The sequence below is a fragment of the Astatotilapia calliptera genome, chromosome 22 (genome assembly GCF_964374335.1).
Source record: "Astatotilapia calliptera chromosome 22, fAstCal68.1, whole genome shotgun sequence".
Taxonomy (NCBI): domain Eukaryota; kingdom Metazoa; phylum Chordata; class Actinopteri; order Cichliformes; family Cichlidae; genus Astatotilapia; species Astatotilapia calliptera.
In genome coordinates, this window is record NC_137442.1 from 1,059,428 (window position 1) to 1,131,516 (window position 72,089).

General features: G+C 42.7%; 2 protein-coding genes across 2 annotated transcripts; both read right to left on the reverse strand.

Annotated features, from left to right (window-relative positions):
* Positions 1 to 18,100: 18,100 nt before the first annotated feature.
* LOC113014779 (uncharacterized) lies at positions 18,101 to 22,398 on the reverse strand. Its single transcript, XM_080296036.1, has 3 exons — positions 22,317 to 22,398; positions 19,363 to 19,429; positions 18,101 to 19,269 (listed from the first exon to the last, which is right to left on the reverse strand). Exons 1-3 carry the CDS (start codon positions 22,396 to 22,398, stop codon positions 18,102 to 18,104), a joined length of 1,317 nt encoding a protein of 438 aa, XP_080152162.1. The 3' UTR covers position 18,101.
* A 4,931-nt stretch (positions 22,399 to 27,329) lies between these two features.
* Positions 27,330 to 28,659, reverse strand: LOC145423701 (uncharacterized). The gene is made up of 3 exons (XM_080296456.1): positions 28,614 to 28,659; positions 28,369 to 28,435; positions 27,330 to 28,275 (listed from the first exon to the last, which is right to left on the reverse strand). Exons 1-3 carry the CDS (start codon positions 28,657 to 28,659, stop codon positions 27,336 to 27,338), a joined length of 1,053 nt encoding a protein of 350 aa, XP_080152582.1. The 3' UTR covers positions 27,330 to 27,335.
* Between the last annotated feature and the right edge of the window lie 43,430 nt (positions 28,660 to 72,089).

Below are 72,089 nucleotides of genomic sequence, written 5' to 3' on the forward strand. Positions count from 1 at the left end.
ACAGCCTGCACCTGGGGTCTTGCCTGGTGTGATAGACCCCAGCCTCTATGGATCTTGTGCTCAGAGCTTGTTCTTGTGCTGCCATGATTAGTGCCTCTGTGCTGTCTTTCAGTCCAGCTTTGTCCAGCCACTGGTAGGATTTCTGGATATCAGCCACCTCCTCTATCTGCCGGTGGTACATACCGTGCAGGGGCCTGTCCTTCCATGATGGTTCCTCGTCTCCCTCCTCTTTCTTGGGTTTCTGCTGCCTGAGGTATTCACTGAGCACTCGGTCAGTTGGGGCCATCTTCCCAATGTATTCTTGGATGTTCGTTGTCTCATCCTGGACTGTGGTGCTGACACTCACCAGTCCCCGGCCCCCTTCCTTCCGCTTAGCGTACAGCCTCAGGGTGCTGGACTTGGGGTGAAACCCTCCATGCATGGTAAGGAGCTTTCTTGTCTTTATGTCAGTGGCTTCTATCTCCTCCTTTGGCCAGCCTATTACCCCAGCAGGGTACCTGATCACGGGCAGGGCGTACGTGTTGATGGCCCGGATCTTGTTCTTACCATTCAGCTGACTCCTCAGGACTTGCCTGACCCTCTGCAGGTACTTGGTGGCTGCAGCTTTTCTAGCGGCCTCTTCATGGTTCCCATTCGCCTGCGGGATCCCCAGGTACTTGTAACTGTCCTCTATGTCTGCAATGTTGCCTTCTGGTAGTTCAATCCCCTCAGTTCTGAGGGGAACATAGGCCTGAACCCCCTCAGTCCCGATGTACGCTCAGTCATATGAGGTGTGGTTATTGAAGCTGCCTCTCGTTGCATAAACTTTCAGCTGCAACTCATAGTTTAGCCTGTTGTGCATTAACAGGCGCTCAGAACGAGAATTTATTGTTTTGTGCATTGAAGTCAACAAACAACTTCAATCATTTTTCTGGAGCCTTAGGAGGTGGTTGAGTCCTCATTGAGGAAAGCCACATATCTGTCAAACAGAAGGGACACATCACTGGCAGCTACGACACCATGAAACCTGTCCTGTCTGACCTTTAATCAGCTATTTCTGTCATTAGGTGTTTCTAAAGTATGATTGAGACATAATAGAATAATCCTTTATCCTTTGTTAATAGCTTAATACTGACGATCTGTCAACAACATGTTCAAAAAAAAAGTCCTCAGGTCTTAAACTGGTGGAGTCCTGTACTGCAGGCGTGTCCGGAAGATTTATCAGCAAAATGTTCTCTAATCAGGCAGCACGGCAGCACGGTGGTTAGCACTGTTGCCGCACAGCAAGAAGGTCCTGAGTTCAGTTCCACCATCAGGCCGGGGTCTTTCTGTGTGGAGTTTGCATGTTCTCCCCGTGTTTGCGTGGGTTCCCTCCGGGTACTCCGGCTTCCTCCCACCGTCCAAAGACATGCAGCTTGTGGGGATAGGTTAATTGGATAATCCAAATTGCCACTAGGTGTGAATGTGAGTGTGAATGGTTGTCTGTCCCTGTGTGTTGGCCCTGCGACAGACTGGCGACCTGTCCAGGGTGTACCCCGCCTCTCGCCCTATGACAGTCTTCCTCTACTCACCCAAACCTGTCGTGGCAGATGGCCCTGCCCCTCCCTGAGCTCTCTGCATTTAATCATGAGTTATTTCTTCCCACTGTTGCCAAAGCACCAGGTCATAATGGGATGTGATTGTTGAGATTTTTTGCTATATACATAAAATTGAACTGAATTGAAATCTATCCACCATGGATTATATGATTGCATTAGCACAGTGGTTCCCAGACTTGTTTTGCTAGGTCCCCCTTTGTTTTGCAAGAAAGTCTTGGCGCCCCCCCTCCCCCCCAACTCCATTGCAGTTTATTTCACACCTCAAATCTTTTAAACATATAAAAGTAAACTGCAATAAATTACAATAAAATAAATGACCACTTTTACATAACAGAAGAACAAACCATTTTTATTGTGTAATTATTTTGTGTATTTTCTTTTTTAATTGTGTGACAATATTCAACATTGCTATCGATACATTTTTCAACATGTTCAAAATAAAGATTCAATCAATCAATCAAAATCTCTTTACTCATGGTTAACATATGTATCATAGTCTCTCTTACTCAGTGGGTGAGATGTTAGCCCGTCCAGTTTCAGAACAAAGGCAGAGCCGCCTGCTGGGAAACAGTCAACGATGTTGAGGAATGGTGGTGGCGAGAGCTTTGCTTCCTCAGACATACAGGGACTGACAAGGCCCGAGCAGCTGATGCCTCTAATCTGAGGCTGCAAGCCTGGGATTCAGGAAGTCACTTATACATTGCAAATGACTGCAGCAGTGTGAGGCCGCAGGTTATATAAATACAGGCCATTTATCATTTATTTATTTAAAAAATTGGTGAAAGCGGAATCAGAGTTGTCATCACTTGTTTCATATTACTGTGTGCAATCCTGTATGTTTTTTGTTTATTTGTTGTTTTGCATTTCATTGTATTACTTTGTGTTATAATCTTATGTATTTGTTGACTAGACTACGTTGTTGTACATTGTCTGATGGTGTGCTAAATTCCTTATGTATCATCTTTGTCTGACCTGCCAGGGACTACAGATGAAAAGTGGCCTTCTGGCTAAATCTGGCATATTTACATTGATATATGCGCTGTCCATTTGAAATAAATAAATTCAAATATGTGAGATGTGTGGGGTGAACGGCTGGAGGATTAGGGCAAAGGAACAATAAACATAAAGAAGACTTTGGTGACATCTAGTGGCAGCAGTGAGAGACTACACCCTGAGCAAACTGATCTCTTCAGAACAGTCTTGATTTCCTGTATAGATACAGTCCACACTTTGAATTTGTGGTGCTCAAAGCTCAGTGGTGTTTCTACAATACAGGATTTTATAAAGGGAGACGGTGAGCTGGGAGCCATAACTGTGTACCTCAGTCAAATCCTCACACATGCAACTAAAGCTAAAACATCGTATACATGACACCAATGTCTCATCATCCTGAACAATGATGTCCTCTGCTGATGTCACAGTGAGCAAGTTTGTTTGTTTATTTGTTTTTTAAATTGAGTGTTAATGGTACACAGATGTCTGGAATCAAGAAAAAGCAGAAACTTTATACAACATTTTGGTCACGGTTGGCTGTTTTAAACTATGTGTTTATTTGTGTCCTAATAAGAACAGAAGTATTGAACATGTCACCAGTTTTCTAAGGAAATGTATTTCTAAAGGTGTGTGAGGGAATTATGCCATCACGGACTGCAGACAGCAGACATGGAAGCATGCACGGGATTCCAGAGCAGTACTGGGGCGGCCAGCGTACACTGCCACTTACCTTTAACGAAAAGCTTTGGGCACAGTCTCCCATTCATCGCCGATTACAAGAGCAGTTGGGCAAGACAAAGGTACAGTGTTTCGGGGATTAAATCGTGGATTTGCGCGTGCTTGAGGGGTTATGTGGATTGCATTATTTTTCTTTGGGTTTTTCCCTTATTACTAGACACTGTAAGTTGCCTGAAAACAGTCATGAATACAGATATGATTATTATGAAAAATATGTCTGGAAATGAGTAGAGAAAATAATTTTTTGTGAGGAAAGTTGCCTTAATGGATAAAAATTATGTGTAGTGGGAGGGGCAATGGAGTATAAAGGGAGGCTATCGGGGTCTACCTGGGTGACTGTCAGATGGTGATGGTGAAGATGACATGTAGACTTGACTTGAGCCACTTGAGCTTTTCAAATAGGCTTTTTTTGTTTTTGATTAAGCTACTTGTTTATTCTTTTTGTAAATGGTCCTTTGTGCACTTCAGTTCAGCATTCAACACAATCATTCATGAGCACCTGATTGGAAAACTGAGCTTACTGGGCCCAGAAATTCTTTTTGTGGTAATATGTTAAATATGCATTTCTTTTGTCCTGTCAACTTATTGAGTTATTAACTGATATGCAAATTAGTTGAGTGTTGTTGGATTAGGAACAGATGATTTGATCTCTCAAGTGAACCAGATGTAGCCGAGTCGGTTAGAGTGGAAACATAAACAAAAAACAAAAAACAAAAGTTTCCTGTTGGAATGTATGAGTGAAGCTTGCACTGAGAGAAACATATCTGTGTGAGAAGAATTGCTTGGTAAAATACATGACAGCATGGTACGGGATGATTAAATAAAGTGGGTGGGTCTGTGGCTAAAATGCAGTAATGCAGACATGGAGAAGAAAGTTATAATTTAGTGATGATACATTGTCATCAAGTGTTTAGGAAGTGCTTAATGGGCAATATTAGTGTTGTGCGAACACTGCGGCTGATAACAAAACCTGCAGGTGAAACAGTGGAACTTTTTGTTTTAGTGATTAATTGTTGGTTAATTCTGCCAGTTAGGTTTGGGTTGTTTTCCTGTTTTCAACAGAGGGAGTTTTTCTATACATGGACATGTCCACAACTGGGCCCATTATTTTTGTAATAGTGCACTTATAGAAAACCTGTCAGGTGTCGCCCTTATGGTGATGATGTTTTGTGTTTTGATGAGTTAATAATCAGCTCTCTTTGTATGCTGTCCTCACTAAAGTTTGTTGCAGGCAACGTAATTTCAGCTATACAGCTAGCTTAACAATCTTTATTCCCAGCACTTCATCCTCCAAGAAACAGGCCGCTTGTTGCGTTTGGCAGGATTTAATGGTGAAAATAAATTCTCTCTCTCTCTTTTTTGTAAAACTGTACAAAGAAAAGGAATACAAAATACACAATGAAGACATGTTCCATTACACTGGGAGAATAACATTGCTCTAGTGAAAAACACACGACCACAGATGAAGCATCTGCTGAAAAAATATAAGCATCTACCTGCCTCCATATGATTTAACTAGTGATGGCCAAATGAAGCTTTCTGAAGCTTGAATTGAAAAACGGTTCATTACTCGAAGCTTTCCAACACAGTCCTCTCTGGTGACATCTGGTGGCCAGAAATATGAAGAGCAGCTTGAACCCACAAAATAAAACCAACTGCTTCATTATGATTGCTCACTCTACAGAGTGGAATTTTGTCTGATATTGGACGACCGCTGTGTTGCTTTAAACGTGTATTTTTGGGGGTGAAAAAAATGTTGTTTATTTCTTTAATACATAATTTTGACCAGTAAACTCTCCTTGTTTAAACATGCACCATGGTGTGGTCTTTCTTTGCTTGTGACTTCTTGATGTTGGTAAATACAATAATTGAAAAGTACCACGTTACATATAATAATGTACAACACATTATGGAGTATGTTTCTGCTGTGAGGTCCTGCCTCCTTGTACTTATGCAATTAATTGCCGGACAGGCATATTTATAAATAATATTATATTAGGGACATTTTCCTATACATATTTTTGACCTGGGGGTAGAATTGATTGTGAACTGGAAAGGGAAAATGCTCACGAACTTGCAAATTAAAAACACGATGCATTTAAGGTAACCCTTTTTCATTTTTATTTAAGAAGAGAATTTGTTCCACTGTGCGATGGCTGAACCTGTTCCTTTTCGTGGAGATCATTTCTCCTGCATTAAGGAAAATCCCTTCACATGGCACAGAGGAGGCTGCAGTGCAGAGAAACTGGTAGAGATGCAGTTATACAGTCTATGGGCCCCACAAACTATCAGCTAAAGAGAATAAATAAATTAAATTGCTGCACATTTTGCAGACTAACGTTTTAAGATTAATTACAAAATAAGATATATATTTTTATAACATTAAATGTAAAGAGTCAAATGGAAGTTTTTCTAAAGTTATTTAATGATATTTATACTATGAAAATCAGATTTTTGACATTTTAAGTTTTTCCCGTTTTCAGATAAAATAAACAGCCAGAACACAAAGCTGGAAAACCCACCCGATCGACCAAAATCAACTCAAAATACTCCCACACAACAGAACCTCCTCTATTCCTCACTGGCTCCAAATCTCTCTGTAGAATTATCAGTGGTTCGTTATCTGTCACCATCAAAACACTCCACAAATCACTTCCTTATAAACCAGGGAATCAGACACCGAAGCGGTTAGGTTCTAAATGAAGCTTCGGACGTCACTGATCACGTGACTCTGGCCAAACGAATCAAGCTTCGACACAGCGCTTCTGAAGCAGTGTGTCGATTTTTGTGACACACGCACCGGAGCATCAGCTTCAAGCGGGCCATCACTAGATTTAACTCAAAACAGTGTCAAAACTTACTAATACACATTAAATGTATAGGAACTTACGGATGAAGTCGATATTGTGGACTTTAACACCAGGATTGCAGAGATTGCCATCAGATTACAAATGCTACCACTGTAGCAGCTAAAGAGCACACCACTTCCTGTAGACCACTTCCTCTACAAAAAAGACATTCTGCTTAGTTACCACTAGGTGGTAGTAACACTTCTTAAAAAACTATAATATGTCCGTTCCATGACACCTGGCATATTAAAGATATGACACTTTATCCCACTTGCAAAGAAAAGCGTCTGGACTTCTTTAAGTTACTTGAAGACGTTTCACCTCTCATCCGAGAAGCTTCTTCAGTTCTAAGGTCAAATGGTGGAGAGTCCCAGATATAAACCTAGTGGGAGTATTCCACTAAGTCCATCTCTGCTGGGAACAACCTTGACAATAATTCCCATAGGCCACTGATTCCTCTTGGTTTGATCGTCCTTGAGCAGAACAATATCTCCTTCTTTGAGATTAGGTTTCTGAGATTGCCATTTGTGCCGACTCTGTAATGTGCTCAAATATTCACGGTGCCACCTAGCCCAGAAGGTATCTGCCAAGGCCTGAACTCTTTTCCACTGATTCTTGAGAAGATCCCCTCTTGAAAACTCACTTACAGTAGGAGAGGCAACACCCCCTTTCTGGGTCAGCAATATGGAAGGTGTTAGAATGAAAGGCGCCTCAGGATCAGTAGAAACTGGTATTAACGGCCTTGCATTGACAATGGCACTCACTTCAGCTATGAAAGTGGTTAAGACCTCATGAGTGAGTTTTACATGTCCAACCTGACGAAGCATAGAATCTAAAATCCGTCTTGCCACTCCAATCATGTGCTCCCAAGCGCCGCCCATATAAGAGGAGTGAGGTGGGTTGAAAACCCAAGTGCATTTTTGTTGAAGAAGGTAATCCTCTACGCTCTTATTGCCAGGATCCATCTTCAGCTCTTTGAACGCTCCAGTGAAATTGGTCCCACAGTCCGAGCGAAGCTGTTTGGCATGACCCCTGATGGAGAAAAACCTTCGGAGCGCATTTATAAAGCTTGAGGACGTCCTTGTTTCGATAACCTCAATATGTATGGCTCGTTTGGACATACACGTGAAAAGGACAGCCCACCTTTTGTCTTGAGCTTGACCACCTCTGGTACGGCGTATCACCACTTCCCATGGTCCAAAAACATCAAGGCCAACATAGGAAAATGGAGGGTCAGCTTGAAGGCGCTCTGTGGGTAGGTCTGACATTTGTTGCTGCTCGGTTCTTCCTCTTAGTTTCCTGCATGTAACACACTTGTGAATAATACTGCTGATGAGACGTTTCCCTCCAACAATCCACAGACCACTGTTGCGAATTGCACCTTCAGTGAAATGCCTGCCCTGGTGCTTTACAGCCTGATGATGATGACAAACAAGCAAGCTTGCTACATGGCTGCGGCTTGGTATTATTAGCGGATGGACTTCACCACTTTCAAGTTGTCCTCGACCAATGCGTCCACCTATTCTTAACATACCTTCGCTGTCGAGAATGGGTTGGAGTTTGTACAGAGTGCTGGTTTTCAGAAGGTCATGTTTCATTTTGATGCATTTCAGTTCTTCTGAATACATTTCTTCTTGCACACATTTTATGATGATCTGTTCTGCTCTGACAATGTCAACGACTGACAGGCCACTTTTGCACATATGCCATCCAACACACCTTTGGTTCTTTGAGGAGTGAGAGAAACGCTGAGCGATATGACACAGACGTGCCACAGTCTTACTGAGTGTGGTCCAGGTAGAAAAACGCTGGAAGCGTTTTGAGCCAAGCTTGTCTCTACTAACTTGTGTGGCGAGCGAGATTACCTCAGGACGTACCTCAGCATCAGCATCTGGGTTCACAAGGTCAAATGTTGATCCTTTATCGCCACTGGCAGCTACCTTTGATTGTTTCGTTAGGAATGCTGGTCCTGTTAGCCACATGGTGTCGGCAAGCTCGGCGGCTGGAACAGAACGTTACCCATGATCAGCCGGATTTAGTTCTGAAGGAATGTAGTTCCACTGATCAGGTCGTGTTGACTGCCGGATGCGCTGCACTCTATTGTTCACATACACATAGAACCTCCTTGTCTCGTTGTGTATGTATCCCAATACAACTCTGCTGTCAGTGTAGAATTTCACTGTCTTGAGATCTAGATCAAGCTCCCTTATTACTAGATCGGCTCTCTCAACGGCCATGACAGCAGCACACAATTCCAGTCTTGGGATTGTGAGGCCTGGGTTGGGAGCGAGCTTGGATTTCCCGAAAACAAAGCCCACCTCTTGGAGACCTTGTTCATTCGTTGTCTTAAGATAAGCAACTGCAGATATTGCTTTGACAGAGGCATCACAGAAGATCAATAATTCGGCATGCTGTGCTTTGGAAACAGAAAGAGGTATATGTTCGTGGAACATCCAGGTTTTTTAGTGCTGACAATGATTCATTCCATCTTCTCCAACTTTCTTTTTTAGCCTCGGGGAGTTCTGCGTCCCAGTCCGCATTCTCGGTTGTTAGCTCTCTTAGAATCAGCCTCCCTGTCACTGCAACAGGAGCTATGAACCCCAAAGGATCAAACAGACTGTTTACTGTTGACAGGACACCACGGTGTGTAAATGGCTTTTGATTCTCAGGAATATTGAATCCAAAGGTGTCAGTCATTGTGTTACAGCTGACTCCTAGACTGCGTTGGACTGGTAAGTCATCCACAAAGAGGTTAAGGTCTTTTACATTGTCTGCTCTTTGATCTGCAGGAAATGCGTTCAATACTTCTGCTCGATTTGGAGCTATTTTGTGCAGAGTGATGTTAGATGCTGCCAACATCTGCTGTGTTCAACGCAGAACATCAATGGCCTCTGCTGTTGTAGCAAAAGACCGGAGGCCGTCATCTACATAGAAGTCTCTTTCTACGAAGTGCCTCGCATCACTGCCATATTCAACTTCTTGGTGCTCTGCTGCTTTCCTCAGATCAAAGATTGCCACTGCAGGTGATGGACTGTTTCCGAAAACATGAACACGCTTGCGATCCACCACATCCTTACTCAGATCGTTATCCTGGTACCACAGGAACCTAAGGTAATCCCTGCAGTCCTCACGAACAACGAAACAGTAAAACATCTGCTGAATATCTGCAGTTATGGCTACAGGCTCTTTTCTGAATCTGAGGAGGACACCGATGAGACTGTTGTTAAGATCTGGTCCAGACAGCAGCACCTCGTTTAGTGAGATTCCGTCATACTGAGCACTGGAATCAAATACCACTCTAATCTTGTTTGGTTTTTTGGGATGGTAAACACCAAACGTGGGCAAATATCAGCATTCTGCCCCCTCCTGCAGTGGTGGTGCAAGTTCAGCATGTCCCTTGTCTAACATATTTTGCATGAAGTCTGTGAAATGCATTTTCATTTAAGGCGTCTTATCTAAAGTCTTCCGCAGTGACATCAGACGGTGATGAGCGTAGCATCTGTTATTTGGCAGATGTTTACGTGGGTGCCGAAAAGGAAGAGGGGCAACCCATGATTTTTGTCCATGATCTGTAGGAAGACTGAATCCTCAATGGAGTGTGCTAGCTGGTTGTCATCTTTTGTGGCATTGAAGACTGTTTCTCCAAGATTTGTCACTGTCGATGCATTTTGGATGTCTCTATTGGGTCGGGTTCTCTTTTTCTCATCTTTGCCATTAGGATTTTCTTTCACCTTTATCTTATTCTCACACGTGGCAAAGTGACTTGGTCTGCCATTTTCCAGGATGCAGGTTTTCATAGCACTCACTGTAGTCGTGTTGTGTGCACCTCCTATGCACACCTCTCCAACTATGACCCACCCTAGGTCTAAGCGTTGTGCATGTGGGGCGTTTAGTGGACCATTATACTGGTCTCGAACCTTATGCGCTCTGATAATGTCTCTTCCCAATAGAAGAAGAATGTCTGCATCTGGGTCAAGCAGTGGAATCTTATCTGTCACTCTTTTAAGATGATGGTGGTGACATGCAGCTTCGGGTGTGGGTATCTCTGACCTGTTGTTTGGGATATTATTGCGGGATATAAGTGCAGGCAAGGGCATGGTAACTTTCCCATCCAACGATTCTATCATAAAACTGTGGGCTCTTCTCCCAGATGCTTCTATGACGCCTGCACAGGTTTTCAGTGTGTATGGCACGGTTGCTCCCTTGAGACCAAACATGTCAAAAAACTCAGATCTGGCCAGTGAAACATTACTTTGGTCATCTAAAATGACATACATCTTCTGCCATAGCTCTTGGTGGCCATTTGGGTACACATTCACCAGCCAGATCTTTGAGCAGGATTTCCCTTGAAACCCATCCCCACATACCTGGGTACATCTGGATGTGACACTCTGTACCTCTGTGTCTGACCTCTCCCCGCCATTCTCTGTCGAGGAAGTAGGAACTGCATCTGAGCGCGAAGCTGGTCCAGGGTGCAGAGCGGGAATGTGTTTATCGCTATCACATTCCTCGCATTTTACGATGGCCTCACAAGATTTGGCTTGATGAGTCGTAGAGGCGCAGCAGCGAAAACATATGTTGTTTTCTTTTAAGAACCTTTTCCTCTCTTCCAAGAGCAGTTTTTGAAAACCTCTGCATTTTTGAAGAGAATGAGGCTTGTGGTGCATGGGGCATAGCTTCTCTGGATTTCCTATTTTGGGCTCTGAAGCCATAGATCGTTCGTCTTGTGCACGGAGACAGGTCTCACTTGATTTGACCTTTCTTCTCTGTAAGAATTTGTGAAAAGATCTGGATAGTTAAAACTGGGACCATTTCTCTCTTCAGCCTCTCTGCAGATGAATTCTTTGAAGTAGGAAAAAGGAGGAAAGGCAGCATGATGATCTCTTTTGTATTTGCACCCCTGTGACAGCCACTTGTCTTGGAGATATAAAGGGAGCTTTTCCACAATTGGCTGCACACCTCTTGATGTATCAAGATACTACAGCAAATACTACAGCGGTGGTTAAAAAGGCCCAGCAGCGTCTCCACTTTCTGAGAGTGCTCAGGAGGAACAACCTGGAGGAGAGGCTGCTGGTGACATTTTACAGAGCCACCATAGAGAGCATCCTAACGTACGGCATAACAACATGGTATGCAGGGTGCTCAGCTGCAGACAGGAAAGTACTGCAGAGGGTCATCAACACAGCCCAGAAGATCACTGGCTGCTCTCTGCCCAGCCTGGAGGTCACTGCAAACTCTCGGTACCTCAGCAGAGCTGGCAATATCATCAAGGACCACTCTCACCCCAGCAACCAACTGTTTGAACTATTACCGTCAGGCCGACGGTACAGGTCACATAAAACCAGGACAAACAGATTCAGGGATAGCTTCTTTCCCAGAGCTATCACCGTAGTAAATAAGCACAAAAACAATTGAACCTATTCCATACCGTCACTGTCATTATATTAATGCTGCTATTCATACTGTCATTATATTATGCTGCTATTCATACTGTCATCATATTAATGCTGCTATCCTGTATATATTGTACATACTATTGTTTGAGTACTTACGATTGTTTTTTTGTACTTTTTATATTTTACATTTATATTTATTATTGAAACTTGCACCAAGGGAGTGGCACTCCAATTTCGTTGTACTCTGTACAATGACAATAAAGGCTATTCTATTCTATTCTAAGATAGGCTAGACCTGGCAGGTAACCCACTTACTTCTACTAAAGTAAGTGGTTATAATTATTTTCACATTGCAATAATGAAGGACTTAGAGTGCTGAGGGGTAAATGCAAACACTCTTACACACATAAATAATAATTCGACTTATCATTCATAACCTGATACATTTTATGATTTTCCTTTACAAAACTTTGGTTGTTTTGATCAGCAGTTTCATTTAAATATACCATATAGCCGACAATCACAATGATATTTGACACATGAAATGAAGTTTATAGGATTTACAGAGAGTCTGCAATAGTTACTTAAACAAAATTAAGCGGGCGCATATATTTGGGCACCCTTGTCATTTTATTGATTTGAATACCTTTAGCACTAATTATTGGAACACAAAATTTGTTTGGTAAGCTTATTGACCCTTGACCTACATACACAGGTGAATCCAATCATGATAAAGGATATTTAAGGTGGCCAATTGCAAGTTTTTCTCCTCTTTGCATCTTCTCTGAAGTGTGGCAAAATGGGAGCCTCAAAGCAACAAAACAACCCTCAAATGACCTGAAAACAAAGATTGTTCAACATCATATAGGGGAAGGATACAAAAAGCTAGTGATGGGCAGATGAAGCTTTCTGAAGCTTGTATTGAAAAACGGTTCATTACTCGAAGCTTTCCAACACAGTCCTCTCTGGTGACATCTGGTGGCCAAAAATATGAAGAGCAGCTTGAATCCACAAAATAAAACCAACTGCTTCGTAATGATTGCCCACTCTACAGAGTGGAGTTCTGTCTGATATTGGGCCACCGCTGTGTTGCTTTAAACGTGTATTTTTTGGGGTGACAAAATTGTGTATTATTTCTTTTATAAATAATTTTGACCAGGAAACTTTCCTTGTTTAAACATGCACCATGGTTTGGTCTTTCTTTGCTTGTGACTTCTTGATGTTGGTATATTCAATAATTGAAAAACACCACGTTACATATAATATACATATAATAATGCACATTATGGAGTATGCTTCTGCTGTGAGGTCCTGCCTCCATGCACTTATGCAATGGCTTCCCCCACACCCTCTAGCAGACCATTACATGAAGGAACCTTTTAAAAACAAGCGCGTCCATGCTCACAGGTGTACACACGGGTGCTCACACACACAAACTACACCCTTTTTGAGTCCTACCTCAAAGCACACTGTGCGCTGTCGATCCTACGTGCTGCACAATAATGTTTAATATTTAGTATTTACTGTTATATTCCCATAGATCATCGTGATGATGTTTATTATGTTGCTCTTTTTCTTCTGCTTGTTTTCTTTTTTCTTTGTCAACAGGTGATCCAGGTGATTGATATTTGTATTTGTTGTCTGCTTATTTTGTTGGTTTTTGTTTTTTGCCCTTTATCCCCGTCCCTCTTCCCCACTGTTTTTTTCCCTCTTTCTTTTCCCCAGTCAAGTCTGTCCCGTATCAAGTACAGCTGACTCTGACATTATGGTCATGAACTGTTTATCTTCTACAGACATTTCTGCACGCTCATTACACCGGTTCTCCACAAAATCTTGATTATACTGTTTAATCAGCATTTCTTCTAAACTACTTATAGAAGTTGGTTATGGCAGATGCAAAAATGCAAATTTTCACCTCTGCTCAGGATCAGCAGAGCCTTGATTCCAGGGCTGAGGTTGAATCAGAAGCTCCTTCTGGAACATCTACTAAGTTCATACCTGCTGCTACAGCTCAAAAGGCTCCAAGAATAAAGAAAGCCCCTTTAGTTCATTCACCTTTGCCAATGCCCCTAGAGACACATGCACCTGCTAAGGTTAAACCAGAAGGGGAAAGCCCAAGGCCAATCTCTTCTCAGGTTGATGTCCACAGTGCCCTAACAGATATCATGAGAAAGCAAAATGAGATTACTGAGATGCTTGTAAAATAACAGAGGTTGTCACTGCTTCCAGCAATAGAAATTCCTGTTTTTGGTTGTGATCCTTTGCTTTTTAGATCCTTTCTTAAGGCGTTTGAGCAAGGAATAGAAACTAAGACTGATAACATGCAGGATAGACTTTATTATTTAGAACAGTTTACTACAGGACAGCCCAGAATTTTAGTGAGAAGCTGCATTCACATGTTATGTGCATGCAGCTTATACTGAGGCAAAAAAGCAGCTTGAGTGGAACTTTGGTAACAGAGCAAAGATAACATCTGCATTTATAGACAAGGCTCTTAACTGGTCAGTTTTAAAGTCACTCCATTATGCAACATACACCTTTTTTCAATACACACAAAGTAAACACATGAACAACAAAGACTTGAAATCATAGAACATTGACCTTTCCTTTTGTTTGTTTTTTAAGAAGATGTATATGGACTACTGAAGAAAATTAATGGTATTGCTTTTTGTGATGGCCACACAGACAGATATAATTCATGTTACACAGAAATGTTGTGGCCATTTTTGTTGAATGTTTATAAAACGCAATTTGTATCCATTTTTGTTTTTTCTTTAAAGTTGTAAGAATATGCTGACCTAGTTTTGTTATGTAAATTTGTAATTCATTTTCTTGGAAACGTTTTTGGAAAGTGATTGGTTTATTAGCTTATGGACCCTCCCATTAATCAGGGGACTAAGAGCACCCTGGAGGGGTGTGGTAAAGATGTTTTTTTGTTTGCCAAATGTCTGATAGGAAGACGGGAGGGTTAGAAAATGATTTTTTGAACATTTTTGAAGTTGTTAAAGCAAATTAAATTAACTTTCGTTTAATTGTAAGTTTTAAGAAGTTATTTGGTTGATTTTTGTTTGTAATTTTCCACGAAATACACGGCATATGATTTTTAAACAATGGAGTCAGAAGTGCGTTCTAAAACACCACCCACGGCCTTTTCTTGGACTTTTTGGGTGTTTGGAACATAAAAGGCCGTGACACCAGGCGATCATAGACTAAGGCAGCCAACACATCAGTGACAAGAAGCGATAACAAAAGGGCACAGAAAAACAGCACAGAAAAATTATGTAGCTATTTTTGAATATTTCTAACATTTTGAGTTATTTTCCAGTGTAAGAAAATCAGCACTGCTAAGTGTTAGTCATTGTTAAACTTCAAAACTGACTAGGTTACTTTTAAAAATACAATACTGTCAAACGTGTTCATTTAACACTCAACAGTGTTATATTTAACACTCAGAGGAGTGGACTCATATAGACACTCTCTAGTGTCAGTTTAACACTGGAGATTTTGCTGTGTACCAAGGTCCAATTCACAATGGGTTCAACATGTGAACATGAAATGTGTTGTGGAGTTTTGAGTCCGTCTGACAGAGTTCTGGCTCCACCACTCACAGACTACGTGGTGCTGAAGTTTTAAATCAGAGTAATGCTTTCTTGTTCTTTCCAGTCTGCCTACATTAGGCTACCTGAATGCAGATTTCACTTCAAGGTTGTGTGGTAAAAGTGTCATGGCTGACTGGTAGTTTCAGCTGCAGAGAGAAACTGTGATGTTTTATGAGCCAGCGACATGTGATAACATCAGCATCCAGATAAATATGTGCAGGTGGAGTAATGGTAGATATCGTCCTGGTTAAAGGTGTGTGCAGACACAGCTTGAATGCAAGTGTCTCTCTGCTTTTGTCCTCCTGAAACAGCCAACAACACTGACTGTTGCAGTGCTGTTTCACACATGCTCTGTGACATTTTTCAGAAGTGACCTGCTACATTTTACCGCTGTGACTGTGAACAGGTTCAGTCCTCTAATTAGAATTCTCGTACCTGCAGTAAGATTCGTATTGGTCTTCTTTGAGGTCTCGTTTATTTAAGGGGAAAAATTGTGTCAGTTACCTGTTGCATTAAAGTGTGATGACAACAGGTCCTGACCAAATGTCCATATGTGGCGCAGTGGGAGTGAGACACAAAGTTTCTGCTTACATCACATTCTTCTGCACCTCTGTGGTTGTAAAAGCAGCTGTATGTGAGTGTCAACTGTTAGTTGTGTTAAATTACCACTGTCAAGTTTAATAATCAAATTGGATATTTGAGTTGATTGTTTACATTACAAGGAGATATCAGACCCCATAAAACCACAGTCATATACTCTGGATTATCAGAATCACTCATTTTTATCCTTATCTACTCTTTTTTGTCTCTGTGTGTTTATATACCACTGCAGCATGTCACTCAATTTTCTCCCACAGTTTGTGTTTACCTGTTTTGTCTTTTTCTGGGTGGTGTTATTTTTTTTCTCCTTAGCTTTCCTCATGTTGTGCATTTTCCATTGTTATACCTCTCTGACCTGTCTTCCCCATGTGATGTTTTCGTGCAATGTATGTATGGTCAGAGGGTATGATGGCGCCGCCATTGCGTGCAAATGGTCGGCAGCCTTAACATGAAATTTCCCACTCGTGGGACTAATAAAGGCATCTCATCTCGTCTCATCTCATCTTCCAAATACTGCAGGGTCTTTAATTTACAACAGGAAACATGATGAAATAACTATTGTGATTTGCAGAAATATAAACAAAGCTGAATATAACTCAGTATTAACACTGACTATTGTAGAGAAATGATTATTATGAGAAATTATTCTCATCTTTAAAAAGTCAGGAGACACTTATTAATCAGTGCAAAAAGACTTTATTTATGATAAGCTCAGTGTTGAGATTGTAGACATCACTAAATTTTTAATATCAGTCCTCTGATCACACAAGTTTGGAACACACAAACATCAGGAAAACATTTAACAACTTCTCTCTGATAGATATAAATAAATAAATAAAACCATAATAAATAAGAATAAATATATGATTAAACATTTGGTTACTTAAACATTTCAAATGGTCACAGGTACTTCAGTTTGTTGCTTCATTTGGAGGATGTGAACTTAAGAAATGTTAAAAACATGATCTGAGTACATGTGACGACAGAGCCAGAACTACTGTAAGGAAGCTGATGTTGTTGAGAATAGCAGAGGAGGTGGTTGTTGCTGTCGCTGCAGTTATGGTTGTTGAAGCAGCTGTAGTTGTTGTCGCGGCAGTTTTGGTTGTTGTTGGAACAGTTGTGGTTGTTGTTGCTGGTGTTGTTGTTGTTGTCGCTGCGGTTGTGGTTGTTGTTGAAGCAGCTGTAGTTGTTGTCGCGGCAGTTTTGGTTGTTGTTGGAACAGTTGTGGTTGTTGTTGCTGGTGTTGTTGTTGTTGTCGCTGCAGTTGTGATTGTTGTTGGAACAGCTGTGGTTGTTGTCGCTGCAGTTGTGATTGTTGTTGGAACAGCTGTAGTTGTTGCCGCTGCAGTTGTGATTGTTGTTGGAGCAGCTGTGGTTGTTGTCGCTGCAGTTGTGGTTGTTGTTGGAACAGCTGTGGTTGTTGTCACTGCAGTTGTGATTGTTGTTGGAACAGCTGTGGTTGTTGTTGGGGCAGATGTGGTTGTTGTTGGAGCAGCTGTGGTTGTTGTTGGAACAGCTGTAGTTGTTGTCGCTGCAGATGTGGTTGTTGTCGCTGCAACTGTGGTTGTTGTTGGAGCAGCTGTAGTTGTTGTTCGAGCAGATGTGGTTGTTGTCCCTACAACTGTGGTTGTTGTTGGAGCAGCTGTGGTTGTTGTTGGAGCAGCTGTGGTTGTTGTCGCTGCAGCTGTGGTTGTTGTTGGAGCAGCTGTGGTTGTTGTTGGAACAGCTGTGGTTGTTGTTGTTGCAGCTGTAGTTGTTGTCGGTGCAGCTGTAGTTGTTGTTGCTGCAACTGTAGTTGTTGTTGCTGCAACTGTAGTTGTTGTTGGAGCAGCTGTGGTTGTTGTTGTCGCAGCTGTAGTTGTTGTCGGTGCAGCTGTAGTTGTCGGTGCAGCTGTAGTTGTTGTTGCTGCAACTGTAGTTGTTGTTGGAGCAGCTGTGGTTGTTGTTGTCGCAGCTGTAGTTGTTGTCGGTGCAGCTGTGGTTGTTGTTGCTGCAACTGTAGTTGTTGTTGCTGCAACTGTAGTTGTTGTTGGAGCAGCTGTGGTTGTTGTCGGTGCAGCTGTGGTTGTTGTTGGTGCAGCTGTGGTTGTTGTTGGTGCAGCTGTGGTTGTTGTTGGAGCAACTGTAGTTGTTGTTGCTGCAACTGTGGTTGTTGTTGGAGCAGCTGTGGTTGTTGTCCCTGCAGCTGTGGTTGTTGTTGGTGCAGCTGTGGTTGTTGTTGGTGCAGCTGTGGTTGTTGTTGGAGCAGCTGTGGTTGTTGTTGTCGCAACTGTAGTTGTTGTCGGTGCAGCTGTGGTTGTCGTTGGAGCAGATGTGGTTGTTGTTGGAGCAGCTGTGGTTGTTGTTGGATCAGCTGTGGTTGTTGTTGTTGCAGCTGTAGTTGTTGTTGCTGCAACTGTAGTTGTTGTTGCTGCAACTGTAGTTGTTGTTGCTGCAACTGTAGTTGTTGTTGGAGCAGCTGTGGTTGTTGTTGTCGCAGCTGTAGTTGTTGTCGGTGCAGCTGTAGTTGTTGTCGGTGCAGCTGTAGTTGTTTTTGCTGCAACTGTAGTTGTTGTCGCTGCAACTGTAGTTTTTGTTGGAGTAGCTGTGGTTGTTGTTGTCGCAGCTGTAGTTGTTGTCGGTGCAGCTGTAGTTGTTGTTGCTGCAACTGTAGTTGTTGTTGCTGCAACTGTAGTTGTTGTTGGAGCAGCTGTGGTTGTTGTCCCTGCAGCTGTGGTTGTTGTTGGAGCAGCTGTGGTTGTTGTTGGTGCAGCTGTGGTTGTTGTTGGAGCAGCTGTGGTTGTTGTCGCTGCAGTTGTGGTTGTTGTTGGTGCAGCTGTAGTTGTTGTTGCTGCAACTGTAGTTGTTGTTGCTGCAACTGTAGTTGTTGTTGGAGCAGCTGTGGTTGTTGTCCCTGCAGCTGTGGTTGTTGTCCCTGCAGCTGTGGTTGTTGTTGGAGCAGCTGTGGTTGTTGTTGGTGCAGCTGTGGTTGTTGTTGGTGCAGCTGTGGTTGTTGTTGGAGCAACTGTAGTTGTTGTTGCTGCAACTGTGGTTGTTGTTGGTGCAGCTGTGGTTGTTGTCCCTGCAGCTGTGGTTGTTGTTGGAGCAGCTGTGGTTGTTGTTGGTGCAGCTGTGGTTGTTGTTGGAGCAGCTGTGGTTGTTGTCGCTGCAGTTGTGGTTGTCGTTGGAACAGCTGTGGTTGTTGTTGGGGCAGCTGTGATTGTTGTTGGAGCAGCTGTGGTTGTTGTTGTCGCAGCTGTAGTTGTTGTCGGTGCAGCTGTAGTTGTTGTTGCTGCAACTGTAGTTGTTGTTGTCGCAACTGTAGTTGTTGTCGGTGCAGCTGTGGTTGTTGTTGGAGCAGCTGTGGTTGTTGTTGGAACAGCTGTAGTTGTTGTCGCTGCAGCTGTGGTTGTTGTTCGAACAGCTGTGGTTGTTGTCCCTGTAGCTGTGGTTGTTGTCGCTGCAGATGTGGTTGTTGTCGCTGCAGATGTGGTTGTTGTCGCTGCAGTTGTGGTTGTTGTCGCTGCGTTGCAGCAGGCTGTGTAGAGAATCTTACATCATTTTCATATTTCATCACATTAACCACATCTTTATGAATAGGAAATTCTTTGACAAATTATTTTTTTCCTACCAACAACAAGAAGAACGATGACAAACATCTTTGCGATCATGGTGATGCTGATTTTCTGCTCCTGTCTCTGAAAATAAAAATTCACTGTGGTTATTATGATTTAAAGAAAGCATTATTCCTACAATTGCCTTAATTAAGCTTTCTAAAGTTATCTTGAAAAGAAGTTTGAGATCTAAAACTCATAATATAAAAAAGTTCCTATTCAATTACATAATTTAAAATATAGATTTTTTTTTCTATAGTACTGTCTTTGTGATAGTCCACATCTCTCAACGAGGTGCTTGTACACATGTAGTTTGAAGCAAAAGCAACAAGAAGAAATTAAGAAATCATGAACGAAAGGCTCTGACTATGATGACCTCATTGTTCCTGACTGTAAATCAGAGCAAAAGTCACCACTTCATGTTTATAGTGTTAATCAACTCCAATATTGACATATAATCACTAACCCATTAAATCTATCTATCTATCTATCTATCTATCTATCTATCTATCTATCTATCTATCTATCTATCTATCTATCTATCTATCTATCTATCTATCTATCTATCTATCTATCTATCTATCTATCTATCTATCTATCTATCTATCTATCTATCTATCTATCTATCTATCTGTGTGTGTGTGTGAATGTGTCATATATTATTTATCAAGGGTAATAGCAAAAAACAAAACAAAAACAGAAGCATAAAAAAACCTTCAGAACTTTAAGATAAACACAACCCAACACAACAAATTGCTGCCTAAATTACACCATATGTTGCCAAAAGATCATTTCCAGAAATAAATCTATCAATTCATCTTAAATTCACATGTAGATGTCAGATATATATTTAATATTAGGGTTACTTACATAGTATTTCTTTGCTTGTAAGTCGTCCACTGCAGTGAAAGAAAGTGATGTTCTCTGACTTCATCTCCTCTTTTTATAATCAGCCAACATGAACCTGAGGACAAATATGTGCAGGTGGAGTAATGGTAGTTATCGTCATGGTTTAAGGTGTGTGCACTAAACTTTTATTTACCATTTTTCTCTCCTATTGTCCTCCTGAAACAGTCATCACTTTAATTTTAGCACTTACACACACACAGACACACACACACACATATTTGTGACATGTTTTGACGTGAGCTTCGACATTTTCTCTGTGTGACTATGACTACATTTATGTGATTGTATCTTTATGGCTACATTAGGACTCTATGTGGTCCATAAAAGATGACCATTTTGGATAATAAAATCTGACAGAAGAAAACAAATATTCGGTGATTAGTTTTGGATTAACTAAATCTCACAACTGGCTGACTAGATTTAGACGGAGAATCAACATTTACAGGTTGGTGGTGCTCGGTGGGCAGTCAGCGTCCACATCAAAATAACTCTGATTTCTCTCTTTTTTGTCTTTTCTTTTACACACATTCTAAATATTACTGGTTCATTTACTTGAAATGAAGAAGTTTTCATCAATGGAAATAAGAAGTCAGTTTTAAAGGCATTCTTGCGAGTTGGGAGCTTGCTTTCATTTTCTTCTTGCAACACTTAATGCAGGAAGTCATTCCTCAGTTATCAGAGACACAAGGTGAGACCCGACTAAAAGACACTTACACACTTGTGCTGTAATAAATTGAATATAGCCACCGAGTACCGCTGGCCATGATTAAAAATGCAGGTTTAATGCATTTCAGCATTATGTTCACTTTTCAGACCTGACTGGGTTCATCTTTTGCACCTTCAAATCTTCAAATATACACAGGTATCAAAAAGTGAGAGTAAAGGATGCTTACAGTCTTTAAAGGTGTAAACTTTTATTTCTTTGAGCCTAAAACAACACCAGTGTGAATCAGTCACTTTATGTAAATAGTTTATTTGTAAAGACTTTAGATATACACATCCTTCATTGATCGCACGAGGGTTTATTTTTTTCTGTAACAGCAGCATGATAAAGAGTAAAAAAAGTGCAGCTGCAATAAACCACATATTAGCAATGCAGTTAAAATAATAGTACCACAGATGCCCAGTAAGTGTCTTATACTGTAACACAGGTCAGGGATTTATATATATATATATATATATATACACAACATATTTCTGCTTTGTTGAACTTGTTTTATGAATCTTGCTGATCTGGTGCAACTCTGGAAATTAATTGATGCAGATTTGTTCATTAATTTATTCTGAAGTTATTCCAACACATGGATTTTCTTTTAGTTCTTTGGAGATATGCATATGAACAGCAGCACACACAGCAGTTTATAAAATATACCTGAGCAGGTTTGATCCCGGCCTTTCTCTGTCGCACAATCAGTCATAAGAGGTGTGGTTATTGAAGCTGCTTCTAGTTGCATAAACTTGCAGCCACACCTCATAGTTTAGTCTCCTGTGCGTTAACAGATGTTGAGAATTAACATTCATTGTTTCTGTACTGAGGTCCAAAAACAGCTTAAAGCATTTCCCAGCATGTACTTGAGATGGTTGAGTCTTCACTGAGGAATGCCACATATCCGTCAAACAGGAGACAACACGTCACACGAAAACCTGTCCTGTGTGACCTTCAGTTCTGTGATGATGCATTTCTATGTTGTGATACAACATGATGTAGGAAAATGGAGATTCTGTTAGGCAACAACACAACAAAACTAATATCACAACACACACGTATGTACATTATGAACTGGAAAAAGTCCCTAGATCTTCAACTGAGGCATCTACAACACAAATAATAACACGTCTTGACCCACATCCAGTCTGTCTCTGGGGCTCCTGAGTGCCCGTTGGGCCACAAGGGGGTGAGGGAGGATGGGGTGCAGTTGATACAGTTTGGGTGGATGTTTGCAGTGACTTATCTCAAACTTACACCAGCCTGGGATCTGTGTGTAGTCTTGGGAAGTCCAACAGGTAGCCAGGGAGTGCTCCACTCTCCCTGTGGTAGGATTTAGGAAATAGGGGTGCTTACTAGCGCTCTCTTTCTGAGGGTAGTCCTCTACCTCCTGGCCATCCCATGCCTTCTCCTCTCGAGGCCTCCTGTGACAACACATTATTCACACAGGCAGGGTCTTGGAGGGGGGGGGGGGGGGTGCCTTTATATGGCACCTTACAGCATATATAACTTGTATACAAATGTATATAGCTGTGTGTCTTTTATCTTTTATTCTAAAGTAATTTTAATGTAAAGAATCTACATACTGCTAATGGAGAGATGCCAAACTGCCTTTCATTGTTGTTGTAACAGTGACAATAAAGATCTATCTTTTCTATCTGATTTTATCTTAGCTGGCTGTGCTGTGCGGCCTTTTTAATTACGCTATAGCCATTACATCTCTTGACATAGCAACATACACGTAGGATCTTGGGGGCAGGTGCGTTACCCAGGATAGGCGGGGATATTGTCCCTGCTGCTCGCTGCTGGTTGTTGTTTCATTTGTTATTTAAGATATCTCAGGGATAAAATGTGTTGTCAAACTTCTGTGCACTAACAGAAAGGAGAGTTTCACTGGTCTGGCCCACATAGACTCAAAATGAGGTGAGTGTGTTTGGAGATGTAAAATGAGTTTGACCTCGCTGCCGTAAACCCAACAACAAGTCAATGTTTGGGTCAAGTGTAATTTTGGTGGTGTTTTCACTATAGTCAAACCTTGTATTCTAATGAACTGCTAGAGACTGAATTGGAGTAGCATGATCTTTGGTGACTTCTTGATGTTAATGCTCAGAGCTTTTCAGTTTTCATGAAAAGTCTTGATTCTTTGCTGGTAGCATTAAATAAGCAACAGGCGATGTACGTGAGATTTCTGTTGTGGATTTCAAAGGACACACAACTACATGACATATCAGACGATGTCTTCCCGGGACAGGAAGTGACCACCAGCCTACTTCAACTGCAGCACACTTCAACGTGCGCTGATGTGCAAGTTCCCCATCATCACTGCTGGCAGCTTTAATTTATTTTACTTTTCAAATGAACTCTACCTTACGTGACTTTAATCTTCAGGACAGGTCGTCATGTTGAGCCTTGTATTGTCTGTGTGACATTGTGAACACACCTCACACACTAGAACAGCCGTTATTAAATCCATATATAAAGACTGAATGGATGCTGGAGTGGATACTAATTGTCATGGTTCTGGGTCAGTTTTGACACAGTATTTTGAGATGTTTTGGTTTGATTTTGTATTATGGATTATTTTCTGATTCTCTTGTTGTGCTTTGTTGATTATTATTAGAATTCTATGTTTCAGGTCATTCTGGTTGAGGGGTCAGTTCTTAGGTTCAGTTTCGATGCCCTCATTTTTCTGCATGTTTAGTTCAGTGTCTAGTCTGCGTCTTTGTGTTGTTATTTCCTGTTTCCTGTTTTATTGTGAAGGTTCGTGTTTTATGTGAGCGTATTCAGTTTTGCCTCCCTTGTCTCATCTCGTCAATTACTTCCAGCTGTGTTCCCCACCTGTGTGTAATCTCCTTGTGTTCTTCTGTGTGTATTTAAGTCATGTCTTCTTATGTTGTAGTCGCTGGTCTGTCTGTGAATCTACCGTGTTTCATCCACGTGTTCTCCCTGCTGTCTACCGTCATATGCCTCTGCTCAACCTCCTCCATGTTCGTGTTCATGTCTAGTAGTTTAGTTTTCCCAGTTCAGATTATCTTTAGTTCCGTTTGCCGTTTTCCACTTGTGTTTTATTTTTTACAATAAACGTCCTTCGCACCTCCACGAGTGCCTACAATTGGATCCTCCTTTATTTTTCTCCACACGGCTCATCCCATTTGCCGTGACAGTATTGACCCGCCAGGTTATGGATCCAGCGGCATTCGCCCCACAGAAGGAGCTTCGGGAGCTCATAATCGACTCTGCTTCAAGGTTGAAATTTCCCACTCGTGGGACTAATAAAGGCATCTCATCTCGTCTCATCTCATCTTCCAAATACTGCAGGGTCTTTAATTTACAACAGGAAACATGATGAAATAACTATTGTGATTTGCAGAAATATAAACAAAGCTGAATATAACTCAGTATTAACACTGACTATTGTAGAGAAATGATTATTATGAGAAATTATTCTCATCTTTAAAAAGTCACTTATTTAAAGAGACACTTATTAATCAGTGCAAAAAGACTTTATTTATGATAAGCTCAGTGTTGAGATTGTAGACATCACTATATTTTTAATATCAGTCCTCTGATCACACAAGTTTGGAACACACAAACATCAGGAAAACATTTAACAACTTCTCTCTGATAGATATAAATAAATAAATAAAACCATAATAAATAAGAATAAATATATGATTAAACATTTGGTTACTTAAACATTTCAAATGGTCACAGGTACTTCAGTTTGTTGCTTCATTTGGAGGATGTGAACTTAAGAAATGTTAAAAACATGATCTGAGTACATGTGACGACAGAGCCAGAACTACTGTAAGGAAGCTGATGTTGTTGAGAATAGCAGAGGAGGTGGTTGTTGCTGTCGCTGCAGTTATGGTTGTTGAAGCAGCTGTAGTTGTTGTCGCGGCAGTTTTGGTTGTTGTTGGAACAGTTGTGGTTGTTGTTGCTGGTGTTGTTGTTGTTGTCGCTGCGGTTGTGGTTGTTGTTGAAGCAGCTGCAGTTGTTGTCGCGGCAGTTGTGATTGTTGTTGGAACAGCTGTGGTTGTTGTCGCTGCAGTTGTGATTGTTGTTGGAACAGCTGTGGTTGTTGTCACTGCAGTTGTGATTGTTGTTGGAACAGCTGTGGTTGTTGTCGCTGCAGTTGTGGTTGTTGTTGGAACAGCTGTGGTTGTTGTCACTGCAGTTGTGATTGTTGTTGGAACAGCTGTGGTTGTTGTTGGGGCAGATGTGGTTGTTGTTGGAGCAGCTGTGGTTGTTGTCGCTGCAGTTGTGATTGTTGTTGGAACAGCTGTGGTTGTTGTTGGGGCAGATGTGGTTGTTGTTGGAGCAGCTGTAGTTGTTGTTGGAACAGCTGTAGTTGTTGTCGCTGCAGATGTGGTTGTTGTCGCTGCAACTGTAGTTGTTGTCGCTGCAACTGTGGTTGTTGTTGCTGCAACTGTAGTTGTTGTCGCTGCAACTGTAGTTTTTGTTGGAGCAGCTGTGGTTGTTGTTGTCGCAGCTGTAGTTGTTGTCGGTGCAGCTGTAGTTGTTGTTGCTGCAACTGTAGTTGTTGTTGCTGCAACTGTAGTTGTTGTTGGAGCAGCTGTGGTTGTTGTCCCTGCAGCTGTGGTTGTTGTTGGAACAGCTGTGGTTGTTGTTGGAGCAGCTGTGGTTGTTGTCGCTGCAGTTGTGGTTGTTGTTGGTGCAGCTGTAGTTTTTGTTGGAGCAGCTGTGGTTGTTGTTGTCGCAGCTGTAGTTGTTGTCGGTGCAGCTGTAGTTGTTGTCGCTGCAACTGTAGTTTTTGTTGGAGCAGCTATGGTTGTTGTTGTCGCAGCTGTAGTTGTTGTCGGTGCAGCTGTAGTTGTTGTTGCTGCAACTGTAGTTGTTGTTGCTGCAACTGTAGTTGTTGTTGGAGCAGCTGTGGTTGTTGTCCCTGCAGCTGTGGTTGTTGTTGGTGCAGCTGTGGTTGTTGTTGGAGCAGCTGTGGTTGTTGTCGCTGCAGTTGTGGTTGTTGTTGGTGCAGCTGTAGTTGTTGTTGCTGCAACTGTAGTTGTTGTTGCTGCAACTGTAGTTGTTGTTGCTGCAACTGTAGTTGTTGTTGGAGCAGCTGTGGTTGTTGTTGGTGCAGCTTTGGTTGTTGTTGGTGCAGCTGTGGTTGTTGTTGGAGCAACTGTAGTTGTTGTTGCTGCAACTGTGGTTGTTGTTGGAGCAGCTGTGGTTGTTGTCCCTGCAGCTGTGGTTGTTGTTGGAGCAGCTGTGGTTGTTGTTGGTGCAGCTGTGGTTGTTGTTGGAGCAGCCGTGGTTGTTGTCGCTGCAGTTGTGGTTGTCGTTGGAACAGCTGTGGTTGTTGTTGGGGCAGCTGTGATTGTTGTTGGAGCAGATGTGGTTGTTGTTGGAGCAGCTGTGGTTGTTGTTGGAACAGCTGTGGTTGTTGTTGTCGCAGCTGTAGTTGTTGTTGCAGCAACTGTAGTTGTTGTTGCTGCAACTGTAGTTGTTGTTGGAGCAGCTGTGGTTGTTGTTGTCGCAGCTGTGGTTGTTGTCGGTGCAGCTGTAGTTGTTGTCGGTGCAGCTGTAGTTGTTGTTGCTGCAACTGTAGTTGTTGTCGCTGCAACTGTAGTTGTTGTTGGAGCAGCTGTGGTTGTTGTTGTCGCAGCTGTAGTTGTTGTCGGTGCAGCTGTAGTTGTTGTTGCTGCAACTGTAGTTGTTGTTGCTGCAACTGTAGTTGTTGTTGGAGCAGCTGTGGTTGTTGTCCCTGCAGCTGTGGTTGTTGTTGGTGCAGCTGTAGTTGTTGTTGCTGCAACTGTAGTTGTTGTTTCTGCAACTGTGGTTGTTGTTGGAGCAGCTGTGGTTGTTGTCCCAGCAGCTGTGGTTGTTGTCCCAGCAGCTGTGGTTGTTGTTGGTGCAGCTGTGGTTGTTGTTGGTGCAGCTGTGGTTGTTGTTGGAGCAACTGTAGTTGTTGTTGCTGCAACTGTGGTTGTTGTTGTCGCAGCTGTAGTTGTTGTCGGTGCAGCTGTAGTTGTTGTCGGTGCAGCTGTAGTTGTTGTTGCTGCAACTGTAGTTGTTGTCGCTGCAACTGTAGTTGTTGTTGGAGCAGCTGTGGTTGTTGTTGTCACAGCTGTAGTTGTTGTCGGTGCAGCTGTAGTTGTTGTTGCTGCAACTGTAGTTGTTGTTGCTGCAACTGTAGTTGTTGTTGGAGCAGCTGTGGTTGTTGTCCCTGCAGCTGTGGTTGTTGTTGGAGCAGCTGTGGTTGTTGTTGGTGCAGCTGTGGTTGTTGTTGGAGCAGCTGTGGTTGTTGTCGCTGCAGTTGTGGTTGTTGTTGGTGCAGCTGTAGTTGTTGTTGCTGCAACTGTAGTTGTTGTTTCTGCAACTGTAGTTGTTGTTGGAGCAGCTGTGGTTGTTGTCCTAGCAGCTGTGGTTGTTGTTGGAGCAGCTGTGGTTGTTGTTGGTGCAGCTGTGGTTGTTGTTGGTGCAGCTGTGGTTGTTGTTGGAGCAACTGTAGTTGTTGTTGCTGCAACTGTGGTTGTTGTTGGAGCAGCTGTGGTTGTTGTCCCTGCAGCTGTGGTTGTTGTTGGAGCAGCTGTGGTTGTTGTTGGTGCAGCTGTGGTTGTTGTTGGAGCAGCTGTGGTTGTTGTTGGAGCAGCTGTGGTTGTTGTCGCTGCAGTTGTGGTTGTCGTTGGAACAGCTGTGGTTGTTGTTGGGGCAGCTGTGATTGTTGTTGGAGCAGATGTGGTTGTTGTTGGAACAGCTGTAGTTGTTGTCGCTGCAACTGTAGTTGTTGTTGGAGCAGCTGTGGTTGTTGTTGTCGCAGCTGTAGTTGTTGTCGGTGCAGCTGTAGTTGTTGTTGCTGCAACTGTAGTTGTTGTTGTCGCAACTGTAGTTGTTGTCGGTGCAGCTGTGGTTGTTGTTGGAGCAGCTGTGGTTGTTGTTGGAACAGCTGTAGTTGTTGTCGCTGCAACTGTAGTTGTTGTTGGAGCAGCTGTGGTTGTTGTTGTCGCAACTGTAGTTGTTGTCGGTGCAGCTGTGGTTGTTGTTGGAGCAGCTGTGGTTGTTGTCGCTGCAGTTGTGGTTGTCGTTGGAACAGCTGTGGTTGTTGTTGGAACAGCTGTAGTTGTTGTTGGTGCAGCTGTGGTTGTTGTTGTCGCAGCTGTAGTTCTTGTCGGTGCAGCTGTGGTTGTTGTTGGAGCAGCTGTAGTTGTTGTCGCTGCAGCTGTGGTTGTTGTTCGAACAGCTGTGGTTGTTGTCCCTGTAGCTGTGGTTGTTGTCGCTGCAGATGTGGTTGTTGTCGCTGCAGATGTGGTTGTTGTCGCTGCAGTTGTGGTTGTTGTCGCTGCGTTGCAGCAGGCTGTGTAGAGAATCTTACATCATTTTCATATTTCATCACATTAACCACATCTTTATGAATAGGAAATTCTTTGACAAATTATTTTTTTCCTACCAACAACAAGAAGAACGATGACAAACATCTTTGCGATCATGGTGATGCTGTTTTTCTGCTCCTGTCTCTGAAAATAAAAATTCACTGTGGTTATTATGATTTAAAGAAAGCATTATTCCTACAATTGCCTTAATTAAGCTTTCTAAAGTTATCTTGAAAAGAAGTTTGAGATCTAAAACTCATAATATAAAAAAGTTCCTATTCAATTACATAATTTAAAATATAGATTTTTTTTTCTATAGTACTGTCTTTGTGATAGTCCACATCTCTCAACGAGGTGCTTGTACACATGTAGTTTGAAGCAAAAGCAACAAGAAGAAATTAAGAAATCATGAAGGAAAGGCTCTGACTATCATGACCTCATTGTTCCTGACTGTAAATCAGAGCAAAAGTCACCACTTCATGTTTATAGTGTTAATCAACTCCAATATTGACATATAATCAATAACCCATTAAATCTATCTATCTATCTATCTATCTATCTATCTATCTATCTATCTATCTATCTGTGTGTGTGTGTGAATGTGTCATATATTATTTATCAAGGGTAATAGCAAAAAACAAAACAAAAACAGAAGCATAAAAAAAACTTCAGAACTTTAAGATAAACACAACCCAACACAACAAATTGCTGCCTAAATTACACCATATGTTGCCAAAAGATCATTTCCAGAAATAAATCTATCAATTCATCTTAAATTCACATGTAGATGTCAGATATATATTTAATATTAGGGTTACTTACATAGTATTTCTTTGCTTGTAAGTCGTCCACTGCAGTGAAAGAAAGTGATGTTCTCTGACTTCATCTCCTCTTTTTATAATCAGCCAACATGAACCTGAGGACAAATATGTGCAGGTGGAGTAATGGTAGTTATCGTCATGGTTTAAGGTGTGTGCACTAAACTTTTATTTACCTGCATCTCTCTCCTATTGTCCTCCTGAAACAGTCATCACTTTAATTTTAGCACTTACACACACACAGACACACACACACACATATTTGTGACATGTTTTGACGTGAGCTTCGACATTTTCTCTGTGTGACTATGACTACATTTATGTGATTGTATCTTTATGGCTACATTAGGACTCTATGTGGTCCATAAAAGATGACCATTTTGGATAATAAAATCTGACAGAAGAAAACAAATATTCGGTGATTAGTTTTGGATTAACTAAATCTCACAACTGGCTGACTAGATTTAGACGGAGAATCAACATTTACAGGTTGGTGGTGCTCGGTGGGCAGTCAGCGTCCACATCAAAATAACTCTGATTTCTCTCTTTTTAGTAGAACCATATTTTAAAATTATTCTTTGATTATTCGTCTTCTTGATTCATAACCAAACAACATGTTCATATATACATTATCTCACGAAATTGAGTTCACCCCTCACATTTTTGTAAATATTTTTTTACATCATTTCATGGGACAACATTGATGATATGACACTTTGATAAAATGTAAAGTAGTCAGTTTACAGCTTGATTAACATTGCAAATGTGCTGTCACTGTCATGGTCTGACTGGGGCAGACCGTATGTGTTGCAGAGGAGGACTCAAACGCAGACTAAAACGTGGTGTGGATTAACAAAACAAGCCGTTTATTGAGGTTAGCAACGAGGGTACAAAATAATAGGGCATCGGTGAAAACTAAACAATAACCTAAACTGGGTGAACTAATAACAAAACATGAAAAACCTTAACCATAGTGAACTGACATGGGTACCTGGAGATGAGACATGGATGAGCAGACGACCTGACAACAAATGACTGAAAGCACACGGACTAAATACACACAGGATGATGAGGGAAGTGGGAACACATGGGGAAACAGCTGGCACACATGAACATAATGACGTCACAGTGGGAGAGTAAAACTGAACATGATGAACACAGAACACCAGACCTCTTCACAATAAAACAGGAAACACAGTGAGATATAAACATGACAACCTGGACTGACAACATACGCCACAGACATAAAATACATGAACCCAGAGTAACCCAGAGTAATTTCCTGCACTTATTTCCTGCACTTATTTCCTGCCATTGAACGCATCACAAATGCATGATAGTGATGGGACGTTCTGTATCGAGGCTTCGGAGCGTGTGTCGAGTAATGGAGGGGGCGTTTCCGCGAAGCGCGTATCGAGGCTTGCTTCATCAAAAAAGAGAGAAATCAGAGTTATTTTGATGTGGACGCTGACTGCCCACCGAGCACCACCAACCTGTAAATGTTGATTCTCCGTCTAAATCTAGTCAGCCAGTTGTGAGATTTAGTTAATCCAAAACTAATCACCGAATATTTGTTTTCTTCTGTCAGATTTTATTATCCAAAATGGTCATCTTTTATGGACCACATAGAGTCCTAATGTAGCCATAAAGATACAATCACATAAATGTAGTCATAGTCACACAGAGAAAATGTCGAAGCTCACGTCAAAACATGTCACAAATATGTGTGTGTGTGTGTCTGTGTGTGTGTAAGTGCTAAAATTAAAGTGATGACTGTTTCAGGAGGACAATAGGAGAGAAAAATGGTAAATAAAAGTTTAGTGCACACACCTTAAACCATGACGATAACTACCATTACTCCACCTGCACATATTTGTCCTCAGGTTCATGTTGGCTGATTATAAAAAGAGGAGATGAAGTCAGAGAACATCACTTTCTTTCACTGCAGTGGACGACTTACAAGCAAAGAAATACTATGTAAGTAACCCTAATATTAAATATATATCTGACATCTACATGTGAATTTAAGATGAATTGATAGATTTATTTCTGGAAATGATCTTTTGGCAACATATGGTGTAATTTAGGCAGCAATTTGTTGTGTTGGGTTGTGTTTATCTTAAAGTTCTGAAGGTTTTTTTATGCTTCTGTTTTTGTTTTGTTTTTTGCTATTACCCTTGATAAATAATATATGACACATTCACACACACACACAGATAGATAGATAGATAGATAGATAGATAGATAGATAGATAGATAGATAGATAGATAGATAGATAGATAGATAGATAGATAGATAGATAGATAGATAGATAGATAGATAGATAGATAGATAGATAGATAGATAGATAGATAGATAGATAGATAGATAGATTTAATGGGTTAGTGATTATATGTCAATATTGGAGTTGATTAACACTATAAACATGAAGTGGTGACTTTTGCTCTGATTTACAGTCAGGAACAATGAGGTCATGATAGTCAGAGCCTTTCCTTCATGATTTCTTAATTTCTTCTTGTTGCTTTTGCTTCAAACTACATGTGTACAAGCACCTCGTTGAGAGATGTGGACTATCACAAAGACAGTACTATAGAAAAAAAATCTATATTTTAAATTATGTAATTGAATACGAACTTTTTTATATTATAGGTTTTAGATCTCAAACTTCTTTTCAAGATAACATTAGTTAATGCTTTCTTTAAATCATAATAACCACAGTGAATTTTTATTTTCAGAGACAGGAGCAGAAAATCAGCATCACCATGATCGCAAAGATGTTTGTCATCGTTCTTCTTGTTGTTGGTAGGAAAAAAATTAATTTGTCAAAGAATTTCATATTCATAAAGATGTGGTTAATGTGATGAAATATGAAAATGATGTAAGATTGTCTACACAGCCTGCTGCAACGCAGCGACAACAACCACATCTGCAGCGACAACAACCACAGCTGCTCCAACAACAACCACAGTTGCAGCGACAACAACTACAACTGCTCCAACAACAACCACAGTTGCTCCAACAACAACCACAGTTGCAGCAACAACAACTACAGCTGCTCCAACAACAACCACAGTTGCAGCGACAACAACCACAGCTGCTCCAACAACAACCACAACTGCAGCGACAACAACTACAGCTGCTCCAACAACAACCACAACTGCAGCGACAACAACTACAACTGCTCCAACAACAACTACAGCTGCAGGGACAACAACCACAGCTCCTCCAACAACAACCACAGCTGCTCCAACAACAACCACAACTGCAGCGACAACAACTACAGCTGCTCCAACAACAACCACAGTTGCAGCGACAACAACTACAACTGCTCCAACAACAACTACAGCTGCTCCAACAACAACCACAGCTCCTCCAACAACAACTACAGCTGCCGCGACAACAACTACAAATGCTCCAACAACAACCACAACTGCAGCGACAACAACTACAGCTGCTCCAACAACAACCACAGTTGCAGCGACAACAACCACAGCTGCTCCAACAACAACCACAACTGCAGCGACAACAACTACAGCTGCTCCAACAACAACCACAGTTGCAGCAACAACAACTACAACTGCTCGAACAACAACTACAGCTGCTCCAACAACAACCACAGCTGCTCCAACAACAACCACAGTTCCAGCGACAACAACCACAGCTGCTCCAACAACAACCACAGTTGCTCCAACAACAACCACAGTTGCAGCGACAACAACTACAACTGCTCCAACAACAACCACAGTTGCTCCAACAACAACCACAGTTGCTCCAACAACAACTACAACTGCTCCAACAACAACCACAGCTGCTCCAACAACAACCACAGTTGCTCCAACAACAACCACAGTTGCAGCGACAACAACCACAGCTGCTCCAACAACAACCACAACTGCAGCGACAACAACTACAACTGCTCCAACAACAACCACAGCTTCTCCAACAACAACCACAGTTGCAGCGACAACAACCACAGCTGCTCCAACAACAACCACAGTTGCAGCGACAACAACCACAGTTGCTACAACAACAACCACAGTTGCAGCGACAACAACTACAACTGCTCCAACAACAACCACAGTTGCTCCAACAACAACCACAGTTGCAGCGACAACAACTACAACTGCTCCAACAACAACTACAGCTGCTCCAACAACAACCACAGCTCCTCCAACAACAACCACAGCTGCTCCAACAACAACCACAGTTGCTCCAACAACAACCACAGTTGCAGCGACAACAACTACAACTGCTCCCACAACAGCCACAGCTTCTCCAACAACAACCACAGTTGCAGCGACAACAACCACAGCTGCTCCAACAACAACCACAACTGCAGCGACAACAACTACAGCTGCTCCAACAACAACCACAGTTGCAGCGACAACAACCACAGCTGCTCCAACAACAACCACAAATGCAGCGACAACAACTACAGCTGCTCCAACAACAACCACAGTTGCAGCGACAACAACTACAACTGCTCCAACAACAACCACAGCTCCTCCAACAACAACCACAGCTGCTCCAACAACAACCACAGTTGCAGCGACAACAACCACAGTTGCAGCGACAACAACTACAACTGCTCCAACAACAACCACAGTTGCTCCAACAACAACCACAGTTGCTCCAACAACAACTACAACTGCTCCAACAACAACTACAGCTGCTCCAACAACAACCACAGCTCCTCCAACAACAACCACAGCTGCCGCGACAACAACTACAACTGCTCCAACAACAACTACAGCTGCTCCAACAACAACCACAGTTGCAGCGACAACAACTACAACTGCTCCAACAACAATCACAGTTGCTCCAACAACAACCACAGTTGCAGCGACAACAACTACAGCTGCTCCAACAACAACCACAGCTCCTCCAACAACAACCACAGCTGCCTCGACAACAACTACAACTGCTCCAACAACAACCACAGCTCCTATATCAACAACCACAGTTGCAGTGACAACAACTACAACTGCTCCAACAACAACCACAGTTGCAGCGACAACAACTACATCTGCCCCAACAACAACCACAACTGCTGCTCCAACAACCACAACTGCAGTTCCAACAACAACAACTACAGCTGCTCCAACAACAACCACATCTGCTCCAACAACAACCACAACTGCAGCGACAACAACCACAGCTGCTCCAACAACAACCACAGCTGCTCCAACAACAACCACAACTGCAGCGACAACAACTACAGCTGCTCCAACAACAACCACAGTTGCAGCGACAACAACCACAGTTGCAGCGACAACAACCACAGCTGCTCCAACAACAACCACAGTTGCAGCGACAACAACCACAGCTGCTCCAACAACAACCACAACTGCAGCGACAACAACTACAAATGCTCCAACAACAACCACAGCTTCTCCAACAACAACCACAACTGCAGCGACAACAACTACAGCTGCTCCAACAACAACCACAGGTGCTCCAACAACAACCACAGTTGCAGCGACAACAACTACAACTGCTCCAACAACAACTACAGCTGCTCCAACAACAACCACAGCTCCTCCAACAACAACCACAGCTGCCGCGACAACAACTACAAATGCTCCAACAACAACCACAACTGCTGCTCCAACAACCACAACTGCAGTTCCAACAACAACAACTACAGCTGCTCCAACAACAACCACAGTTGCAGCGACAACAACCACAGTTGCAGCGACAACAACTACAACTGCTCCAACAACAACTACAGCTCCTCCAACAACAACTACAGTTGCAGCGACAAAAACTACAACTGCTCCAACAACAACCACAGTTGCTCCAACAACAACCACAGTTGCAGCGACAACAACTACATCTGCCCCAACAACAACCACAACTGCTGCTCCAACAACCACAACTGCAGTTCCAACAACAACAACTACAGCTGCTCCAACAACAACCACAGTTGCTCCAACAACAACCACAACTGCAGCGACAACAACCACAGCTGATCCAACAACAACCACAGCTGCTCCAACAACAACCACAACTGCAGCGACAACAACTACAGCTGCTCCAACAACAACCACAGTTGCAGCGACAACAACCATAGTTGCAGCGACAACAACCACAGCTGCTCCAACAACAACCACAGTTGCAGCGACAACAACCACAGCTGCTCCAACAACAACCACAACTGCAGCGACAACAACTACAAATGCTCCAACAACAACCACAGTTGCAGCGACAACAACTACAACTGCTCCAACAACAACTACAGCTGCTCCAACAACAACCACAGCTCCTCCAACAACAACCACAGCTGCCGCGACAAAAACTACAAATGCTCCAACAACAACCACAGCTTCTCCAACAACAACCACAGTTGCAGCGACAACAACTACAACTGCTCCAACAACAACCACAGTTGCAGCGACAACAACCACAGCTGCTCCAACAACAACCACAACTGCAGCGACAACAACTACAGCTGCTCCAACAACAACCACAGTTGCAGCGACAACAACTACAACTGCTCCAACAACAACTACAGCTGCTCCAACAACAACCACAGCTCCTCCAACAACAACCACAGCTGCTCCAACAACAACCACAGTTGCTCCAACAACAACCACAGTTGCTCCAACAACAACCACAGTTGCAGCGACAACAACTACATCTGCCCCAACAACAACCACAACTGCTGCTCCAACAACCACAACTGCAGTTCCAACAACAACAACTACAGCTGCTGCAACAACAACCACATCTGCTCCAACAACAACCACAACTGCAGCGACAACAACCACAGCTGCTCCAACAACAACCACAGCTCCTCCAACAACAACCACAACTGCAGCGACAACAACTACAGCTGCTCCAACAACAACCACAGTTGCAGCGACAACAACCACAATTGCAGCGACAACAACCACATCTGCTCCAACAACAACCACAGTTGCAGCGACAACAACCACAGCTGCTCCAACAACAACCACAACTGCAGCGACAACAACAACAAATGCTCCAACAACAACCACAGCTTCTCCAACAACAACCACAACTGCAGCGACAACAACTACAGCTGCTCCAACAACAACCACAGTTGCTCCAACAACAACCACAGTTGCAGCGACAACAACTACAACTGCTCCAACAGCAACTATAGCTGCTCCAACAACAACCACAGCTCCTCCAACAACAACCACAGCTGCCGCGACAACAACTACAAATGCTCCAACAACAACCACAGCTTCTCCAACAACAACCACAGTTGCAGCGACAACAACTACAACTGCTCCAACAACAACCACAGTTGCAGCGACAACAACCACAGCTGCTCCAACAACAACCACAACTGCAGCGACAACAACTACAGCTGCTCCAACAACAACCACAGTTGCAGCGACAACAACTACAACTGCTCCAACAACAACTACAGCTGCTCCAACAACAACCACAGCTCCTCCAACAACAACCACAGCTGCTCCAACAACAACCACAGTTGCTCCAAAAACAACCACAGTTGCAGCGACAACAACTACAACTGCTCCAACAACAACTACAGCTGCTCCAACAACAACCACAGCTCCTCCAACAACAACCACAGCTGCCGCGACAACAACTACAACTGCTCCAACAACAACCACAGCTGCTCCAACAACAACCACAGCTCCTCCAACAACAACCACAGTTGCAGCGACAACAACTACAACTGCTCCAACAACAACCACAGTTGCTCCAACAACATCCACAGTTGCAGCGACAACAACTACATCTGCCCCAACAACAACCACAACTGCTGCTCCAACAACCACAACTGCAGTTCCAACAACAACAACTACAGCTGCTCCAACAACAACCACAGTTGCAGCGACAACAACTACAACTGTTCCAACAACAACTACAGCTGCTAAAACAACAACCACAGCTGCTCCAACAACAACCACAACTGCAGTGACAACAACTACAGCTGCTCCAATAACAACCACAGTTGCTCCAACAACAACCACAGTTGCAGCGACAACAACTACAACTGCTCCAACAACAACCACAGTTGCTCCAACAACAACCACAGTTGCAGCGACAACAACTACAACTGCTCCAACAACAACTACAGCTGCTCCAACAACAACCACAGCTCCTCCAACAACAACCACAGTTGCCGCGACAACAACTACAACTGCTCCAACAACAACCACAGCTGCTCCAACAACAACCACAGTTGCAGCGACAACAACTACAACTGCTCCAACAACAACTACAGCTGCTCCAACAACAACCACAGCTCCTCCAACAACAACCACAGTTGCCGCGACAACAACTACAACTGCTCCAACAACAACCACAGCTGCTCCAACAACAACCACAACTGCTGCTCCAACAACAACCACAGTTGCAGCGACAACAACTACAACTGCTCCAACAACAACCACAGCTGCTCCAACAACAACCACAGCTCCTCCAACAACAACCACAGTTGCAGCGACAACAACTACAACTGCTCCAACAACAACCACAGTTGCTCCAACAACAACCACAGTTGCAGCGACAACAACTACATCTGCCCCAACAACAACTACAGCTGCCCCAACAACAACAACAACTGCCGCCCCAACAACAACCACAGCTGCAGCGACAACAACTACAGCTGAAGCGACAACGACTACAGCTGCTCCAACAACAACCACCACTGTTCCAACAACAGCCACACCTGCCACGACAACAACCGCAACTGAAGAAACAACGACAGCTGTTCAAACAACAACCACAGCTGAAGCGACGACAACCACAGCTGATCCAACAACAACCACAGCTGATCCGACAACAACCACAGCTGCTCCAACAACAACTACAGCTGCTCCAACAACAACCACAGCTGCTCCAACAACTACCACAACTGCACCCACAACAACCACAGCTGCTCCAACAACAACTACAACTGCTCCAACAACAACCACAACTGCTGCCCAAACAACAACCACTACAGCTGCCCCAACAACAACCACCACAGCTGCCCCAACAACAACCACCACAGCCGCCCTAACAACAACAGCTACAGCTTCACCAACAACAACCACAACTGTTTCACCAACAACAACTAGTACAGCTTCTCAAACAACCACAACCACAACAGCGAGCCCAACAACAACAACCACAACTGCTCCAACAACAACCACAACTGCTGCTCCAACAACCACAACTGCAGCTCCAACAACAACAACTACAGCTGCCCCAACAACAACCACAACTGCTGCGCCAACAACTACAACGCCAGGCCCAACAACAACCACAACCGCCGCCCCAACAACAACAAGTACAGCTGCCCCAACAACAACCACAACTGCTGCTCCAACAACCACAACTGCAGCTCCAACAACAACCACAACAACCGCCCCAACAACAACAACTACAGCTGCCCCAACAACAACAACTACAGCTGCCCCAACAACAACAACAACTGCTGCCCCAACAACAACAACTACAGCTGCCCCAACAACAACCACAACTGCTGCGCCAACAACAACAACTACAGCTGCCCCAACAACAACCACAACAGCCTCCCCAACAACAACAACAACTACTGCTGCACCAACAACAACCACAACTGCTGCCCCAACAACAACAACAACTACAGCTGCACAAACAACAACCACAACTGCTGCTCCAACAACCACAACTGCAGCTCCAACAACAACCACAACTGTTGCCCCAACAACAACAACTACAGCTGCCCCAACAACAACCACAACAGCCATCCCAACAACAACAACTACAGCTGCCCCAACAACAACCACAACAGCCGCCCCAACAACAACAAGTACAGCTGCCCCAACAACAACAACAACTGCTGCTCCAACAACCACAACTGCAGCTCCAACAACAACCACAACAACCGCCCCAACAACAACAACTACAGCTGCCCCAACAACAACAACTACAGCTGCCCCAACAACAACAACAACTGCTGCCCCAACAACAACAACTACAGCTGCCCCAACAACAACCACAACTGCTGCGCCAACAACAACAACTACAGCTGCCCCAACAACAACCACAACAGCCTCCCCAACAACAACAACAACTACTGCTGCACCAACAACAACCACAACTGCTGCTCCAACAACCACAACTGCAGCTCCAACAACAACCACAACAACCGCCCTAACAACAACAACTACAGCTGCCCCAACAACAACTACAGCTGCCCCAACAACAACAACAACTGCCGCCCCAACAACAACCACAACTGCCGCCCCAACAACAACCACAACAGCTGCCCCAACAACAACAACAACTACAGCTGCACAAACAACAACCACAACTGCTGCTCCAACAACCACAACTGCAGCTCCAACAACAACCACAACTGTTGCCCCAACAACAACAACTACAGCTGCCCCAACAACAACCACAACAGCCATCCCAACAACAACAACTACAGCTGCCCCAACAACAACCACAACAGCCGCCCCAACAACAACAAGTACAGCTGCCCCAACAACAACCACAGCTGCTCCAACAGCAACCTCAACTACCCCAACAACAACCACAGCCAGTACAACAACATCTATAACTACCCCTACAACCTCAAGTATCCCAACAACAAGTACAACCACTACAAAAACCTCAGCAACTACCCCAACAACTACAACCACTACAACGACATCAGCAACGACCCCAACAACAACCTCAACTACCCCAACAACAAGTACAACCACTACAAAAACATCAGCAACTACCCAAAGAACAAGCACAACTACCCCAACAACTACAACCACTACAACGACATCAGCAACTACCCCAACAACAACCACAACCACAGCAACTACAACAACATCAACAACTACCCCTACAACAACCTCAAGTATCCCAACCACAAGTACAACCACTACAAAAACCTCAGCAACTACCCCAACAACAAGCACAACTACCCCAACAACTACAACCACTACAACGACATCAGCAACGACCCCAACAACAACCTCAACTGCCCCAACAACAAGTACAACCACTACAACAACCTCAGCAACCACCCCAACAACAACTTCAACTACCCCAACAACAAGTACAACCACCAGAACAACCTCAGCAACCACCCCAACAACAACCCCAACAACAACCAGAACTACTGCAAGAACCACTTCCTCTGCCATGGTGAACAACATCAGCTTCCTTACATTAGTTCTGGTTCTGATGTCACATGTACTCAGCTCATATTTGTAACATTTTTAAGTTCACATCCTGAAAATGAAGTAATAAACCAAAGTACATGTGAAGTTTTGAAATTATTAAGTAACCAGGTTGTAAAGCATATTTGAATTCTTATTTATTGTAGTTTTAGGGGGGGGGGGGGTTCAGATCAGACATGTTTGATGTTTTCCTCCCTGAGATGTTGTTTGTATGTGTATCATCCAAGCGTGTGATCAGGGGACTAATATTAACAATATTGTGATGTCTACAATCTCAACACTGATCTTATCATTGCACTTTTCAAAAATATCATAAATAAAGTCTCTTTGGATTGATTAATGAGTGTCCCCTGACTGTTTTATGATGAGAATGGTTTCTCTTAATAATACTTTTTCTACAAACCTGTTCACAGTCACAGCGTAAAATGTAGCAGCAGAAAAATGTCACAGAGCATGTGTGAAACAGCACTGCAACAGTCAGTGTTGTTGGCTGTTTCAGGAGGACAAAAGCAGAGAGACACTTGCATTCAAGCTGTGTCTGCACACACCTTTAACCAGGACAATATCTACCATTACTTCACCTGCACATATTTATATGAATGCTGATGTTATCTCATGTCGCTGGCTTATAAAACATCACACTTGCTTTCACTGTGATGGACAGCTTACAAGTAACAAGTTCTATTAAATTATGATGTAACTTCATATGTCTAAGACTTTAGACTGCAGTGTATATGTGGTACCAAAAGCTCAGTTGATCAAACAGTTTCTCTTCACTACAGCTTCATGCAGCTCTCAGACACAGCTGCTCCAACCGCAGCTGCTCCAACTACAGCTACTGTAACTACAACCACCTCTGCTGCAAAATGAGCTTCATCTCAGTAGCTGTGTCGCCAATGTCACATGTACCTCATTAAGATTATTAATGTTGTCCAGCTCACATCCTGTAAGTGCAGCGATTAAAAACTGAAGGACGTGAAAATGTGAAATGTTTAAATGAACTGAGTTATGTTAGTTTCAGGGACTGGGTGTGTGCAGGGAGGTGAGGACCCAAATGCAAGACTCACAACACGTGTAGATAAACTCAAAACACAGCTTTATTAACAGAAAGGCAAAGGGCGATACAAAATTACACTGGGGAGAACTAAAACTAACTCACCAGGAGGCACAGGGAAATCACAGGGAAATACGCACAAAACTGAAGGATGACGCGACATGAAACAGAGGGAGATTATCACATAAATACACAGAAGGTAATAAGGGACATGGGAATACACAGGGAGCACAGATGAGGACAATTACGCATAAAAAGACAGGGAGGACACAGAACTGAAAATACTCAGAGATATATGAACACAGGTACACAGAGGAAGATAAGGAGCAAAGACATGGGGATATCTAACAACCAAAAGCCAAACATGACAACCTCGGGACCAGGACTAAACTAACAAGGTGGACTCAAATCATAATACAAAATGACAAAACACAAGAAACTGAGACCGCTGGGTCATAAGACCCAGGATTGTGACAGTAAGTGTGTGATCCTGACTGAGAGATCGATAGACAAGTTCATTCAGGTACATTTGACCTTCATCTGCGATGTCTTCTTGAGAAGATATGAACAAAAGTTCCCTTATAAATGTTTAATGTTATTTGGTTAGGAGTGGCATTAATGTGGCAGACCCTTACTCTGAATGGAGCTAGAAAGGTAGGCAGATGGTGGAGTAGCTTCAGGGAACTGAGCCAGTATGTTCCAGGTTAGAGTGCATACATATACTGCCAGTCTGGGTGTGTCTCCCCAACCAACTAGAGGTGGATGACAGATGACATAGCTTGACAGGGAGGGGTCCAGATAAGAGGCACAACCCAGACTGGTTTTTCCAAATACAGGTGCAGTGGTTTCATTCAGACCAGAAGCTGCATGTTCTTAAACTCAGGTACACATATAGCTCTTAATGCAGGCCAGTAAACTTGAAATATAATATATATAATATAATATAATAAATCCGTTTTTCTTTCTTTGGATTCACTTCAATGATTTTTTTGTTCAGCTGTCACACAGTTATCAATCAATCAATCAATCAATCAATCTTTATTTATAAAGCACTTTTCATACAAAAAAAAATGTAGCACAAAGTGCCTTACATAGTTAAAAGCAGCCCACCCCACCCTCCAACTCACTCCCCACACTCTCATTAACATAAATGATGTGAATACACACATATCCCCCCCCCCCCCCCCACACACACACACACACACACGCGCACACTTAAAGAGTAAAAATTGGGCTGGGCTCGCATGAGCCAAGTGAGGAAACACTATAACAGGGAGCCGTCTGCACCGGGAGTTATGTAACGTCTCAACATGAAGGTTAGCATAGCTGTGCTGCTCCTCACATATAACGGCCCAACTCACTTTTCTCTGCTGTTTTTTTTTTCCAATAAGTGTGTGGATGTATTTCTCACACCTCAGTAAACTGGGATGCATCGTACTTATTTTCACATTATTTATTATGGTATGTTATAATGTACACGGTATGAAGTATGTTGTGAATATTCTATAACTATAAGTATGTACAGGCTGTAGTGAGTACAAGCTATGTACAGGATATGAACAGGATATAAATATGAAAAACTATATAGAATATGAAATAAATAACTTTACAGAATCTGAGATATACAGCTATACAGAAATGGGAACTATGCAAGTTGTAAACAGTTGTAGGATTAAAGATTATCGAATGTACAGAATGATTATTTACACAGAGCTATACAGTAGTGCAGTTAAGATAAGTGAGGGTGTAGATAGTTTCTACAGAGGCTATATAAAGTGCTAGTGGTTGTGAGTGGTGGTTCAGTCCATGTTATTATTGTGTTTGAGGGTACAGTTGTCCATTGTGGGTGTGTGTATGTTCAGTCCATGAGTTTAACGTGGGTCAGATGTCAGGAGGCAGAGTTCAGGAGTCTGACAGCTGTGGGGAAGAAGCTGTTCCGGTACCTGGTGGTCTTAGTCCGGAGGCTCCTGTAGCGCCTCCCAGAGGGCAGGAGGGTGAAGAGTCCATGTGATGGGTGACTGGGGTCTTTGATGATTTTCCCAGCCCTTTTCAGACACCGCTTCCTGTAGATGTCTTTTATGGCAGGAAGTGGTGCTCCGGCGATGCGCTGGGCAGTTTTCACGACCCTCTGCAACGCCTTCCGGTCCGAGGCAGAGCAGTTCCCGTACCAGACTGTTATACAGTTGGTCAGGATGCTCTCGATGGTGCAGCGATAGAAGTTCACCAGGATGTCTGAGGACAGGTGGTTCTTCCTCAGAGTCCTCAAGAAGAAGAGGCGCTGGTGAGCCTTCTTGACCAGCTTGGAGCAGTTGGTCGTCCAGGTGAGATCCTCGGAGATGTGGACTCCCAGGAACTTGAAGCTGCTCACACACTCCACAGCCGTCCCCTTAATGTGGATGGGTGGATGTGGGTCAGCATCCTACCACAGGGAGAGTGGAGCACTCCCTGGCTACCTGTTGGACTTCCCAAGACTACACACAGATCCCAGGCTGGTGTAAGTTTGAGATAAGTCACTGCAAACATCCACCCAAACTGTATCAACTGCACCCCATCCTCCCTCACCCCCTTGTGGCCCAACGGGCACTCAGGAGCCCCAGAGACAGACTGGATGTGGGTCAAGACGTGTTTTTATTTGTGTTGTAGATGCCTCAGTTGAAGATCTAGGGACTTTTTCCAGTTCATAATGTACATACGTGTGTGTTGTGATATTAGTTTTGTTGTGTTGTTGCCTAACAGAATCTCCATTTTCCTACATCATGTTGTATCACAACATAGAAATGCATCATCACAGAACTGAAGGTCACACAGGACAGGTTTTCGTGTGACGTGTTGTCTCCTGTTTGACGGATATGTGGCATTCCTCAGTGAAGGCTCAACCATCTCAAGTACATGCTGGGAAATGCTTTAAGCTGTTTTTGGACCTCAGTACAGAAACAATGAATGTTAATTCTCAACATCTGTTAACGCACAGGAGACTAAACTATGAGGTGTGGCTGCAAGTTTATGCAACTAGAAGCAGCTTCAATAACCACACCTCTTATGACTGATTGTGCGACAGAGAAAGGCCGGGATCAAACCTGCTCAGGTATATTTTATAAACTGCTGTGTGTGCTGCTGTTCATATGCATATCTCCAAAGAACTAAAAGAAAATCCATGTGTTGGAATAACTTCAGAATAAATTAATGAACAAATCTGCATCAATTAATTTCCAGAGTTGCACCAGATCAGCAAGATTCATAAAACAAGTTCAACAAAGCAGAAATATGTTGTGTATATATATATATATATATATAAATCCCTGACCTGTGTTACAGTATAAGACACTTACTGGGCATCTGTGGTACTATTATTTTAACTGCATTGCTAATATGTGGTTTATTGCAGCTGCACTTTTTTTACTCTTTATCATGCTGCTGTTACAGAAAAAAATAAACCCTCGTGCGATCAATGAAGGATGTGTATATCTAAAGTCTTTACAAATAAACTATTTACATAAAGTGACTGATTCACACTGGTGTTGTTTTAGGCTCAAAGAAATAAAAGTTTACACCTTTAAAGACTGTAAGCATCCTTTACTCTCACTTTTTGATACCTGTGTATATTTGAAGATTTGAAGGTGCAAAAGATGAACCCAGTCAGGTCTGAAAAGTGAACATAATGCTGAAATGCATTAAACCTGCATTTTTAATCATGGCCAGCGGTACTCGGTGGCTATATTCAATTTATTACAGCACAAGTGTGTAAGTGTCTTTTAGTCGGGTCTCACCTTGTGTCTCTGATAACTGAGGAATGACTTCCTGCATTAAGTGTTGCAAGAAGAAAATGAAAGCAAGCTCCCAACTCGCAAGAATGCCTTTAAAACTGACTTCTTATTTCCATTGATGAAAACTTCTTCATTTCAAGTAAATGAACCAGTAATATTTAGAATGTGTGTAAAAGAAAAGACAAAAAAGAGAGAAATCAGAGTTATTTTGATGTGGACGCTGACTGCCCACCGAGCACCACCAACCTGTAAATGTTGATTCTCCGTCTAAATCTAGTCAGCCAGTTGTGAGATTTAGTTAATCCAAAACTAATCACCGAATATTTGTTTTCTTCTGTCAGATTTTATTATCCAAAATGGTCATCTTTTATGGACCACATAGAGTCCTAATGTAGCCATAAAGATACAATCACATAAATGTAGTCATAGTCACACAGAGAAAATGTCGAAGCTCACGTCAAAACATGTCACAAATATGTGTGTGTGTGTGTCTGTGTGTGTGTAAGTGCTAAAATTAAAGTGATGACTGTTTCAGGAGGACAATAGGAGAGAGATGCAGGTAAATAAAAGTTTAGTGCACACACCTTAAACCATGACGATAACTACCATTACTCCACCTGCACATATTTGTCCTCAGGTTCATGTTGGCTGATTATAAAAAGAGGAGATGAAGTCAGAGAACATCACTTTCTTTCACTGCAGTGGACGACTTACAAGCAAAGAAATACTATGTAAGTAACCCTAATATTAAATATATATCTGACATCTACATGTGAATTTAAGATGAATTGATAGATTTATTTCTGGAAATGATCTTTTGGCAACATATGGTGTAATTTAGGCAGCAATTTGTTGTGTTGGGTTGTGTTTATCTTAAAGTTCTGAAGGTTTTTTTATGCTTCTGTTTTTGTTTTGTTTTTTGCTATTACCCTTGATAAATAATATATGACACATTCACACACACACACAGATAGATAGATAGATAGATAGATAGATAGATAGATAGATAGATAGATAGATAGATAGATAGATAGATAGATAGATAGATAGATAGATAGATAGATAGATAGATAGATAGATAGATAGATAGATAGATAGATAGATAGATAGATAGATAAATAGATAGATAGATAGATAGATAGATTTAATGGGTTATTGATTATATGTCAATATTGGAGTTGATTAACACTATAAACATGAAGTGGTGACTTTTGCTCTGATTTACAGTCAGGAACAATGAGGTCATCATAGTCAGAGCCTTTCCTTCATGATTTCTTAATTTCTTCTTGTTGCTTTTGCTTCAAACTACATGTGTACAAGCACCTCGTTGAGAGATGTGGACTATCACAAAGACAGTACTATAGAAAAAAAAATCTATATTTTAAATTATGTAATTGAATAGGAACTTTTTTATATTATGAGTTTTAGATCTCAAACTTCTTTTCAAGATAACTTTAGAAAGCTTAATTAAGGCAATTGTAGGAATAATGCTTTCTTTAAATCATAATAACCACAGTGAATTTTTATTTTCAGAGACAGGAGCAGAAAAACAGCATCACCATGATCGCAAAGATGTTTGTCATCGTTCTTCTTGTTGTTGGTAGGAAAAAAATAATTTGTCAAAGAATTTCCTATTCATAAAGATGTGGTTAATGTGATGAAATATGAAAATGATGTAAGATTCTCTACACAGCCTGCTGCAACGCAGCGACAACAACCATAACTGCAGCGACAACAACCACATCTGCAGCGACAACAACCACATCTGCAGCGACAACAACCACAGCTACAGGGACAACAACCACAGCTGTTCGAACAACAACCACAGCTGCAGCGACAACAACTACAGCTGCTCCAACAACAACCACAGCTGCACCGACAAGAACTACAGCTGCGACAACAACAACCACAGCTGCACCAACAACAACTACAGCTGTTCCAACAACAACCACAGCTGTTCCAACGACAACCACAACTGCAGCGACAACAACCACAGCTGCTCCAACAACAACCACAGCTGCACCGACAACAACTACAGTTGCGACAACAACAACCACAGCTGCTCCAACAACAACTACAGTTGCAGCGACAACAACTACAGCTGTTCCAACAACAACCACAGCTGCTCCAACAACAACCACAGCTGCACCGACAACAACTACAGTTGCGACAACAACAACTACAGTTGCAGCAACAACAACTACAGCTGCACCGACAACAACTACAGCTGCGACAACAACAACCACAGCTGCTCCAACAACAACTACAGTTGCAGCGACAACAACTACAGCTGTTCCAACAACAACCACATCTGCTCCAACAACAATCACAGCTGCCCCAACAACAACCACAGCTGTTCCAACGACAACCACAACTGCAGCGACAACAACCACAGCTGCTCCAACAACAACCACAGCTGCTCCAACAACAACCACAGCTGCACCAACAACAACCACAGCTGCTCCAACAACAACCACAGCTGCAGGGACAACAACCACAGCTGCTCCAACAACAACCACAGTTGCAGCAACAACAACTACAGTTGCTCCAACAACAACCACAGCTGCACCAACAACAACCACAGCTGCACCAACAACAACCACAGCTGCTCCAACAACAACCACAGCTGCTAGGACAACAACCACAGCTGCTCCAACAACAACTACAGTTGCAGAAACAACAACTACAGTTGCAGCAACAACAACTACAGCTGCACCAACAACAACCACAACTGCAGCGACAACAACCACAGCTGCTCCAACAACAACCACAGCTGCACCAACAACAACCACAGCTGCTCCAACAACAACCACAGCTGCAGGGACAACAACCACAGCTGCTCCAACAACAACTACAGTTGCAGCAACAACAACTACAGTTGCAGCAACAACAACTACAGCTGCACCGACAACAACTACAGCTGCGACAACAACAACCACAGCTGCTCCAACAACAACTACAGTTGCAGCGACAACAACTACAGTTGCAGCAACAACAACTACAGCTGCACCGACAACAACTACAGCTGCACCGACAACAACTACAGCTGCGACAACAACAACCACAGTTGCAGCAACAACAACTACAGTTGCTCCAACAACAACCACAGCTGCACCAACAACAACCACAGCTGCACCAACAACAACCACAGCTGCTGGGACAACAACCACAGCTGCTGGGACAACAACCACAGCTGCTCCAACAACAACCACAGTTGCAGAAACAACAACTACAGTTGCAGCAACAATAACTACAGCTGCACCAACAACAACCACAGCTGCAGGGACAACAACCACAGCTGCTCCAACAACAACTACAGTTGCAGCAACAACAACTACAGTTGCAGCAACAACAACTACAGCTGCACCGACAACAACTACAGCTGCGACAACAACAACCACAGCTGCGACAACAACAACTACAGTTGCAGCGACAACAACTACAGTTGCAGCAACAACAACCACAGCTGCACCGACAACAACTACAGCTGCACCGACAACAACTACAGCTGCGACAACAACAACCACAGCTGCTCCAACAACAACTACAGTTGCAGCAACAACAACTACAGTTGCTGCAACAACAACTACAGCTGCGACAACAACAACCACAGCTGTTCCAACAACAACCACAGCTGCTCCAACAACAACCACATCTGCTCCAACAACAATCACAGCTGCCCCAACAACAACCACAGCTGTTCCAACGACAACCACAACTGCAGCGACAACAACCACGGCTGCTCCAACAACAACCACAGCTGCACCAACAACAACCACAGCTGCTCCAACAACAACCACAGCTGCAGGGACAACAACCACAGCTGCTCCAACAACAACCACAGTTGCAGCAACAACAACTACAGTTGCTCCAACAACAACCACAGCTGCACCAACAACAACCAAAGCTGCACCAACAACAACCACAGCTGCTCCAACAACAACTACAGTTGCAGCAACAACAACTACAGTTGCAGCAACAACAACTACAGCTGCACCAACAACAACCACAACTGCAGCGACAACAACCACAGCTGCTCCAACAACAACCACAGCTGCACCAACAACAACCACAGCTGTTCCAACAACAACCACAGCTGCAGGGACAACAACCACAGCTGCTCCAACAACAACTACAGTTGCAGCAACAACAACTACAGTTGCAGCAACAACAACTACAGCTGCACCGACAACAACTACAGCTGCGACAACAACAACCACAGCTGCTCCAACAAAAACTACAGTTGCAGCGACAACAACTACAGTTGCAGCAACAACAACCACAGCTGCACCGACAACAACTACAGCTGCACCGACAACAATTACAGCTGCGACAACAACAACCACAGCTGCTCCAACAACAACTACAGTTGCAGCGACAACAACTACAGTTGCAGCAACAACAACTACAGCTGCACCGACAACAACTACAGCTGCACCGACAACAACTACAGCTGCGACAACAACAACCACAGTTGCAGCAACAACAACTACAGTTGCTCCAACAACAACCACAGCTGCACCAACAACAACCACAGCTGCACCAACAACAACCACAGCTGCTGGGACAACAACCACAGCTGCTGGGACAACAACCACAGCTGCTCCAACAACAACCACAGTTGCAGAAACAACAACTACAGTTGCAGCAACAATAACTACAGCTGCACCAACAACAACCACAGCTGCAGGGACAACAACCACAGCTGCTCCAACAACAACTACAGTTGCAGCAACAACAACTACAGTTGCAGCAACAACAACTACAGCTGCACCGACAACAACTACAGCTGCGACAACAAAAACCACAGCTGCTCCAACAACAACTACAGTTGCAGCGACAACAACTACAGTTGCAGCAACAACAACCACAGCTGCACCGACAACAACTACAGCTGCACCGACAACAACTACAGCTGCGACAACAACAACCACAGCTGCTCCAACAACAACTACAGTTGCAGCAACAACAACTACAGTTGCTGCAACAACAACTACAGCTGCGACAACAACAACCACAGCTGTTCCAACAACAACCACAGCTGCTCCAACAACAACCACATCTGCTCCAACAACAATCACAGCTGCCCCAACAACAACCACAGCTGTTCCAACGACAACCACAACTGCAGCGACAACAACCACGGCTGCTCCAACAACAACCACAGCTGCACCAAAAACAACCACAGCTGCTCCAACAACAACCACAGCTGCAGGGACAACAACCACAGCTGCACCAACAACAACCACAGTTGCAGCAACAACAACTACAGTTGCTCCAACAACAACCACAGCTGCACCAACAACAACCAAAGCTGCACCAACAACAACCACAGCTGCTCCAACAACAACTACAGTTGCAGCAACAACAACTACAGTTGCAGCAACAACAACTACAGCTGCACCAACAACAACCACAACTGCAGCGACAACAACCACAGCTGCTCCAACAACAACCACAGCTGCACCAACAACAACCACAGCTGTTCCAACAACAACCACAGCTGCAGGGACAACAACCACAGCTGCTCCAACAACAACTACAGTTGCAGCAACAACAACTACAGTTGCAGCAACAACAACTACAGCTGCACCGACAACAACTACAGCTGCGACAACAACAACCACAGCTGCTCCAACAAAAACTACAGTTGCAGCGACAACAACTACAGTTGCAGCAACAACAACCACAGCTGCACCGACAACAACTACAGCTGCACCGACAACAATTACAGCTGCGACAACAACAACCACAGCTGCTCCAACAACAACTACAGTTGCAGCAACAACAACTACAGTTGCAGCAACAACAACTACAGCTGCACCGACAACAACTACAGCTGCAACAACAACAACCACAGCTGTTCCAACAACAACCACAGCTGCTCCAACAACAACCACATCTGCTCAAACAACAATCACAGCTGCCCCAAAAACAACCACAGCTGTTCCAACGACAACCACAGCTGCAGTGACAACAACCACAGCTGCTCCAACAACAACCACAGCTGCACCGACAACAACTACAGTTGCGACAACAACAACCACAACTGCAGCGACAACAACCACATCTGCTCGAACAACAACTACAGCTGCTCCAACAACAACCACAGTTGCAGCGACAACAACCACATCTGCAGCGACAACAACTACAGCTGTTCCAACAACAACCACAGCTGCTCCAACAACAACCACATCTGCCCCAACAACAACCACAGCTGTTCCAACAACAATCACAACTGCAGCGACAACAACCACAGCTGCTCCAACAACAACCACATCTGCCCCAACAACAACCACAGCTGTTCCAACAACAATCACAACTGCAGTGACAACAACCACAGCTGTTCCAACAACAACCACAACTGCAGCGACAACAACCACAGCTGTTCCAACAACAATCACAACTGCAGTGACAACAACCACAGCTGTTCCAACAACAATCACAACTGCAGCGACAACAACCACAGCTGTTCCAACAACAATCACAACTGCCGCGACAACAACTGCAGCTGCTTCAACAACAACCACAACCGCAGCGACAACAACAACAACACCAGCAACAACAACCACAACTGTTCCAACAACAACCAAAACTGCCGCGACAACAACTACAGCTGCTTCAACAACCATAACTGCAGCGACAGCAACAACCACCTCCTCTGCTATTCTCAACAACATCAGCTTCCTTACAGTAGTTCTGGCTCTGTCGTCACATGTACTCAGATCATGTTTTTAACATTTCTTAAGTTCACATCCTCCAAATGAAGCAACAAACTGAAGTACCTGTGACCATTTGAAATGTTTAAGTAACCAAATGTTTAATCATATATTTATTCTTATTTATTATGGTTTTATTTATTTATTTATATCTATCAGAGAGAAGTTGTTAAATGTTTTCCTGATGTTTGTGTGTTCCAAACTTGTGTGATCAGAGGACTGATATTAAAAATATAGTGATGTCTACAATCTCAACACTGAGCTTATCATAAATAAAGTCTTTTTGCACTGATTAATAAGTGTCTCTTTAAATAAGTGACTTTTTAAAGATGAGAATAATTTCTCATAATAATCATTTCTCTACAATAGTCAGTGTTAATACTGAGTTATATTCAGCTTTGTTTATATTTCTGCAAATCACAATAGTTATTTCATCATGTTTCCTGTTGTAAATTAAAGACCCTGCAGTATTTGGAAGATGAGATGAGACGAGATGAGATGCCTTTATTAGTCCCACGAGTGGGAAATTTCAACCTTGAAGCAGAGTCGATTATGAGCTCCCGAAGCTCCTTCTGTGGGGCGAATGCCGCTGGATCCATAACCTGGCGGGTCAATACTGTTACGGCAAATGGGATGAGCCGTGTGGAGAAAAATAAAGGAGGATCCAATTGTAGGCACTCGTGGAGGTGCGAAGGACGTTTATTGTAAAAAATAAAACACAAGTGGAAAACGGCAAACGGAACTAAAGATAATCTGAACTGGGAAAACTAAACTACTAGACATGAACACGAACATGGAGGAGGTTGAGCAGAGGCATATGACGGTAGACAGCAGGGAGAACACGTGGATGAAACACGGTAGATTCACAGACAGACCAGCGACTACAACATAAGAAGACATGACTTAAATACACACAGAAGAACACAAGGAGATTACACACAGGTGGGGAACACAGCTGGAAGTAATTGACGAGATGAGACAAGGGAGGCAAAACTGAATACGCTCACATAAAACACGAACCTTCACAATAAAACAGGAAACAGGAAATAACAACACAAAGACGCAGACTAGACACTGAACTAAACATGCAGAAAAATGAGGGCATCGAAACTGAACCTAAGAACTGACCCCTCAACCAGAATGACCTGAAACATAGAATTCTAATAATAATCAACAAAGCACAACAAGAGAATCAGAAAATAATCCATAATACAAAATCAAACCAAAACATCTCAAAATACTGTGTCAAAACTGACCCAGAACCATGACAATTAGTATCCACTCCAGCATCCATTCAGTCTTTATATATGGATTTAATAACGGCTGTTCTAGTGTGTGAGGTGTGTTCACAATGTCACACAGACAATACAAGGCTCAACATGACGACCTGTCCTGAAGATTAAAGTCACGTAAGGTAGAGTTCATTTGAAAAGTAAAATAAATTAAAGCTGCCAGCAGTGATGATGGGGAACTTGCACATCAGCGCACGTTGAAGTGTGCTGCAGTTGAAGTAGGCTGGTGGTCACTTCCTGTCCCGGGAAGACATCGTCTGATATGTCATGTAGTTGTGTGTCCTTTGAAATCCACAACAGAAATCTCACGTACATCGCCTGTTGCTTATTTAATGCTACCAGCAAAGAATCAAGACTTTTCATGAAAACTGAAAAGCTCTGAGCATTAACATCAAGAAGTCACCAAAGATCATGCTACTCCAATTCAGTCTCTAGCAGTTCATTAGAATACAAGGTTTGACTATAGTGAAAACACCACCAAAATTACACTTGACCCAAACATTGACTTGTTGTTGGGTTTACGGCAGCGAGGTCAAACTCATTTTACATCTCCAAACACACTCACCTCATTTTGAGTCTATGTGGGCCAGACCAGTGAAACTCTCCTTTCTGTTAGTGCACAGAAGTTTGACAACACATTTTATCCCTGAGATATCTTAAATAACAAATGAAACAACAACCAGCAGCGAGCAGCAGGGACAATATCCCCGCCTATCCTGGGTAACGCACCTGCCCCCAAGATCCTACGTGTATGTTGCTATGTCAAGAGATGTAATGGCTATAGCGTAATTAAAAAGGCCGCACAGCACAGCCAGCTAAGATAAAATCAGATAGAAAAGATAGATCTTTATTGTCACTGTTACAACAACAATGAAAGGCAGTTTGGCATCTCTCCATTAGCAGTATGTAGATTCTTTACATTAAAATTACTTTAGAATAAAAGATAAAAGACACACAGCTATATACATTTGTATACAAGTTATATATGCTGTAAGGTGCCATATAAAGGCACCCCCCCCCCCCCCCTCCAAGACCCTGCCTGTGTGAATAATGTGTTGTCACAGGAGGCCTCGAGAGGAGAAGGCATGGGATGGCCAGGAGGTAGAGGACTACCCTCAGAAAGAGAGCGCTAGTAAGCACCCCTATTTCCTAAATCCTACCACAGGGAGAGTGGAGCACTCCCTGGCTACCTGTTGGACTTCCCAAGACTACACACAGATCCCAGGCTGGTGTAAGTTTGAGATAAGTCACTGCAAACATCCACCCAAACTGTATCAACTGCACCCCATCCTCCCTCACCCCCTTGTGGCCCAACGGGCACTCAGGAGCCCCAGAGACAGACTGGATGTGGGTCAAGACGTGTTATTATTTGTGTTGTAGATGCCTCAGTTGAAGATCTAGGGACTTTTTCCAGTTCATAATGTACATACGTGTGTGTTGTGATATTAGTTTTGTTGTGTTGTTGCCTAACAGAATCTCCATTTTCCTACATCATGTTGTATCACAACATAGAAATGCATCATCACAGAACTGAAGGTCACACAGGACAGGTTTTCGTGTGACGTGTTGTCTCCTGTTTGACGGATATGTGGCATTCCTCAGTGAAGGCTCAACCATCTCAAGTACATGCTGGGAAATGCTTTAAGCTGTTTTTGGACCTCAGTACAGAAACAATGAATGTTAATTCTCAACATCTGTTAACGCACAGGAGACTAAACTATGAGGTGTGGCTGCAAGTTTATGCAACTAGAAGCAGCTTCAATAACCACACCTCTTATGACTGATTGTGCGACAGAGAAAGGCCGGGATCAAACCTGCTCAGGTATATTTTATAAACTGCTGTGTGTGCTGCTGTTCATATGCATATCTCCAAAGAACTAAAAGAAAATCCATGTGTTGGAATAACTTCAGAATAAATTAATGAACAAATCTGCATCAATTAATTTCCAGAGTTGCACCAGATCAGCAAGATTCATAAAACAAGTTCAACAAAGCAGAAATATGTTGTGTATATATATATATATATATATATAAATCCCTGACCTGTGTTACAGTATAAGACACTTACTGGGCATCTGTGGTACTATTATTTTAACTGCATTGCTAATATGTGTGTGTAGGGCAGCACGGTGGCACGGTGGTTAGCACTGTTGCCGCACAGCAAGAAGGTCCTGAGTTCAATTCCACCATCAGGCCGGGGTCTTTCTGTGTGGAGTTTGCATGTTCTCCCCGTGTTTGCGTGGGTTCTCTCCGGGTACTCCGGCTTCCTCCCACCGTCCAAAGACATGCAACTTGTGGGGATAGGTTAATTGGATAATCCAAATTGTCACTAGGTGTGAATGTGCGAGTGAATGTGAGAGCGAATGGTTGTCTGTCCCTGTGTGTTGGCCCTGCGACAGACTGGCGACCTGTCCAGGGTGTACCCTGCCTCTCGCCCCATGACAGCTGGGATAGGCTCCAGCGCCCCCCGCGACCCTGGAAAGGATAAGCGGAAGCGAATGGATGGATGGATGGATGCTAATATGTGGTTTATTGCAGCTGCACTTTTTTTACTCTTTATCATGCTGCTGTTACAGAAAAAAATAAACCCTCGTGCGATCAATGAAGGATGTGTATATCTAAAGTCTTTACAAATAAACTATTTACATAAAGTGACTGATTCACACTGGTGTTGTTTTAGGCTCAAAGAAATAAAAGTTTACACCTTTAAAGACTGTAAGCATCCTTTACTCTCACTTTTTGATACCTGTGTATATTTGAAGATTTGAAGGTGCAAAAGATGAACCCAGTCAGGTCTGAAAAGTGAACATAATGCTGAAATGCATTAAACCTGCATTTTTAATCATGGCCAGCGGTACTCGGTGGCTATATTCAATTTATTACAGCACAAGTGTGTAAGTGTCTTTTAGTCGGGTCTCACCTTGTGTCTCTGATAACTGAGGAATGACTTCCTGCATTAAGTGTTGCAAGAAGAAAATGAAAGCAAGCTCCCAACTCGCAAGAATGCCTTTAAAACTGACTTCTTATTTCCATTGATGAAAACTTCTTCATTTCAAGTAAATGAACCAGTAATATTTAGAATGTGTGTAAAAGAAAAGACAAAAAAGAGAGAAATCAGAGTTATTTTGATGTGGACGCTGACTGCCCACCGAGCACCACCAACCTGTAAATGTTGATTCTCCGTCTAAATCTAGTCAGCCAGTTGTGAGATTTAGTTAATCCAAAACTAATCACCGAATATTTGTTTTCTTCTGTCAGATTTTATTATCCAAAATGGTCATCTTTTATGGACCACATAGAGTCCTAATGTAGCCATAAAGATACAATCACATAAATGTAGTCATAGTCACACAGAGAAAATGTCGAAGCTCACGTCAAAACATGTCACAAATATGTGTGTGTGTGTGTCTGTGTGTGTGTAAGTGCTAAAATTAAAGTGATGACTGTTTCAGGAGGACAATAGGAGAGAAAAATGGTAAATAAAAGTTTAGTGCACACACCTTAAACCATGACGATAACTACCATTACTCCACCTGCACATATTTGTCCTCAGGTTCATGTTGGCTGATTATAAAAAGAGGAGATGAAGTCAGAGAACATCACTTTCTTTCACTGCAGTGGACGACTTACAAGCAAAGAAATACTATGTAAGTAACCCTAATATTAAATATATATCTGACATCTACATGTGAATTTAAGATGAATTGATAGATTTATTTCTGGAAATGATCTTTTGGCAACATATGGTGTAATTTAGGCAGCAATTTGTTGTGTTGGGTTGTGTTTATCTTAAAGTTCTGAAGGTTTTTTTATGCTTCTGTTTTTGTTTTGTTTTTTGCTATTACCCTTGATAAATAATATATGACACATTCACACACACACACAGATAGATAGATAGATAGATAGATAGATAGATAGATGGATAGATAGATAGATAGATAGATAGATAGATAGATAGATAGATAGATAGATAGATAGATGGATAGATGGATAGATAGATAGATAGATAGATAGATAGATAGATAGATAGATAGATAGATAGATAGATAGATGGATAGATAGATAGATAGATAGATAGATAGATAGATAGATAGATAGATAGATAGATAGATAGATAGATAGATAGATAGATAGATAGATAGATAGATAGATAGATAGATAGATAGATAGATAGATAGATTTAATGGGTTAGTGATTATATGTCAATATTGGAGTTGATTAACACTATAAACATGAAGTGGTGACTTTTGCTCTGATTTACAGTCAGGAACAATGAGGTCATCATAGTCAGAGCCTTTCCTTCATGATTTCTTAATTTCTTCTTGTTGCTTTTGCTTCAAACTACATGTGTACAAGCACCTCGTTGAGAGAAGTGGACTATCACAAAGACAGTACTATAGAAAAAAAAATCTATATTTTAAATTATGTAATTGAATAGGAACTTTTTTATGTTATGAGTTTTAGATCTCAAACTTCTTTTCAAGATAACTTTAGAAAGCTTAATTAAGGCAATTGTAGGAATAATGCTTTCTTTAAATCATAATAACCACAGTGAATTTTTATTTTCAGAGACAGGAGCAGAAAATCAGCATCACCATGATCGCAAAGATGTTTGTCATCGTTCTTCTTGTTGTTGGTAGGAAAAAAATAATTTGTCAAAGAATTTCCTATTCATAAAGATGTGGTTAATGTGATGAAATATGAAAATGATGTAAGATTCTCTACACAGCCTGCTGTAACGCAGCGACAACAACCACAACTGCAGCGACAACAACCACATCTGCAGCGACAACAACCACATCTGCAGCGACAACAACCACAGCTACAGGGACAACAACCACAGCTACAGGGACAACAACCACAGCTACAGGGACAACAACCACAGCTGTTCGAACAACAACCACAGCTGCAGCGACAACAACTACAGCTGTTCCAACAACAACCACAGCTGCTCCAACAACAACCACAGCTGCACCGACAACAACTACAGTTGCGACAACAACAACTACAGTTGCAGCAACAACAACTACAGCTGCACCGACAACAACTACAGCTGCGACAACAACAACCACAGCTGCTCCAACAACAATCACAGCTGCCCCAACAACAACCACAGCTGTTCCAACGACAACCACAACTGCAGCGACAACAACCACAGCTGCTCCAACAACAACCACAGCTGCACCAACAACAACCACAGCTGCTCCAACAACAACCACAGCTGCAGGGACAACAACCACAGCTGCACCAACAACAACCACAGTTGCAGCAACAACAACTACAGTTGCTCCAACAACAACCACAGCTGCACCAACAACAACCACAGCTGCACCAACAACAACCACAGCTGCTCCAACAACAACCACAGCTGCAGGGACAACAACCACAGCTGCAGGGACAACAACCACAGCTGCTCCAACAACAACTACAGTTGCAGCAACAACAACTACAGTTGCAGCAACAACAACTACAGCTGCACCAACAACAACCACAACTGCAGCGACAACAACCACAGCTGCTCCAACAACAACCACAGCTGCACCAACAACAACCACAGCTGCTCCAACAACAACCACAGCTGCAGGGACAACAACCACAGCTGCTCCAACAACAACTACAGTTGCAGCAACAACAACTACAGTTGCAGCAACAACAACTACAGCTGCACCGACAACAACTACAGCTGCGACAACAACAACCACAGCTACTCCAACAAAAACTACAGTTGCAGCGACAACAACTACAGTTGCAGCAAAAACAACTACAGCTGCACCGACAACAACTACAGCTGCACCGACAACAACTACAGCTGCGACAACAACAACCACAGCTGCTCCAACAACAACTACAGTTGCAGCAACAACAACTACAGTTGCAGCAACAACAACTACAGCTGCACCGACAACAACTACAGTTGCAGCAACAACAACTACAGTTGCAGCAACAACAACTACAGCTGCAACAACAACAACCACAGCTGATCCAACAACAACCACAGCTGCTCCAACAACAACCACATCTGCTCCAACAACAACCACAGCTGCACCGACAACAACTACAGTTGCGACAACAACAACCACAGCTGCTCCAACAACAACCACAGCTGCACCAACAACAACCACAGCTGCTCCAACAACAACCACAGCTGCAGGGACAACAACCACAGCTGCACCAACAACAACCACAGTTGCAGCAACAACAACTACAGTTGCTCCAACAACAACCACAGCTGCACCAACAACAACCACAGCTGCACCAACAACAACCACAGCTGCTCCAACAACAACCACAGCTGCAGGGACAACAACCACAGCTGCAGGGACAACAACCACAGCTGCTCCAACAACAACTACAGCTGCAACAACAACAACCACAGCTGATCCAACAACAACCACAGCTGCTCCAACAACAACCACATCTGCTCCAACGACAACCACAGCTGCACCGACAACAACTACAGTTGCGACAACAACAACCACAGCTGCTCCAACAACAACCACAGCTGCTCCAACAACAGCCACAGCTGCAGGGACAACAACCACAGCTGCTCCAACAACAACCACAGTTGCAGCAACAACAACTACAGCTGCTCCAACAACAACCACAGTTGCAGCGACAACAACCACATCTGCAGCGACAACAACTACAGCTGTTCCAACAACAACCACAGCTGCTCCAACAACAACCACATCTGCTCCAACGACAACCACAGCTGCACCGACAACAACTACAGTTGCGACAACAACAACCACAGCTGCTCCAACAACAACCACAGCTGCACCAACAACAACCACAGCTGCTCCAACAACAACCACAGCTGCAGGGACAACAACCACAGCTGCTCCAACAACAACCACAGTTGCAGCAACAACAACTACAGTTGCTCCAACAACAACCACAGCTGCACCAACAACAACCACAGCTGCACCAACAACAACCACAGCTGCTCCAACAACAACCACAGCTGCACCGACAACAACCACAGCTGCTCCAACAACAACTACAGTTGCAGCAACAACAACTACAGTTGCAGCAACAACAACTACAGCTGCACCGACAACAACTACAGCTGCGACAACAACAACCACAGCTGCTCCAACAACAACTACAGTTGCAGCAACAACAACTACAGCTGCACCGACAACTACAGCTGCACCGACAACAACTACAGCTGCGACAACAACAACCACAGCTGCTCCAACAACAACTACAGTTGCAGCAACAACAACTACAGTTGCAGCAACAACAACTACAGCTGCACCGACAACAACTACAGCTGCAACAACAACAACCACAGCTGTTCCAACAACAACCACAGCTGCTCCAACAACAACCACAGCTGCAGCGACAACAACCACAGCTGCTCCAACAACAACCACAGCTGCTCCAACAACAACCACAGTTGTAGGGACAACAACCACATCTGCTCGAACAACAACTACAGCTGCTCCAACAACAACCACAGTTGCAGCGACAACAACCACATCTGCAGCGACAACAACTACAGCTGTTCCAACAACAACCACAGCTGCTCCAACAACAACCACATCTGCCCCAACAACAACCACAGCTGTTCCAACAACAATCACAACTGCAGTGACAACAACCACAGCTGTTCCAACAACAACCACAACTGCAGCGACAACAACCACAGCTGCTCCAACAACAATCACAACTGCAGCGGCAACAACTACAGCTGTTCCAACAACAATCACAACTGCAGCGACAACAACCACAGCTGTTCCAACAACAATCACAACTGCAGCGACAACAACCACAGCTGTTCCAACAACAATCACAACTGCCGCGACAACAACAACAACACCAGCAACAACAACCACAACTGTTCCAACAACAACCAAAACTGCCGCGACAACAACTACAGCTGCTTCAACAACAACCACAACCGCAGCGACAACAACAACAACACCAGCAACAACAACCACAACTGTTCCAACAACAACCAAAACTGCCGCGACAACAACTACAGCTGCTTCAACAACCATAACTGCAGCGACAGCAACAACCACCTCCTCTGCTATTCTCAACAACATCAGCTTCCTTACAGTAGTTCTGGCTCTGTCGTCACATGTACTCAGATCATGTTTTTAACATTTCTTAAGTTCACATCCTCCAAATGAAGCAACAAACTGAAGTACCTGTGACCATTTGAAATGTTTAAGTAACCAAATGTTTAATCATATATTTATTCTTATTTATTATGGTTTTATTTATTTATTTATATCTATCAGAGAGAAGTTGTTAAATGTTTTCCTGATGTTTGTGTGTTCCAAACTTGTGTGATCAGAGGACTGATATTAAAAATTTAGTGATGTCTACAATCTCAACACTGAGCTTATCATAAATAAAGTCTTTTTGCACTGATTAATAAGTGTCTCCTGACTTTTTAAAGATGAGAATAATTTCTCATAATAATCATTTCTCTACAATAGTCAGTGTTAATACTGAGTTATATTCAGCTTTGTTTATATTTCTGCAAATCACAATAGTTATTTCATCATGTTTCCTGTTGTAAATTAAAGACCCTGCAGTATTTGGAAGATGAGATGAGACGAGACAATACGAATACGAATACGAATCTTACTGCAGGTACGAGAATTCTAATTAGAGGACTGAACCTGTTCACAGTCACAGCGGTAAAATGTAGCAGGTCACTTCTGAAAAATGTCACAGAGCATGTGTGAAACAGCACTGCAACAGTCAGTGTTGTTGGCTGTTTCAGGAGGACAAAAGCAGAGAGAACTTGCATTCAAGCTGTGTCTGCACACACCTTTAACCAGGACGATATCTACCATTACTCCACCTGCACATATTTATCTGGATGCTGATGTTATCACATGTCGCTGGCTCATAAAACATCACAGTTTCTCTCTGCAGCTGAAACTACCAGTCAGCCATGACACTTTTACCACACAACCTTGAAGTGAAATCTGCATTCAGGTAGCCTAATGTAGGCAGACTGGAAAGAACAAGAAAGCATTACTCTGATTTAAAACTTCAGCACCACGTAGTCTGTGAGTGGTGGAGCCAGAACTCTGTCAGACGGACTCAAAACTCCACAACACATTTCATGTTCACATGTTGAACCCATTGTGAATTGGACCTTGGTAACATTCAGCTTATCATTTTACTCTAATAATTAACTGTCCAAAACCCCAGATAGGTGATAGTTTAAGATTTTGTTACAATTGTGCCTGTGCTTTGAGACAACACCTGTTTAGCCATACTGCCATACCACAATCATTTTTATTCAGCAGCGAGCAGTGTCTATCAGCCATGCATCCATTTCATTTATCAGTCCACTTCCATTAGCTCATCATTTCTGTCGGCAGCAAATGATTTTAAACATTTGTTCAATTTTGGACCTTTTTGAGTGGTCTGTATTTGAGTTTTACACTACTGCGAAAGAAAGCATATAGAAAACTTTAATGTTTAACTTTCATCATCGATTGAGCCAATATGACAAATTGTACGAGAAAAGCAAAAATACAGTCAAATCCAAAAATAGCAAAATGCTGGAGTTTCCAAATATCCTCTAATTATAATTCAGAAAATAACTTTCACTAGTGTTTCTTCCCATCAAAAAGAATCCGGATCTGTAATTTCGGACCGATATATTTGGTGATAGCAATATGAAAAAATCACACCGTCTTGTAAATCTAACATGTGAGCACACACACCAATAAAAGCTTCACAATGGAAAACACAATTGTGTCAGTTCATAAATATGTTTATAGTAATATTTCAAAATATTGCAAAAACGACTTTATTTGAACTATTTATTTTGTGTTTGAAGAATTTTACAGTGGTACTCCAGAATTTCTTTTCTTGTTTATGACTGACTTTCTTCACCAGTTTGATAGGTAAGCTTCAGTCAACATAAGTTACTTTTACAGGAAATGTTTTGCAGGAAGTCTTTGCTAAATATTGCACAGAGGTGATTCATGTGTGCAGCAGCTGCTGGCGTCAGTGATCAGAACCAGGAGCTTTTTTTAATCTCCTGGTAAATACCAACAAGCTGACTGACAGCACAGTCTATTACAGTTTATTGCATGTCTGATGATGCATTTAAGCAGCAACACACCCAATGCACAGAAATGTTCTTCACTTTTGTGAGTGAGTTTAAACCTTCCAGGAAGATGTTGTTGGAAATTTAAAAGCACAATAATTTATTCAAGAATGAACCTAAACTGGCATTAAATACACACAGTCTTTGCCAATAAACTATAGTCGGCATGCATCCAGGACAGTATTGAAGTTCCACCCTTCTTTCTTCTAGCTCTCATAAAATACATAAATATTTATTAATGTTTAATGAAGATGTTTTATCTTCAGGTGACTCATTTGTTAAGTAAAAGCACAATGATGATTAGTATCCACTCCAGCCTCCATTCAGTCGTTATATATGGATTTAATAAAGGCTGTTCTAGTTTGTGAGGCGTGTCATCAATGTCACACAGAAACAACAAGCCTCAACATGACATCCTGACATAAAAAGAAAAGTCTGAAGCACAAACAGGAAGCCTAGTTATTTATATACTTCCTCTAGACGTCACACACACTTTGAGTTTCGATCAAAGACTCTGCTTAGTTTCACTTTCTGGCTGCAGCTCCTATTTTCTCTGCAAAAGCACGCGGTTTCCTGTTAGTACTTTTGGCACAGACTGTACTCAGAGTTGGGCCTCTCTTATACATATAATCAGCAAATAAGCATTCAGATTGTATATTTAAATCCCAACAGTTTCCCCTTTCGTGTTTCCCAAGAAACCAGAAACATAATTCCTAATTTCTCCCATTAAGTTTACTTTCATGTGAGAATAATAGCTAAAATATAACAAAAGAAATCATATCAAAAATGAAACCTTTCAATTGCCCAACCCTTTCAATGTTCCCTTATTACTATGGTGTAGTTACTTGTATCCACAACAAATAAATCAAACAAATAAATCACGCCCTTATACAGCACCTCGCGTTTACACTGGGCTGTGAGCTATCGTTGCTTCTCTTCCTACCATCCGCTTTTGACCCCAGAGTCACAATTTAACCGCACTTCTGACTTCCCTCAATGCTCACTATAAAATCCAATCATGTATAATTAACTTTATCCTATTAAAAGGCCTCTATAGAGTTAAAATGTAAAATTTACTCCTGGTTTTCACCCCCTCTAGGGGTAACATATATCCGGTCTTAACACTATTCTTGGGCAATTTACATAACATAGAAATCCTGCAAACTATTCCTAAAGTCCCTCTCATTACTCTTCATTACTTTTACGCGCACATTCAACCTGTGTCTAACAAGCTTTTAGTCTCTTAAACAACACATTTGCTGGTACTGTGGTTCTCTGTGCTGTGCTTCTTTTCGGGGTCCCCCTTCCTCTGGTTGGTTCCTGGATTCTCGCCATGGTTTTGCTCTGGTTCTGGAATCTCCTGTAAAGAATAAACAAACACTTTCCCTGCTACGCCTCCATAACCTATTATGTTCATCAATTGTTCTCTTAATTCTTCAAACTTGGTTCAACCTATCATGTTCGGGACTCTCTAATCAAAAGGATCAGCCTCATTATGTGTATAAGCATGTTGGCATTCATCCATCGGCACTCAGGGTCCTCCCTACAATATATCAGTTCAGTCAGTCACGCTGAACGACGTTTTTGACCTTCACTTTACCGAGTGACAACTCCTATGAGCACGATTGCAATGTGTGTATAAAAAATCATTTATACATAAATAATCTTCAATGTTATTCATTTGGTTAAGCGACACTTTTGACACAATTTTAAGAAGCTCTCTTCTTCTCTTATCTGATCATAAACATCCTGTACAAAAATAAAAAAAAATGTTATTTTGCAGGTGCACATTCAGTTGCAAGCTCACCCACATTTTTCTGTCTCAGTCTTCATATCCTTCCTGTCGACCTATTCAGAGCAGGCCTATTTCCACACCTTCTGCATTACTTCTTGCTAAGCAAAGACAAAGCAAACTGTTTTTCATCTTTACCCCAGAAACTAATCTATGTCATGTCTGTGACTGTAAGTGTGCATGATAACCGCTTATTCTAGAAATCAAAAAGAAATCAAACATTTTTACTCCAAAAATCTTCCTTTCTACAAAGCATATGTTTTATTCAAGCTGTCCCACAGTTTCCCTTTAAGATTGGTATTCAACTTATTATGAACAGGATTCAGTTCATTTTAATCCTTTAGCTTAAAAATGAAAATAACAATTTCTGCCTCTTTCATGGTCCGGGTGTGTGCCAGTGTGTCTCCCTCCGAGCCGGCGTCTCCACCCCGGGGAGGGGCCTCAGTGTTTTTGCTGATCGCTTACACCTGTGGGTAATTTAGCCGGGGACTCATAAGGCCAGCGTACTCAATCTCTCTTCGCCAGATTCTCTGCTAACATCAGTCAGTGCAGGCCACCACCATCATTCCCTATGTATTTTGTGAATCACCTTGCCTCACTGTATGTTTGTCTTTTGTGCGCCTCTCTCTTAGCTACACCCAACTGTCAACCCCTGTCGAAGAGCACCTACTTGGATGCTGGACCATCTGGCAGTCCCACAGGCTACACCCAAATTACCTACCTGCCTCTCTGCCTCCACGCCAGGAGTTTTTTGGATTTCACACCCGGACTACTCACCCCTCTACGTCATCTCCGACCTCCTTTGGCAAGTACGCAGTACGAAGGAGGATTCTGAATCAGCAACATATTCATATGTCTCCTTATCCGTATCTGAACATCTGCACTCTGTTACAGTGACCCCGACCTTTTCCTGGATCAAATGTGACTTGCTTTCCAGTCCAATCCCTGGAATAGCTGTCCTCTCTGACCCGGACCAGATCATTACTTAGTTTCAGTGGTGGAACATCATACTTGTCTACTCTCACCTTTTGTTTATGAATATTTGTGGAAACATTAAACTTTATTCTTAAAATCTACTTACGAGCTGTTCGGCGTCCTGCGTTTGAGTCCTGTCACTCGTCCAAAACGGTCTCGGCCGTAACAGCCTCAGTTTTACCGTATCTAAATTATCAAAACACCCCAAAAGTCATAAAATGATTATAAAGCCCCTTATTTCAAATTAAATCCAAAATAATCTAAAAAACCCTCAGCAATTCTCCTCTCTGAGTACCCGTCCTCTGGACCTCCAAACCTGTGTTCAGAAATAAAATCAGTTCAATCATCATGTTAAATCTTTTAAACTCCTGACTCCATTCAGAGCTGCCTAGAAACAAAACCTTCATTTTAAAACTCAATTTCCCCCCTTGTAATGCAATCTGTGTTATAACAAAACTTAAGACACAACAGTTATCAGTCATGTTCTTCATACACAATTTCCCTATTTTGATTTCATTTTGCTCCTCTTAATGTAATGGTACATTTTGATTTTACTTTATCAGGGATAAATAGAATAAATAGGAATAAAAACACAAGGGAATGGCACATTTCACGTATTGAAGTCTATTGTACTGTTGGATATTAACAAAGTATTGCACAGTGAAAAGGCACTACAGCTTAGTCGTGTGGCATTCTTCAGTGAAGACTCAACCACCTCGAGTCTACCGTGAGGAAAATGCTTAAGCTGCTAATTCCAAGCAGCTGTTAATGCGTAGACTAAACTCTGAGGTGTGGCTGAAAGTTTATGTAACTAGAAGCAGCTTCAGTGTCACGCTTCAGTAACCGCTCCTCATATTACTGAAGATTTGGAGACCGGCCAGATTAAACCTGCTCAGCTAGTTTTTCTGAAATGCTGTTTTTACTGCTGTTCCATATGTTAGAATAACTTCAAACTTCAGTGCAAGGTACAGCATCATATACATATATAAGATGCTGTACCTGCAATTAAAAAAATGTCATCTAAACTGGTGGATAAGTTGGTAACAGAAAAAAAGATTACATTACTGAAGAACTCAAAGACAAAAGATCCTCTTTTGGCAGTTGCCACTCAAATTATAAATGAAGCTATTTAGAGGGCGTAATTCTCTTTGTCCTTAAAAATGTAGTTGTTCCTCCAGTATATAAAGCTGGAAACAAACATTTAGTGATTTTACCTGGGCTTTTCTGAGGTTATTGAAAAAGTAAAGCAAGCAGCTGAAAGAACATACAGAAAGACAAACCCTGTCTGGATTTAGAGCATTCGACCGAAACTGCATGTTGTTACTTTATCCCTCCTTTATCAAAGTTGGGACTTTGATAAAGGAGGGATCGTGGGTGCAGTAGTTTTGGTCTTGTGTAAAGCAGTTGACTCTGTAAATCAGTTCAGTAATTGGATCTTAATTAGCTGATCGCATTCATTGTGTCCAAATGAACACGTCTGTACAGTTAGAGTGCTGGAAGGACCAATTTTAGGACCTCAGTTATTTAGCTTGTGCTTCCATTGCTGTGTGAGAATGCTGAAATTCTCTCCTGAAAAAGGAGTTGAAAACAGAAATTATAAAAAGAAATTACAATTATTTAGACAATCTAAGCCTGTTACTTCTTATAAAACTTATTTTTATGTTTTAAAAACTTGTCCAGCTAGTGCACAGAAAATAACCTGAAGCTGAATGTCCTTAAAACCAAAGAACTCATAATGGACTTCAGGAGGCACAGACAGGTCCACTCCACTCTTGGACCCACAACACCATCAGCCTGGTAACGAAGGCCCAGCAGCAGCTGCACTTCCTCCGTGTCCTGAGGAAGAATAACCTGGACCAGAAGCTGCTGCTAGCCTTTACCGCTCCTCAGTGGAGAGCATACTCTCCTTCTGCCTGGTGTTTGGTGTTCAGGAACCACGACTGAGAACAGGAAGGCTGCACAGAGGGTCATTAACCAAAAGTATCACCTGGACACACCTGGAGGCATTCGCCAGATCCTCCTGTATCAGGTAAACCAGGGCTATCACAGGTGAGCCTGCCGACTACCCGTTTGACCCGCTGCCTTCTGGTTAGTCAGGCAGGCCCCAAACATCCAGACTCACTAACAGCTTCTTCCTCTGGGCCATTCAGACTGTCAACAAACACTACTGCCATCCCTGCCCACGACCTCACTAATCTGATCCATGGTCTGAGTGACCCTCATCATTCAGGACACTCACATGCAGATCAAGTCTTTTGCACTACTTCAAAGCACTTTTTCTTTTAATGTGTAATTCTGTACATATTCCTCTAGACTATTTCTTCTGTTTGCTCTTTATTCCTGATGTCTGTACTATTTATATTTTTTTCCTCCTGCACCCCATTCATGCTGTAAATGTACAGTGACAGTAAAGGAGTATTCTATTCTATTCTATTCTATTCTATTCTATTCTAATAACACCAGAAGAATAACCTGAGGTATGTTTGAGTGAATTATGTATTACTCACTGTGCACTATCTGCTGTGTAGAACACTCTGCCTAGACAGTGAGCTTAGACACAAGCTGTAAACAAATATGAATAATGGGCATCCATAGAAAGGGTATCCATGCAATCAACGCAAGTCTCACAAGTGTGCACTGCCAAATGTGCCAAACATCTATGTAACACCCGGTTTTTGAGTTTATTATATTATTTACAGTTTCTAGTCTTTGGGTTTTTGTTACAGTCATGTCTTATGGTTTGTCTCTGTGTAATCCTTAGTTGCTATATCCCCGTGTCCAGTCAGTGTCTGTGTCTGCCCTGGTCCCACGTCTCTGTTGTAGTGCCTACATGTGAGTCTGTGTCTTTGTTCAGTCTGTGTTATGTGTTTCCTGTTTTACTTTGAAGGTCTCTATCTTATCTCAGTGTGTTCAGGTTACGCTTCCTTGTCTCGTCAGTTCTGATTTGCCCCAGCTGTGTTTCCCTCCTGTTGTCCATTCCCTGATTGCTCCCTCTATGTATTTAAGCCCTGTGTTTCAGTTTGTCATGGTTGTGATCTACTCTTATCTACCCTTGCTTATGCTGTGTGCTTTGATTTTTCCCCTGCCTGCGTTAATGTTTGTACTTTGGAGGTTTGTTACTTTGAGTTCAGCATTAAAGCTGTTTTTTGAGTTCACGTCTGTCTCCGGAGTCTGCACTCTGGGTCCTTTTCCTGCCTGCACACAGCTGTCACATAACACATCCACTATGTAAGTCTATGTGCTGCAGTCATTGCCGAGGGCTTGTTTATTACCGGCCACCATAACACCGTGTCTTTGTGTGACACAGAAAAGGTGAACGATGGTCTCTACATGCATAGTTCCCACCATGAAGCATGGAGGAGGTGTGATAGTGTGGGGAGGCTTTGTGGTGACACTATCAAGGATTTATTCAAAATTGACGGCACACTGAACCAGCATGGCTACCACAGCATCCTGCAGCCACATGCCATCCTGTCATTTATTTTTCTTTTTTTCTTTTTTTTTTGCCCGTTTGGATCTTTAGCCGTCAGAATTGTTGTCTGAAGGCAGAAAGATGCCAAACAGATTTACTTCACCAAGTGGATCATCATGGCCTGCCATATTGGTCCATTTGATTGACCTTTATTATTATCATGTATTTATTTTATTTTCGTTTTTTAAAGACGGGACAGACATGACTGGGGGATAGGACAGGGAGAAAGAATGAAAGAAAGAGAGGGAGAGAAAGAAAAAGAGAGGAGGGGAGAAGAGACGGTGAGAAAGGGGGAAGAAAGAAAGAAAAACACCTGGATCACCTGTGTGGAGAAAAAAAACCAGAAGAGAAAACAAACAACAAAGAGCAACATAATAAAAACAACACCATCACAATAAACTAGCTAACAGTAGATAACAGTAGATAACAGTAGATACTTTTTTAATTTCACCTGTTGAGAAAGAAAAAAGAAAGCAAGCAGAAGAGAACAAGAGTAATAGAATAAACAGCATCACAATGATATATGGGAATATGACAGTAAATACTAAATGTTAAACATTATTGTGCAGCACATAAGATCAACAGAACACAGTGTGCTTTGAGGTAGGAGCCAAAAAGGGTGTAGTTTGTGGGTGTGATCACCCGTGTGTACACCTGTGAGCATGGACGCGCTTGTTTTTAAAAGGTTTCTCCATGTGATGATCTGCTAGAGGGTGTGGGGGGGCCACAGCCCCGTCCTCCAGGGTGTGAAGCAGGTATGGAGGAGATCAAAACTCCAGACATCCAGAGGCCCCCAGAACACAAGAGACCAAGGAAGACCAACAGAGGGGCAGCCGCGCCACTGGCCCAGAAAGAGCTGAGGAGAGTCCCAGATGAGGGCTCACTCAGCAGCTGCGGAGCAGAAGCCAGGGGGGGTTGCAGTGACCCGCCCGTGAGCTCCGCCGGCTGCCAGCCGTGCCAGAGTGGCGGGGAAACCTAATAGACCAATCCCACCTGCTCCGCTACATCCTATTCCAGTAATAGGTGAGCCGTTTGAAAAAGTAATATTGGATTGTGTTGGTCCCCTGCCAAAAACTAAATCCGGACACCAATACATACTTACAATAATGTGTTCAGCAACAAGGTTCCCAGAGGCAATTCCACTACACACACTGAAAGCAAAAACGATAATAAAAGCACTAATTAAGTTTTGCTCTACTTTCGGGCTTCCAAAGGTTATTCAAACAGACCGAGGAACAAATTTTACTTCAAAAGTGTTTGTGCAGGTTGTGGATGAGTTGCAGATAAAACATGTAAAATCCAGTCCATATCACCCAGAAAGTCAGGGTGCTCTGGAGAAATTCCATTAAACCCTCAAAGCTATGCTGCGCAAGTTCTGTGCGGAGTCTGGTAGAGAATGGGATGAGGGTCTGCCGTTATTGTTGTTTGCCGTCAGGGAGGCCACTCAGGAATTCTTGGGATTCAGTCCTACGGATCTGGTGTTTGGACATGTGGTCCGTGGTCCTCTCCAGCTTCTGAAGGAGTGGTTGTCAGAAACGTCTGAAACTCAACATAATGTCCTTGATTATGTTAGTGGACTTCAGGAAAAACTCCACCTTGCATGCCAATTAGCTCAGGAAAATCTGACTCATACGCAGGCTAAAATGAAAGCTGGTTATCATACAAAGGCTGTTTACAGAAGTTTCCAGCCGGGCTAGAAAGTGTTGGTGTTGCTGCCTGTGGTAGGGTCCAGTTTGCTAGCCCAGTTCGCTGGCCCATATGTGGTGGAACAGAAACTCAGCGAGAACAATTATGTGATCCAGACCCCAGACCGTCGGAGAAAGTCTAGGGTTTGTCACATTAATATGTTGAAATCGTGTCACTCAAGGAGCCCTTTGGGTGCGCCATCTCCAGTGTGCGCCGCTAGTGTTGTTTCTCCTTATGAACCCTCTGATGACGGACTGCTCCAGAAAAGTGAAGCGCTGGGTAGCGGTTGAAAAATTCGGAGATCTTAAATGATTTAGAGACATATTTAGCCCACCTATCTGAGCCCGCTCGAGCTGACATCACTGATCTGATAGAGGATAATTTATCACTTTTTTCTGATCATCCTCATCAAACTGCAGTCCTGTACCACGACATTGACGTGGAAGGACATTCAGCTATCTCTTAGAACACGGTTTAGCCAGCGCGTGGAGTTTGCCGTGTGTGCTGGTACCAAAATCTGACAACACTCCTCGGCTTTGTAATGATTACAGGAAAGTTAACGTTGTTACAAAACATGATTCATTTCCTCTTCCTTGAATGGAGGATTGTATTGATAGAGTGGGATCGGCATCTTTTGTAACCAAACTTGATTTGTTAAAAGGTTACTGGCAAGTACCTTTAACTCCCAGAGCATCTGAAATATCTGCTTTTGTCACGCCAGATCATTTTCTCCAGTAGACGGTTATGCCGTTTAGGTTGCGTAACGCACCCGCTACGTTCCAGCGCCTTATGGGCAGTACTGGCCGGCGTGAATAACTGTGATGCCTACTTGGATGATGTTGTCATTTACTCATCCACCTGGTCTGACCACTTACAAACACTCTCTCTCGTTTTCAGCCGTTTTCAGGAAGCCTCGCTTACTCTGAACCTGGCCAAATGTGAATTTGGCAGAGCCACCATCACATACCTGGGAAAACAGTTG

What these genes read in the sequence shown, in the direction of transcription:
- LOC113014779 (XM_080296036.1), bottom strand. Translation starts at nt 22,398, where the DNA reads ATGTGTTGTCACAGGAGGCCTCGAGAGGAGAAGGCATGGGATGGCCAG. An exon ending in CCCTCAGAAAGAGAGCGCTA is followed by an intron (nt 19,430 to 22,316) that starts GTAAGCACCCCT and finishes TTTTATTTTCAG; the next exon opens with AGACAGGAGCAGAAAATCAG. An exon ending in CATCGTTCTTCTTGTTGTTG is followed by an intron (nt 19,270 to 19,362) that starts GTAGGAAAAAAA and finishes TTCTCTACACAG; the next exon opens with CCTGCTGCAACGCAGCGACA.
- LOC145423701 (XM_080296456.1), bottom strand. Translation starts at nt 28,659, where the DNA reads ATGTGTACAAGCACCTCGTTGAGAGATGTGGACTATCACAAAGACA. An exon ending in TGTGGACTATCACAAAGACA is followed by an intron (nt 28,436 to 28,613) that starts GTACTATAGAAA and finishes TTTTATTTTCAG; the next exon opens with AGACAGGAGCAGAAAAACAG. An exon ending in CATCGTTCTTCTTGTTGTTG is followed by an intron (nt 28,276 to 28,368) that starts GTAGGAAAAAAA and finishes TTCTCTACACAG; the next exon opens with CCTGCTGCAACGCAGCGACA.